The following is a 69916-nucleotide window of genomic DNA, read 5'->3' as shown; positions in this document are numbered from 1 at the left end:
ATATATATATATATATATATATATATATATATATTCCAAATTATGGCAAGAAAAAGAAAAGATAGTCTATAGACAAAAAAGACAAAAAAAAGAAAGGAAAATCAAGGGTGGATAATAAAAACATGGGAAAACTAGCAAAATAGTTAAAAATCTCCTTTTCAGAGACTCTAAGACTGGATTGAAAAGAAAATTTAAATGCGAGTTGTTGATATAAAACTCCCCTAAAACAGAAGGACAGACCAGAAATTTTAAAAGGCAGACAAAGATCTGTTAGGCACACAGAAACACATGAAAGCAAGCTTTTCAAAAACGATCTTAGACAAAATAATATGCCAGGGAAAATCATTAAACAGGAAAGATTTTTTTCAGGGTGGGAAAGATATAATTACAATGAAACTATAATGATCATGAATATTTATGTGCCAAATAAAATAACACGGACAGTAGTACTTAAAGCAAAGACTGTAACCAGTCTAAGGAGAAATACATTTGGAGTAGGAGATTATAACAAACCAAGGTAAGGTTTTCTTTGTAAGTCAAGAGATGGCTAAAAAAGTTTAAGAAGCAGGGGCGCCTGGGTGGCACAGCGGTTAAGCGTCTGCCTTCAGCTCAGGGCGTGATCCCAGCATTATGGGATCGAGCCCCACATCAGGCTCCTCCGCTGTGAGCCTGCTTCTTCCTCTCCCACTCCCCCTGCTTGTGTTCCCTCTCTCGCTGGCTGTCTCTCTCTCTGTCAAATAAATAAATAAATAAAATCTTTAAAAAAAAAAAAAGTTTAAGTAGCATAGAAACTTTGGATAATAAAATAATATGGCTGATTAAGGAATAATGATTAAAACATATACACTCAAAACAAAAATGTCCCTCCTTTCAAGCACCTAAGGAATATTTATAAAAACAACTATTAACACAGAGGAAATCCTTGAATTACAAAAGAGGCTATATTGTATGAAGTTTGCAATTAAACTAGAAATTGTAGGGCGCCTGGGTGGCTCAGGCAGTTAAGTGTCTGCCTTGGGCTCAGGTCATGATCCCAGGGTCCTGGGATCAAGTCTTGCATCAGGGTCCCTGCTCAGTGGGGACTCTCCTTCTCCCTTCTCCCTCTGCCCCTCCCCTCTGCTGGTCCCCTCACAAGTTCACTCTCTCTCTCTCTCTCTCTCTCCTTCTCAAATAAATAAATAAAATCTTAAAAAAATAAATTAAAAAATTAACTAGAAATTGTAACTAAAATTTAAGGAAAACAAAATGAAACTAATTGGAAAACTTTAAAGACATCTCTAAACAACTCTGATTAGTAAGAAGAGTTTAGACCTCGCTCCCATTTTTCAGCTAAAAATTAATAAAAAACAAAAAAACAAAGAACGTGAACCAATTGTGAACACCGACTGAGAGGCAAAATTATGGGTGACTTAAATTTGCTTCTTTTTATTTTGTGATTCTTTAATTGTGGACAACGATAAAGTAATTATACCATAAACCAGCTATAGACCTTTTTTAGGAACAAATTTACAACGACAAGGAACTTCAGGGTGTACTGGCCCTGATTTGGATTCTGGCTGCTCTGTGGCCTGGCCTGGGAAGTAACCGCCCCCATCGCTCCAGCCCGAGCCTACTCAGGTGTCCAGGGGTGATGGAAGGCACGGCCACCCAGGAGCCTGGGTCCCAGGCAGACCCGGGTCCGTGGCGCTGGCAGAGCAGCCCCCACCCCCCAGGGCGGCAGCAGCTCCCAGGCTCTGCAACCCCAGTGACAGAGCACAGCCCAGGACCCAAGAGGAAGGGGAGCCCCCAGTATTGCTGGCCTCAGCGGAGACCGTCCCAGGGTCCTCTTGAAAGAGTGGGGGAAGGACACTTCTAGAAGGGAATGAGTTCCCAGAATAGTGGGTGTAAGCAGATCCCTCGGAAAACTGCCTGTGACCATTATCTTAACCCTGGTTTTCCCCGTGATCACATGGCCAGGAAAACATGGATTAGACCAAAGTTGCCCGTTAGTCATTATTTCTAGAAAATAATCCCTTGGTGGGATAGATTGCAGCATGTGGCTCCTCAGACGGAAAGGTTTCCTATGTCACAGTAAGACGTGTCAGTGAACAAAGGGCAGGTACTCATTCATTCACTGCGATCAGCAATCCTTTCTTAATTTTAAATCTTGCACAAGTTTTGGGGTGTGTGTGTGTGTGTTTGTGTTGTGGTGTGTTGTTTTACACTGCGGGTTTGGGGCGGAACCTGCCCAGAAATCAGCACTTAAGAGAGGGCCTGAGCGACGGCCCAGGGTCCATCACCTAACGTGGCACTCTGTCCTCCCGCACCACCTGATAACGCCTTCGTTTCCGACAGGCGAGGGAAACGGTTCATTGGCCAGCCCAGCTGATACTCCAGACCACTGAGTGGGCTCTCTCTCCGTGGAAATAAATTAGCCTTGGTACCCGTCTGTGTCCCCTGGAAGCCTTCTGCATGGAGATCGAGGAAGAAGATTGGTGAGGGAGCCTCCTGGGGTCAGCGCTGGAAGCTGGGGTGGGAGGTAGCAGGATTCCATCTCGGGGATGCCTCAGCTGACCCCACAGGGAAGCCTAATCTACAGTGATTCCCAGAATATTCCACGGCATGGGCAGAGCCCAGCGCTCAGAGCTCAGGGAGAGAAAACTTGAGGATGGAAAGATACTTGCACGCAGGGGCGGGAGCTGACGTGGGCTTTGGGCGGTGCGGTCTGCAGCAAGCACTCTCCTGCATTATGCACACACAGAACCCCTGAGTCTGCTCCCCTCGAGTTCTGCGGTCTGGTCAGTGGTGCACGCGTTACCCTTCCACTCAAGGCCAAGACCATGAGCAGCCTGGGCCTCTTGCCCGCCCTGCCCACACCCCATGCATCAGCAGGTCTTGTCAGCTCTAACTCCAACTTCTAATTTTAAAAAGGTTGAATGTCCACTATTTTAAAACCTACTCTCATTCTGTCTTCAGTCACCCCCTGAAAGAGCACTGAAAATAGTGAATCTCCTAGTTACTCCTTGTCTGGTAGGGGGGAGCGTCGTGGCAGGGAGCGCGGTGGGTTTCCGGGCCTGTGAGTCTGGTCTGTGTCTCTGTCTGGATCGGGGGTCTCCGTGTTCTGTGCATCTGTGTCCTGCCTGCTCTCTAGCAACAAGGGGAGGAGGGAGGAATTTGCCCTCTGCTGCTTTAGCTGGGAAAACAAACTCCTTGATGGCCTCTAAGCTCATTCATTCATTCATCAATTGCCCGCTGTGTGCAGATGGAATGATGTCTTCAAGAATGTCACGGAAGAAAACACGAGGAGAATGCAGAGCTCCTCGAGAGGCTTTGTATGCAGTAAACCCCAGGGGTGTCAGCACCCAAAGTGAGCCCTGAAGGATAAATCCGAGCCTTCCAGGTAGATGGGGAGGAGCAAGGTGTTCCAGAGAAAAAGTGCCAGCAGGTCATGAAAACAAAAGGTCTTTGGGAAAAAACATGGGCATCATGACAATTGCTGTTTAACACCCTTTGGGGTACATTGCCTGCCCCGGAGATTTCCTTCCCAATAAAGAGAGCTCCGCGGATTTAATATCCTTGCCTCTCTTGACCCTCTCCATTCTTCCAGCGAAGGTTGAGGGATTTATCTGATTGGCCGGTTGGGAGACAAATTGATAGGACAGATTTCGGCGATCCCACTCCAGCCTGGCGGCCTGCCCACAGCTCACCTGCCCCCTCATGACGCACAGAGCTTGGGGCTCCCAGGACCACCCCTCTCTGGGGGGGGGGTGCTGCGTGTGCTGTCTGCGTCTTCTGCGGGTCAGTGTGAGGAATCTCGTCGAGGCTGCACACCCAAGCTCCTGGTATGGACTGAAGGCTTGTGTCCCTTAAGCATATGTTGCAGCTCTAACCTCCACTGTGACAGCGTTAGGAGGTGAAGCCTTTGGGAGCGACTAAGTTTAGATGAGGTCATGAGGGTGGAACCCTAATGATGGGACGAGTGTCCTTATAAGAAGAGAAAGAGGGACCAGAGATGGCTCTCTCGGCCCTGTGAGGACAGCGAGGAGGCAGCCTTCCGCAAACCAGGGAAAGGGTCCTTCCAGACACCAAATCTGCCAGCACCTTGACATTGGACTTTGCAGCCTCCAGAACCGTGAGCAACAGATGCCTATTGGTGAAGCTCCCGTCGTCCGTTCTGTCCCGGCAGCTGATCGGAGGCAACTCCACTGTCTACAGCCTTGCTTGGTCTCCTCCTGCTCTCACTGGTCTCTCTCTGTTGTTCCTAACTCAGGGTGTGATTTCCTGGGTTCCCCCACCCCTAAGAATGCCATCCTATGCCTCGCTTCCTGAGGCTGCTCGGGGTCCTGGCCTGCCTGCCCCTCCTGCCCTCATTGTGGGGCCCCCCTTATTGTGGAGAACTTCTCAGGAAGCTCTCTTCCTTCCATGCCCTCAGTTTCCAGGTGAAGAATTGAGGCATAGGGCTTACTCAAGGTCACACACCCTGCAGGACCAAGGGCATAGGACAGACCTTCGTGTCCAGGCACACAGGGCCCTGAGCTCAAAAGAACCCTGTGCTCAGTTCGAATGATCTGCTTTTCCCATCTCGAAACGCTTTAAGAATTTCTGAACAAAGGACAGGGGGCACCTGGGTGGCTCAGTCAGCTAAGTGTCTGACTCTTGGTCTCGGCTCAGGTCAGGGACTTGGGGTCATGAGATCGAGCCCTGCGTCCAGCTCTGCACTTAGCAAGGAGCCTGCCTGCGATTCTTTCCTTCTCCCCTTTCCTTCTGCTCCTCTCCCTGCTCACGCATGCGCGCGCGCTCTCTCTCAAATAAATAAAATCTTTTTAAAAAGAGGAAGAATTTGTGAACAAGGCCCACATTTTCTCACTGGACTCTGCACGTGTAGCAGGTCCTGTGGGCAGAACCAGGGTTCGAGCTCAGGTCCCCTGAGCAAGCCTGGCGCGTTTTCCAGCACCCCACCCGATAGCTGAGTTCTGGTAACGCTGAACCAACACATTTCCCTGCGATGACATTCAAAGTGAAAAGGCAGAGGCCTCAGCGGTTTCTTCCTTGGCCCGAAAGTCCCTGATGAATGGCGTCCCAGATTTTCCTGGGTACTGCATCATTCCACCCCAGGCAAGACAACTGTTGCATTTTCTTCCTGTAAAAAATTACCTCCTGGGACCCTTGATTGCTACCCAAGGTTAGGCTACAGGCCACTACCAGCATCGGAGTCACCGAGGGTCAAATGGGCATGACGGCCAGGAGGGGCGAAAAGGTCAGGACAGCCCAGAAAGGCTTCGGGAACATATATAGGACAAAAAAGGACCTAAGGGCCAAGACAGCTGCTGGAATTGGGGGACGTGCAAGCCTAAAAATGAGCTTCAAACCTCCCACCCCCTTTATTCTGTGTCTCCTGCATGGAAACGGTAGGACATCGCTCTTCTTAAGGACACAATGATAAAGAGCGGCTTCTTTCCAACGCGACAGTAGTCCTTCCTGGATGCAGCAGTCAGTCCGTCTGCAGCCGAGCGGAAGGAAAAGGGTGCCTCAGGTAGATGGGAATTCGCCGCAAGGAAGAGCTTTTCTTGACAACTTCTTCTGCATGAGTTCCCCATATCCTTGAGACCCCGGTTTTCGCTAGCACCTCGGAGCACGTGCTTATTGTTGAATTCTTAAATTGCGAGGGGATCCTGGGCCTCAGCACCACGGGACCTCTCACCCCATCAGCTCAGACTCCCTAAGCTCCCGGGGCAACCCACGGGAGGAGAAGGCAGGCTGCATTACGGAGCCCCACCGAACGTGTTCACCTTCTTGTGACACTGTCCACAATCTGGGGCCCAGTGTGGGATCCTGGGCCAAGAAGCAAGATTATCACCCACGTTATAGAAACCGCAATTTTCTAATACCTGCCTTACAGGTATTAGAAACAGACCGTCAATCAGTTCAACTCTTTGGGGAGTGAATCGATGAGAAAAATTAACTTAAAAAATGTAAGACCACTGATTTCAGAATAAAACTTCCAGAAAAAAAAGTTGAGGTTCTCAAATAACTCATGTTCTAGGGGGCCCTTTGGAAGATGCAGGGGTTCCTAAATGATACATATGGGGAGAGCTGCATTCTCAGCAGGGAACACAACGGTCTGCGGGTAAAGGTGTGGGGGGACAGTTCAGAGCTTCTGTTGCCCCGGACGTCACAGACAGAGCAGTGGCAAAGTCAGTTACTTAGTTGCTTGGCTAATTAGCTACTTGCCCTTAAGGAAATATTCCTAGATGTTTTGCGAAGACTCAAAGGAAAATGAAAACTGTTGCCTGATGTCTACCTATTCCTTCTAATTCTGTTTCAATATTAGAGCAATATTAGAATCTTCTCTTGGGATTATGTTGGGTTAACGTCAGCGCTGAGTGCTACATGGTGTTGCCCATGGACGTGTTCTATTTCTGAAGTCATGGGAGTTTCCAAAGCAGCCGATTGACATACGATTTGCAATCTTGCCTCCCGGAATCCCCAGGAAACCAGGGACCAGCTTCCTGACGGCCTCTGTAGAAATGAGTTCCTACGAACGGCCCACAAGTTGTTCAACATTCCAGGGCTTGCGTGGGCACCCTATCAGCATCTGCTGGAAGGCTGTTGTGTGCTAGACCCATGACAGCTGTCTGCTGACTTGATGGCCTTTGGATGAAGAAATGTGTGGTTTGCCCTGGGGCACATGCAGGGACAGGGTGCAGGCGAAAGTCGCTCACTCTGCCTGTCCTCGGGCTGAAGCCACCAGCACTGTGTCCTGGGCAATGTCATCATGCGGCATGTTTCCATGGGGCTTCTTCGTGGCGGGCGAGAGGACCTGGCTTTTGGCAGCTTTTGGCAGCGCACCAGCTGCTTGAACCCCCCAGAACTAAGCAGCACAGCCACTGCCAATATTTGGGGGCAGGCACGATGCCATGTTACAGTCCTAGTGTCTGATGGAAAGATGAAGGAAACACGAGGAGGGATGAAAAGCAAGCTAAGGGAGGCCATTAGCAGTGGGACAGCAGTGCTTGAGGCTTCCCTTGTCCTGACTCTGGTCCCCAAATTGTCATCCCCTGCCTGGAGCCCCCACTCTCGGGAATGAAGTGCTTGCTTCTCCTGCTCCCCTAATCAGCCGCGGTGCAGGTGGCTGGAGGAGAAAGGAGTTGTGCAGGCTTCTCCATATGGATGATGGGCTGACCGTGGGCTGGAGCCTCCGTCTCCTGTGACTTTCCTGCCCCCACCCCTGCCTCATTCCAGCGCCTTTCCTTATCCATCTCATTCCATGCCACAGAACACGGTTTAAACTGTGAATCAGGGGAGCAAGGGACAAAGCAGAGGGGAGGCTGGAGATCTGACATCTGTCTTTGTTGTTCCCCTTTCCTCCCTTCCTGAACATTCACTTGTCATCCTGAGGTAAGAGCACCCCTGTTCTGTCAGAAAGCATGTGACTAGGGGTACATGGGTTACATGAAGGAAGTTTCAACGAACTTATCAGGATGACCTAATTCTGGGCAGGAGTGATCCAAATGTGAATGTGAGGAATGCAGCTTTCCCTCGAAAGAGACAAGGAAGAAAGGAACCATGGGCCACCAAGGGAAGAATGAGGGAGGGCAGACTCCCCCGTCGAGAAGCGTCTTCCTAAGCAATGCTTCCTGGGCTGCAGTGAAAGCTCACCCTGGAGACTTGCTGGTCACCACCCCAGGTCAACCAGATGGACACCCTAGCTGGGTCACTGAAGCCCTGAGCTACTCCTCAGATGGCCAGGTCAGAGTCTCAGTCACTCAGGAAATTCCGAATTGGTCTTCCCTTGGGGAATGAATAGCACTGGCTAACCTCAGGGCAGTGTGTGTGTGTGTGTGTGTGTGTGTGTGTGTGTGTGTGTGACACATATGCAGGTTGAAAGCTGTCAATAAGACAAACACCTGCGTACCCATCATCCAGATAAAAAGTAAGGTTTCTGTCTTAATGTACCTTAAATTCTTACTAATCATAATCCTCAGCTCATGATGAAGTACCATTGAGTCATGATCTCTTGTAGCGAATTAGCTTCTTTATTTGCAAGTACCACCTCCATGAGCACATGGGAACTCATTGCCCAACCCCCAACCTACACATCGGTTGTAAATTATACGTGGCAGCAGGCTCCACCCATAGCCCACCCTCCCCAAAGCCTACCCGCCTTCCAGAACTTCCCATTGATCACACCCTTCCTTTGTGACCCCAGGTAGCATGTGACTCCACTGGGCAGACTTCTCATCCACCTCCTTCCTGTAGAGCCTGCTCCTGGGAGCCCTTCTGAGTGGGTCGTGGATCTGGTGACTCACGTGAGCACCGTGGCCAGGCTGAGACAGCAACTCGCGATCTAAGCACCAATCTGCTTTCCTCTCTTGGAGGTTTAGAATCGGCACCTCAAAGCTCTGCGTAATTCATGCAGGGCAGGTGAGCTGCGGGGTCATGAGAAACCGTGCCCCGGTTGGCTGCATTTCTGCCATGTGCAAGTGGGGCAGAAAGAGCTAGTCCTCAGGGAGAAAGAGAAACGGAGTGGCACACAGCAAAAATCGGGGAACAGGGAGCCGATGGCTCCCCAGACAGAGCTGGAGAGTGGTCTCCTGGTCCCTGATTGCTTCTTAAATCTTGATCCCAGAACCTCTCAGGGCTGGGCTGCCTGTAACTTCTTTTGGGTTTTGGAGGTGCTCTGCTCGTTGTTTAAGCTGCGTTGGATGGTCGATCTACCTACAGCCAAGCAATCAGAGAATGCGGCCATGTCTACATGGTACCAAGCCGCACTCTATCTTATATTCAAGAGCACTGTTCGCTAATGAAGCTCTGACCTTCATGGGCTAAAACAGTAGAGATAGAAGTGGTGTGGAGTGGAAGAGCTAGACATCTGACCTGTCCGCTGAGCTCTTTCCACTCCAAGGACTTACTTTCCTATCTTCAATTAAGATTGCCCAAAATAAAAGTAGTTTTGCTCATTACCACCCAAACAAGAGAAGAATTGTTACGTGCAGCCAGGAAGACACAGTATATGTCAGCCCAGGCTGAGCAGTCCTAGTGCCACGCCGCCAGCCACCAGAGCTACATACCAGGAGCCCCAGAAGTAATTTCACTTCTTGAATATCTGACATGTAACCCTCTGACTATAACCAGCAGGATCTGCTATGGAATTTGCAGGGTCGGCTGTAGAATTTTCAGGGTCCAATGGAAAGAGAAAGCAGAGCCTCTTCTTCAAAAGGCATTACGCATTTTAAGACAATGACAGCAGAGCACCAAACCAAACCCCGGGCCTTCATGGGGACCTGTGAGACGGCACTGGTCACACACCCATGAAGGGGGCCATGCCACCAGAAGAGTAGGTGGTGCTGTACCGGTCAGGAGACACACGAATCTTAGTGCCCTGCAAAGAAAGTCCATTTAAGCCCTATAATATAGTTTCTGCACCACTGGGAGCTGCCATTCAACACGTGTTGAATAAATGAATTGCCTGTGGCATGAGCGAATGGCCGATACGGGAATGTAATGTAATTTCTCCTCCAAACACCAAACTAAAGTCAGCTGTTACAGAGAGCATCAATAAATCGACCAAGTCTAGGTCTTGGAAAAAGTATAAGCCAGAACAATGTTTTAAAATGCACTGAAGACATGGAAAGAATAGTCCTAATGGCTGGACTGACACACCCATCAGGCTCAGGAGAGTTGCCTAAAATTATGATCGCAAGTCAAGAAATAATAGGAAGTATGAAACATTGCTTCAGTTCGCTCTTTAGACTTTTTGCCTCTGGTTGAGCCAGGCCAACTGTTTAAAACATCTCTGGGTTCCCTCCAAAGCCGCTGGGCCAGAACCATTACTGACGAGGCCCTGGAATCTGCATTATCCACAAAGCTTCCAGTTGATTCTTTAACACAAAGAAGTTTAAGACTCACTGGTCTAACGGAATTGTCCATCCTTGACTTCATATTTCCCGAGGAGTGTTTCTGCCAGTCTGTTAAAAGATTTGCCAGGGCACAGACGAGGACGTGTCTGCCCCAGGGGACATTGGGAAGAGAACCTTTGCATGGTTTTGGTGGAGAAAAGTAGTGACAGAGCTGGATATCTGTAGAAACAATATTCTGGAGTATCTTCCCTGCCTCTGAGCTTCCCCCAGATCTTTTCTTTATGGCCCAGGCACCAGTAGAAATCATTCCATACTTAATGTTCTGAGAGAAACACTTAATGCAGTCCTAAGAATATTGTATTAGAAGAGAATGGCCATGTTCAGTCATTGGCTCGCCAGGCTGACTTACGAGCCCAAGTCACTCGTCTGACTTAGGGGTTTGCGTGAACCAGGTAATTTCCAAGACTCAGCTCTAGGACCCCAGCATGGTAGAAGCCATGTGATCATGTAGAAAGGACATGGACCAGACCTCAGAAGACTGGACTCAGTCCGAGCTTCAGCTCCAATTAAGTCTTGGATTTTAAGTAAGTTCCTTATTTATCATTTTTGAAATTTTGAAATGGGCATAATAAATTTTAAACTAAGAGATTTTTGAGAATTAAATGAGAAAATGTGATTGAAAACACTCTGATACATTTACATCAATAAAATGTCAGGCATGATCCCATGTTTCTGAGTATAAGCAATGCTGCAGTGACTATCTTCCGTGCGCCTCTGAGGGCACCTTTGTTTGTTTTAAGACATGGTATTGATGGGGTTTGGGATACAGGTGAGGTTCAGTGGGGTGGAGTCTGGAGCGACAACCAAGAAAGAATTCTTGAGGCGTCTTTGGTGCAAAATGGTGGTTTATGAAAGCGCGGGGACAGGACCCGTGGGCAGAAAGAGCTGCGCCCCGGGTTGTGAGGGGTGGCTGATTATATACGATGGGGTTGGGGGAGGAAAGGAAAAAGGGAGATTGAAAACATACTTTCATATGTTAAAGAAAACTCACAGGATACCAGAGGCCTTGCCATTGTCAAGTTAAGGTTGTGTTTCCCTTTAGTAAGGCGTTAACGTGAAGATGGTTGGGAGCTTCCTGGAGGAACATTATACTCTGTCTGCTTCAAGTATCTGTCAATGGGCTGCAGATTATAAGGACATTTAATTGTATCCACATTTCCTTCCGGAAGCTAGGTTAGTGATGGAAATGCTTTGTTCTTGTAGGTCGCGAAGACATTTGCAAACTGAGGGAGACTTGCAGGGTTGTGATCTCCCTAAGTTAACTATTGTTTTCCTTTCCTTAGCTTTAGGGCAGCCGGGAGTGCCTGAGGAAGGTCACATGGATGCCATCTGGGGGCTAGGGGCAGTGTGGGGGGGTGTCAGCTTCTGGTTTGTCCTCAGCTTGCCTTCTGTTCCCTCATCAGTATTACTGGACAAAAGGCATTATTGCAAAAAGTGGAATTTGGGGGTCCATAGATAGGAACATTGTTAAGGCCCGTGATGCATATTGCCAAATTGCCCTTTACAAAAGTTGTTCAAATTTACCTTAAACGAGCATCGTACATGAGTGCTATTTCCCATCACTCTGGTCGACACTGAGTATTATCTTCTAGCTTCATGTTTCCAAATTTGGTCTTGTTTAATATTCTTAAGTCTCTAGTGGTGTTGACATTTAAGACATGCGTGGAGAGGGCGTTCCGCTCTCCTCTCCATCGCATTTATCCTTTCAATGCGACAAGGCACAGAAGGCAGCAACGAAGGATGAGGAGTGTATGAAGACTTCAAGAAGGGTCAGCTGCCGTTCTGCAGCTCCTGTTTCTCTTTCTCTGATCGTCTAACATCATGGCCAATGCTCCCCAAGTTTGTTACTTCCCTCATCACTCTTCATGGCATTTCTTGACACATTAAAAAAAAACACACAACTTTTATTTTATGCTAGTCCAAACATTTGAAGCATGAGCTATGAGATGACTAATATTTATAATGCTATATATTCTTTATCACGAATTCTTCCCTTCCCCCACCTCCATACACACTCTTAAAAATGTATTTTGGAACAGTTTCCATTGCATGGATATTGGAGGCTTCTCAAATTTTTAAAATACTTGTCACATGTTGAGCTGTCCAACCCCATTTTCTCGCCTGGACATAATTGCTGCAAGTCTCCCGTGGATATTAGTTTAAGATTTTTTTTTTCTTGCTGACTTCCTTTTGAGAAACATTCTTTTCTACTTCATGAAGGTTTTCAAATTTAAGGGAGTAGTTTAGGTTTTAACCTTCCCGTCTTGTCGGCTCTGTATTTTTCTTCTTCATTTTGTACACTTCTGTTGTCTTTGGTCTTCTCATTGTCTTTTTCCAGGGGTTTATCTATTTTCATTCCTTCAAAAATTACTTATTAAGGACCTACTAAATTCTGGGCGTTTTCTCAGGTGTTGAGGATGCAATGGGCAAAAAAATGGACAACATTCCTACACTCGCGGTACGAATATGGTCTAGTGTTCTCTGCGTTGTTAACTGTTTCTCAGAGAAAGATGTGTTTGTCAAACTTCCCCCCCTTAAATTATTAATATGTGCATTTGCCGTCATGATTTCCTTTCTCCTATTTTCTCCTATTTGTTCCTGAATTTGGCTCTAACATTCTTTCCTGAATGCTTTGTGTCTTTGTTCTAATTTTTTGTAGTAGATGTTAAAATAATTTTAGGCTATAAATCGGATCCTGACTGTCATCTATGTTCATTTGCAGAGTTCTCTTTTTTAATGCATTTAACTTTTTCTGATTCTGAAAGTCTCAATCTTTACATTTGTAAATCCTTGCACACATTTGTTCCAAGATAGCTTCTCCTAACTGGAGATAAAGAAAATATATGACAGTTTTCAATTTTTATTTTGAAAGCTTTTCAACTTATTACTTAAAAGTTTATTTTACATTGCATCAGATAAGGACTGAATTTCACTTTTTAAAAAAATTTTAGGTGGCTCCCCCTGTTCTCAGCATTATTTATCAAATAATTCTTTCCCCACTAATTTATGAGGTGTGTTTTTATGTCAGATCTGTGTCTCCTGTCTGGCTGAGCCATCTCCTTTATTTAGATATGTTTCTATTTCAATTACTCTAGGTTTATAATATGTGTTAAGGGTTTCCTCATCACTCATCTTTAAAAGAATGATTACCTCTTCTACCTATTATTTTTGAATTCGGAGTATTTTTGAAATCACCTTCCAATATTTTTTAAAAAATCCAATAGAAAGTTAGTGGACTTTCATTGGACCTGCAGTTAATTTGGGATAAAAATGTCATATTTACAACTCTGATAAGTTTTTCCTCCAGGAACATGGCCACTTTCTCCAAACCTCTCCAGTTTTTTATCTTTAGGTGTCTTTTATAGTTTGCTTTTGTTTTTCTTGAATGGATTCTTCCTTTTTTTTTTTTTTCTAAGCTTATTCCCGGATATATGCTCTATGTATTTGTATGAGTATATATAATATACTCAGTTGTATATAATACACACATAGATAACATACATACAGTGGATCTTTCTCCTTCTAAGTATTGCCATTAATAAAGAGGTTAGGAGGGGTGCCTGGCTGGCTCAGTCAGAAGAGCATATGACTCTTGGTCTCGAGGTTATGAGTTTGAGCCCCACATTGGATGTAGAAATTACTTAAAATAAATAAACAAAACTTAAAAAGAATAAGGAGGTTGATAATTTGTTCACATTCATTAATTACATCTCACAAGTTGTTGTGTTTTTTTTTTAAGATTTTATTTATTTTTTCGACAGAGATAGAGACAGCCAGCGAGAGAGGGAACACAAGCAGGGGGAGCGGAAGAGGAAGAAGCAGGCTCCTAGTGGAGGAGCCTGATGTGGGGCTCGATCCCATAACGCCGGGATCACGCCCTGAGCTGAAGGCAGACGCTTAACCGCTGTGGCACTCAGGCGCCCCTCACAAGTTGTTTTAAAAAAAGGACATTCTGTTTCAGAGCTGTTCTAGGGTTACGGCAGTACTGAGCAGAAAGTACAGAGAGTTCTCGTCTACCCCGGCCCCAACACATGCCTCCCTTCCCCCACTATCCGCCTCCCACACTGATACGTTAGTATCACCCAAAGTCCGTAGTTTACATGTGAGTTCATTCTTGGTGTTGTCCATTGTCAGGGTTTGAACCTAGCGACAGTGACACGGATCTGCTGGGATAGTACACATAGAATAATTTCCCTGCCCTTGTGTTCACTCCCTCTTCGTGTCTCCCTCCCCCAATCCCTGACAATCACTGACTTTTGTGCTGTCTGCTTTCTTGCCTTTTCCAGAATGTGATATAGTTGGAATCATACAGTATGTAATCTTTTCAGATTGTCTCCCTTCACTTATCAATACAAATTTAACTTTCCTCCATGTCTTTTCATGGTTTGATACCTCATTCTTTTTAGGACTGAATAACATTCCGTTGTCTGGAGGCACCACAAGTGATATGTCCATTCACCTACGAAAGGACTTACTGGTTGCTTCCAAGTTTGGGCAATTATGAATAAGGCCTCTGGAAACATCTGTGTGCACATTTTTGCATGGACTTTAAGTATTCAACTCCTTCAGACAAATCTGAAAGAGCACAGCTGCTGGATTATATGGTAAGAATATGTTTAGTTTGTAAGAAACTGTCAGACCGTCTTCCAAAGCATCTGCACCGTTTTGCATCCCTACCAGCAATGAATGAGAGCACCGTTGCTCCACATCTTTGCCCACTTTCGGAGTTGTCAGTGTCCTGGATTTGGGCTATTCTAATAGGCGTGGAGTAGTATTTGACTTGCGACGGGGAGCATATTTTTATATGCTTATTTGCCATCTGTCTATCTTTTCTGGTGAGGTGTCTGTTAAGGTCTTCAGTGCATTTTTTTCATAAGATTGTTTGCTTTCTTATTGTTGAGTTTTAAGAGTTCTTTGTATATGTTGGATACCAGTCCTTTATCAGATGTTCTTTTCTTTGTTTTATTTCTAATTTCAGTTGGTTATCTTGGGATTTCTGATAGCTACAGTCTCTCAACAATAAGCAATTTCTCTTGCAAGTTGTTTCTCTCACATGTCTCACTGCCTTGGCTTCAATGTCTAAGACCACGTTGGAGACGGGCCATAGTAACGGGCATCTTCTCCTGGTCTTATCTTTCACGGGTGTTCCTTGAGAGCTCAGCTTTAAGTATGATGCTGATTACTGCTTTGAGATTGATATTAAGTGTTCTTTGAGGAAAATAGCTTTTCTCCCTTGCAGTAAAATATGATTTCATTTTTAAGGCGTAACAGTTGTCAAATTTCTGCTATGTGCTAACATTATAACGTAAAGAAGAGATCACAGGTTCTTTGCCTATTTTCAGGCTAGAACTAATATTTTCATCTCCCTGGCAAAATGAGGGCTGCATTTTTCTTTTTTTCTCTAAATTTAAATTAACCCTGCAGTAATTCTAGCTTCATTAAGGCTGTCTTCTCTCAATTTTATTTTTACTAAATTTGACATGTAATGATCCCTATTTATCACCTTTTTATTGACAGGGATTCTGAGTTTTCCAAATCATTGCCTATAAAGAGAAAAAGAAAAATGGAAAAGAAAAAGGGGGGGGGAGGAAAGAAGGTTATTCTCATTCATGCCTGATCTCGGCTCCCTTCTCTGGCTTCACTGGAACCCCCAAGGTCCTGCTCCTGCAGGAGAAATGGTGTTATTTGCCCTCTTCCGAGGAGTGGCCCCCTCATTCGCGGGGGTCGATCTCTGCCGGTGTTACCATGTATGAGTTCCTGAGGCTCGGTACACAGAAGTCACAGAAGATCACCAGGCTTATTTTCTCCTTCAGCGAGACTTGCCATTTATTGTCTTTTTTTTTGTCTCTCTCTCACACGGTAGCACAATTTCTTCTTGTAGTTTGTAGACTATGAGTATGAGTCAGGCTGATTTTTATTTTGATTCTTGAGGACACGTAAAGCCAATTTTCTTTTCTCTGTTGTGTTCTCTGGAGAGGCAATTATTTTGTGAATGGTGTGTATGGATTTTTGGGAGCGTTTATTGTTTTATTATGTCGATAGGTGGAGTTCTCAGGTATCCATCTGTCATCCTGCCGCACAAGCAGGGCCATTTTCTGTTTTCTCACCTTCTCGCTTCTATGCCAGCCTGTGGGTTGTAAGAGCCAAAGGGGACGCTTAGAATCATGGGGTCCAGCCTTCCCAGGACGTATTCAGGAGACGCTAATTTTGAACTGGGGTCTTTGCCAAAGGGTCTTGTGGCCAAATCCACAGATTTGTAAGAGAAGTTGTGCAACAGAGAACTGCATTTCATTTAGTTTAATCCAGACATTTTCCAGGCATTTTCTCACATAATCCTTTCCTTCCCAAACACCATAGCAGGTCAGCAAAGCACTTGGAAAACACATTGCCCCTACCCGCTTGTCCCAGAAGAGTCTCGCCATTTCCCTAGTGAGTAGTGCCGTGAAAATTCTGTCAAAGCCTCATGGGGGTCCGTTGAAGGTGTCTATAACTGTGACTCAGTTCGTACAATCCGTATGTAAATATAACCTCATACTATCTATGGAGACGCAGCTCTTTCCTCAGCGTGAGAGCAGCCCGTCTCTGCTTTTGTTTTCATAAACCCTGAATCTTTGCAGTTCTCCTTGAAATTTCGAGGTCTTGCTGTTTATGGACACCTGGGCTCTATGCATCTACCTGGCTCTTCAGGCAAGGTCCTGGACCCGTGGAGCAGCTATTCCTGCGGGAGGGCTGCTCTGGGGAGGCCCATTTCCATCTGGGGGCACTGCAGGCTCGCAGGGGTGATGCGCTCTCAGTGATGCTGGGGCCAGTGCCCTGAGTGGTTGACCTTTGGGGACCAACTCCGTTTTCTCCTTCCCGGGGCTAACACTGCAGGCCTGACTTCAGCTAGTCAATCGGCCAGAGTGCTTGGAGCTATTTTTCCAAGAGGGATGAAAGGGTCTGACTCCTCCTTTATCCTCCTTTGTTCAATCTCCCTTTAACCGCAGAGAGCATTTTCCAGGAGCCACAGGGGGTTAGGAATCCAGAGCAAGGTAGTCTCGAAAATCAGCAGCTGCCTTTGGCCAGGCAACGGTGGTGCCCCAGGACCCCAAATTTCTCTCATTGTATCAGGGGAGGCTTGTCAAGGGTCCCCTGCATCACCTTCCCGGGGTGCTCACATTAAAATGCAGATTCCAAAGACCTAGCGAAACCGCATTCCCCCTCAGTGGGGGGTCCTGGGAACGCCCTTTGAACCAAGCCCCCCGCCCCCCGCCGTGATTGTTTTGCACGTGAAAGTGTTAGGTGGTTTGTTTCCAGAATTACAAACCACCTTTTTCTTTACCAAGTGTTTGAACTCAAGTATCAGATAATATCTCTTAACTCCAAGCACAAGATCAAATTGCTTCTTTTTTCTTCCTTCCTCCCTCCTTTAACTGCTTCTCAGCGAGCAATCCCTGAGCCCTGTTCCTCACCAACTCCATCCTCCCTCCAGGGGCTTAGGACCCGGGCAACCTCCTCTCTGTCCCCAGGAAAAACCCTCCAGCTTTGAAGTACTGGGAGCAAGGGGAACAATAAAGGGCCTCTTCAAGGGGCTTAAAATAAACCGGAACAAAGGGATGCCTAAGCCTTCCTTGGGCCATTAGCTCTCCCTGTGTCCTCCAACCGGCTCCAAACAACATCCCCAAACTGAAGAGAAGCCACGGGCTTCCTCTCCCGGCCTCTGAAAGCCTTTGCCAAACAGAGCCACCCTCTTGCTTCCAGCTAGCGGCCGGCGAGGTCACCTGAGCCACTGATTCGCTGGGGCTCTGCTGGGCTGACCCCGGCTGGTCTCCTTGTGAGGCAATCCTACCGTAGTCAGGGGGTCATTCGAACAGAGTCAAGAAGCGTAGCATCCAGTTAAATTCTGGCTTCCCAAGGGAAAATGCAGACACGATCATTTCATCCATTCGTGAATTATAAATGCAAAAATATCTCCAGAAAAACAGACAATCAAGACTCTTTTATGTGTAAACTTCTTAGTAAGACGGCTGCAGGGAGGACTTGGCTCTTTCTGTGAGCGTGATCTTACTTATAAACGCATAGAAATAAGCACGTGTCGGGGCGCCTGGGTGGCGCAGTCGTTAAGTGTCTGCCTTCGGCTCAGGGTGTGATCCCGGCGTTTGGGGATCGAGTCCCACATTGGGCTCCTCTGCTGGAAGCCTGCTTCTTCCTCTCCCACTCCCCCTGCTTGTGTTCCCTCTCTCGCTGGCTGTCTCTCTGTCACATAAATAAATAAAATCTTAAAAAAAAAAAAAAAAGAAAGAAAGAAGCACGTGTCGACACCCACTGTGTGTGTATCTGAGCAACACATGTACGGTGGTTTACGTTTATTAAACACGGACCATGTGACAGGCCCTGGGTGAGAGCTTACATGTTTATCTCACGCCTTACAGCAGCCAGAGGAGAAACGCGTATAAAAGATTACCCATTTTACAGTTGAGAAAATTGAGGCTTGGGGTGTTTTACGGTTCCAGATTTATAAGCCTCTGAACTTGGAAATAAAAGGCAGGTCTGTCTAAGTCTTGACTCCATTCCTTTAATCCCATTTATCATACATTATTTTTTACCATCTTCCTAGCTAGTACCTGTTTTCATAACCAAGATATTCCGTGGTCCTAGAAGGGGGAAACAGGAGTGTTTATACCACATTCTGGCGCTGCAGAGCTGGTGCTCCTCGGTAACCCGACTTGAGTCTGCTCCTGGGCCCAGTGGGGCCATATTCCTGTCCACAAGGGCTGCAGAGACATGGTGTGGCTTTTGTCCACCGGGAAACAGTGGCAGTCACGCAGGGACCAGACCTAGAGAGAAGGACCCAGAGATTCACTCCCAGGTGTACAGGCAGGTGCCCTGAGCAGGTTTGCCTGTCTCTGTCCAGGTCTTTGAACGTGAAGTTGGAGCGACTCTTCTCTAAAATCCAAGCCGATTTTTAGATGTTTGTTTCTCGTTTCAGAGAGGACGCGCAGTGACAATGACTTTAAGTGCCACCGCGTGCTGCTCGGCAATGGGTACTCTCGATCCTGATTCCCTGATCCCGAGTCTAGGTTCTGGTTCTGGTCTCTGAAGGCAGGCGGCGGGAGATCTCTTTTCACCAAGAGGACAGACAGGACTGCGACCTCCGGTGGGCGCCCGCAAAGCCGTGAGTCCCCAGTTTACATCGCTCACCACCCGGGTGCGACCACCACGCATCCTGCTGAGCTAGACCAGCTCGGCCGCAGAAAGAAGACGCAGGCAGAAAAAGTGCTCACCGAGGTTCACTACACGCTCCCTATAGTGGTGGGGAGGCTCCGTGGGGACTTTTACCAAAGAAATGGGGTGCAAGTCTATGTGACCTCCAGTCTGTGAATGTTGGTTCTTTCTATCCAAGTTGTGGGGGCTCCCTCCACACACACACAGAGGCACTGCCCCCCGCCCCACACACAGGCACGAGTGGCTGGACTGGGAGCACACGGTAGAAGATGAGGGGCCAGCGGCCCTCCGGTGCAGAACAATGATATAGCCCCTAATGTCTGAAAGCAAAATGCAAGCCCAAGAAGGCAGGCCACTGGACTCCACTAGCAACCATTTGCTCAGTGTGCTTCATTGAAACTGTACAGGTTGTGCTGAACCGGGTACGACCCAGTGTACCTGGGACACACCAGGGGAGCCAGTGAGCGGCTCAGGTTTCCTTTCTGCAGGTCTTCTCAGAGCTTTTGCGGTGAGGAGTCAATCACAAGACACAAAGCCTTACCCCCACGGGGGTGTGTATAGAGTCTCTCAGTCACCCCGTTGAAAAATACTACAACAGAGGTATTTACCCAAGACACCGAAGCCAACCCCTTGGTGGCAGTAGTCTCCGAATCTGTACTCAGCCTTCCTCCCCGCGAGACCCCACCTCTAGGACTTAGCCCATGACATCCAGGCAGTGACTCCAGTGTCAGAAATATCCTGGGGCAGTTTTCACCCCGACTCTGCCTCTGCAAAGGGCGTTGCTCTGAGGAATTCGTGGGGACTCCAAACAAACAGAGAGGTGATAAACGTCGGCCTCTGCATGGGGGCCTTCTGCGCTGCAATGAGAAGAGCAACAGGCGGATGAAGGAGTTTTTGATTAAGGATCTGTGGTCTGTGCTCACGGAAGGAAGTGAGTGCGAAGAGAAATAGCTGACTGTTGATGTGGGTTGAGATCCTACCCCCAGTACCTTCCAAGAGCCCTACAAAACAAAAACAAAAGCAAAAACAAAACAAAACCAAAAAACACAAAAACAAACAAACAAAACCTCTTTCCTTTCAGAGCAACTTTAAACAAAAACAAACGTCTTGTCATCTCAGCATGTGCTAGCGAAGACTCCCTTTCTGCCCCTTGGGACCGCCCCCCACCTTGGATCTACCAGGTGCCAAAGGCCCCGGGCACCCAAGCTGTGGGCTGGTTTTGTTTATTTGTTTAAGGGGCAGGTCGGGCTTACCACTCCCCCCTGCCGACCGTCCTAAATCACGCTGCCCTTCCAGTTTGTGGGAAGGAAACCTCCGAGGGCCGGGGCTGAGCCCTGCTTGGCATCTGTGAAAGCCAAACAACCAGGAACTTGAAAGGGCTTCTCAGCAGCTCCCTTGAGAAAATGCCATTCATTAATTTTGCAGCTTCTGGTCACGCCAGACAAGCCTCGGAAAGTCGGTTTGCGGCTCATCTCTGCTCTTTCTTCGGTTTTTAGCGAGCGCTGGAAACGGAGCCCACCGCCCCTTCAGTCCACAGCATCTGCAAAAGTGGCTGCCGTGAGTGCTGCGTTTTGTCCTTTGAGCCAATGCTTCGTTGAGGGAGGGACCCGGGGCCTGAGGGGTGGGGGACAACTGAGAAAAGATCATCACTGTAGAAAATAATAGTCTGAGCTCTCGCAGAGTTGGGGGTGAACATTACATCTCTTGTCCGGACTCGGGAGCACACGGGAAGCTTCGTGTTTGAACTCTGGAACCTGGGTGAGAGGTTGACAGATGCGAGGCTCAGAGCAGGGCGCCCTGCGTGAGGTTGCTGTTCCCGATGGCCCTGTGTTTTGAAGTCTCTGTGGCTGGCACTCTGATGTTGGACGTTTGAGCAATCGCAGATGACCACGGCCTGCAGTGAGAAGGCCCTGCCATTAGTGATAAGGCCTCTTGAGAAAGGCCACACCACTCCCCGCCTGCCTGGTTTCGCAGGGGTGCGGGGAGCTGCGGCAAAGCTGTTTACCTTCCAAGCATCTGATGCAAATTCTTTTTTTTTTTTTTTTTTAAAGATTTTTTTATTTATTTATTTGACAGAGATAGAGACAGCCAGCGAGAGAGGGAACACAAGCAGGGGGAGTGGGAGAGGAAGAAACAGGCTCATAGCAGAGGAGCCTGATGTGGGGCTCGATCCCACAATGCCGGGATCACGCCCTGAGCCGAAGGCAGACGCTTAACCGCTGTGCCACCCAGGCGCCCCATCTGATGCAAATTCTTGTCCACGTGTGCAATGATTGAGGGGGATTGACCAGAACGGGGTTAATGCTTTAGGCAAGTAGAACCTGTGCCTGGAAGGGAGAGCCCGGAGTAGGGGGGTTGGGGGCAGGGAAGGGGCAGTGAGAGCAGGCATTTAGCCCTGCCCCCTTCACAGGCCACCAGACTCGTAACAACTCAGATTCACAGAGTTCCCAGAAGCATTTACACATACTTTACGGGGTCCACTTAGGATTTCATTGTCTTTTAATTTTTTTTTTAATTTTAGTTTGCTTAGGACTTCATTGTTTTTATTTATTCTATTTTTTCATTGGAGCGTAGTTGTGGATTTCACTGGTTTTAACTTATCCAGTGAACCCTCATTTCTAGATGCGGTTTTAAGTCTGCAGTTTTGTTTACGAAGAGGCTTTTATTTTTTTATGGAAGGCCTCTGAAAAACCTATAAATTATCCCACTCAAACAGTCCCAGGCAAGGATTTTTGTTATTGTTATTCTAGCATGGGACTCTCGTGTTTTATTTATTATTACAAAATACAGGAGCGTACAGATTAGAAAAAGAATATCTCTCAATTTCATCCCTGGGAGATAACCACCATCAATCATTGCTATGCCTCATGCCAAAAAATTTTTCTATGCATATGTAATCTTTTCTGTTTGTGACAATAATCAAGGCAAGGGACCTTAAAATTGGCTTTAGGTAAGGAAAAATAATACACGTTTTTAAAAGATTTCGGTACCGCAGTCTGGATCATACTACATATCCAAACTGTACTTATCTTCTTGTTAATGACTTCATAGTATTTCATTGGATGGATGTTTCATAATTGATGAAACGAATTCCCAGCTGATGGACCGTTAGGTTGTTTCCAATTTTTTTTTAATGCAATTAAAAACAATGGTGCAGTGAGGTTTCTCAAAGCGATACTTTTGCATATTTCTGCTATTATTTCCATGGAATAAATTCTGAGAAGTGGAATCATCGCCCCAAGGAATATGGACAATTCTCAATTTTGATGGCTTACAATCTTTTACTTCCCTGTTGTCTTCCAAGTTACCACTCTCCCTGATTGTTTTTACTTCTTGCTTTTCTGCCAACCCTGAGGATTATCATTCTGTTCAGTCCTTATCTATGGCAGGGGAAGAGTGCACTACACCTTAGTGATTCTCTCCTGAGGTGCGGTCACGTTTCTGTTTTCCTGTTTCCTCCAAAATTTTCTTTAATTTCCAAATTTTTGACCATAATTATAAAATTTATTAAAAGGAAGTTTGAGGGCTAAATAGATTTCACGGTTGAGAAATCACATATGATGGGAGATTAGAAAAGACTGTCAGAGAAAAGAGTGTCAGAGAATCCCCAAGACTCAGGGGAGGAGGTGGAGACGTTGATGGACAATGGGGAGTGAGCAAAGATTTTGGTCCTATGACTCTGATTGGACTGGGGTTTAGGAAGAAGAATCTAGCAGCAGGGCGCCTGGGTGGCACAGCGGTTAAGTGTCTGCCTTCGGCTCAGGGCGTGATCCCGGCGCTATGGGATGGAGCCCCACATCAGGCTCCTCTGCTATGAGGCTATGAGCCTGCTTCTTCCTCTCCCACTCCCCCTGCTTGTGTTCCCTCTCTCACTGGCTGTCTCTATCTGCCAAATAAATAAATAAAATCTTTAAAAAAAAAAAAAAAGAAGAAGAAGAAGAAGAATCTAGCAGCTATGTCTCTCCGGGGAGAGCCCAGTCCTAGAGGTAAGGAAGACAAAACTATGTTAAAGCCAAGGGGCCAGACAGGGAGGCGCCAGCCGCCAACACCGTGCAGGCACACGTGTCGGGTCTTCGGGGCACAGCCTCTCGCCTCCCGTAAGCAAGGGAGCCTCAGCTGCCCTTTGCAGAAGCAGTGCTGTGCAACGTAAGCAGGTTTTCCTAGCTGGGCTGTTTGTGAAAAATAAATCTGGGTGGAAGGCCTGCAAGTCTTGTGCAATTTCTCACTGGAGAGAGGTCAGGCTCAGGCTAGCAAAGAGAGGGCCATTGCAACCACAGTGACCGCCTTTTCCCTCAGGAAGATTGCATTTCTCCAACACATCAAAAAAACACATGGGTTTTCAGTGTTTCGTTTCTAGATCAATATTTTCCAAGGAGACAGAGAAATTACAATTCAGGAGAAAACAAAACAGAAACCATTTGAACTCCGGCCACTGGCCCTCTCTTTCAATCGCCAGAACACCGCGTCCGGGGGATGGTATCACCCTTTATTTCTCCATGGTTTTTGGTCAAATGTGCTCCCACCATCACTCCATTCGCTTCTCAAAAGAGCCACATGAAACAGGCCTGTTAAGGGCTTTGTCAGAGATGAAGAAACGGGCTTAAGGGGCTGGCATTTTTAAGATAGGTCTTTGGCAACAAAATCACACCAAGATCGGTCCCTTAGAACCACAAAGTTCCGTTTCTCACCCCCGCTACGCCTCGGCAGAATTGGGTGTGGCTCCATGTGGTCCACAACCAGAGGCTGGGGGGATAGCTGATCTGGGCGGAGGTGTTCTCGTGGCCAAGAGGAAAGAGCAAGACAGCTTTCTCTTAGAGTTTCAGCCGGAGAGTGGCAGGCTGTATCACTTTTGCTCACTTCTCATTGAGCAAAGCTGGTCCCGCCCTCCGAGCAAGGTCAGGGGCTTGGGAAGCCAGAGACCCAGCCAAGGGCCTGCAGCCAGGGCGGCTGGTGCCCCCGTGTAAGCTTCAGACGGGGCAGGGGAGCAATGATGCAGGCTGCCATGGGGCCGGGGGTGGGGGGGCTGGAATTCAAAGGCCCACCTCTCAGGCTCCACTGCTTTGTTTTTTTTTTTTTACTATACCACATTCCCTCTCCAAACCCTACACAGGATTTTGGCCCATCTGATGGAGCTCTGATTCCAGAACTGGGCCTTTTCTTCTTAGTCTCTGTCTGCATTTCTGTTCCATGTTGTGAAGGGCCACTTCGGACCACCAGGCTTCCCAACTGCAAAACATGACTTCCGGACTGGGCCTCAAAGACGGGAATAACCCAGTGGTGTAAAAACACTGACGTATGTCCAGCCCAAGCTCGGCTTTCTTTCGGGATATATTAATTTGGGTTGTTGACCCATCTTCCCTGGATCTCCAGTACATTTGGTCTCTCCATGGGGATCTTCGCTCTTCCCGGCTGCTTCCAATTCTCCATCACCCCATTGTGAGTTGCCTACATACTTTGCAGCCCCGTGGCAAGCATAGGAAAGAAAAGAGAGCAGATCTCCCTTACGATGGGGATCTCCCCAGAGTCCTAAATCAAAGGGTATGTGCTGGCAGAGCGGCCGCCCTCCTCCATCCGCGATGAACCTGCAGAGGCCAGGGCTCATCTCCAACTCTTCAATGTCCGTGCTCCTTCCTTTTCCATGTCATATTAGCAAGAGTCAATCTTAGGACCTGCAACAGCCAGGTCTGTGCAAATACATTTTCTAATGATAACCGGACTAAATAGTTTGCGCGAGAGCAAACAGCGCTCTGCAATTGGCAAAGCGCCCCCCCCCCCGGGGGGGGGGGTTGAAGCTTGAATGTACTTAATGTGGGTGACAGTGAGAAGGCTGGGGTGCTTACCCAGGGGTCTGGCCGCTTAATGCTTTGACCCAACAACCAGAAGGCAAGCAGAGAAAACAAGCAAAAGCAGGATTACTACAAATAAAAAAGGCAATTTATTATTATTATTATTTTAAAGATTTTATTTATTTGAGAGAGAGAGAGTGCGCGAACGCGCACAAGTCAGAGGTGGACAGAGGCAGAGGGAGAAGCAGACTCTCCTCTGAGCAGGGATCCCAATGTGGGACTTGATCCCAGGACCCTGGGATCATGACCCAAGCCAAAGTCAGATGCTTAACCGACTGAGCCACCCAGGCGCCCCAAGAAAGGCAATTGAGACAACCCAGAATCTAAGAAACTCAAAGACGAAAGGCACCTACCACCTCATCACTTGGCTACTGTAATTCTTAAATTAGGCTCCAGTCCCTTTTCATGTGCATATAAAATCTAAATGCTTGCTTACAGAAACTTAGGTATTCAGGTTTTTAAAAAATTACCATCAGGACGGGCCCCTCGCTGGCTCCCTAGAGCAGCCATGCAGCTCCTGATGTCAGAGTGGCAGGTTCATGTCCCATGCTGGGCGTAGAGCTCCCCTAAAAATCAAAAATTAACATCGATACAGGTTCTTCATAACTTTTGCTTTTGGTGGCTGAGTAATTCTCTGTTACTGAGAGGATTGTTTACATGTTTTGTGATTTACGTAGCCAACCCCCTTAATGCTGAACATTTAGGTGAGTTTTATTTTATACTTTCGAAATTATAAAGAACACTATTATGAACATATTTATACATTTATATTTGTGCATAAATAGGAACTTGTGGCTATCTTATTTTTTTAGGCAATGAAGCTAGATTCCCATCCCAAGAGTGGGGACATAAAAATGATAGTGCCTGGGGCACCTGGGTGGCGCAGTCCTTAAGCGTCTACCTTGGGCTCAGGGCGTGATCCCGGCGTTATGGGATCGAGCCCCACATCAGGCTCCTCCGCTAGGAGCCTGCTTCTTCCTCTCCCACTCCCCCTGCTTGTGTTCCCTCTCTCGCTGGCTGTCTCTCTCTGTCAAATAAATAAATAAAATCATTTTAAAAAAAAAGGAATGGTAAACTCTTACCTTTAAAAAAAAATGATATTGCCTATTTCCAGAAGCCTAAGGAAGAGTGTTCATTTTCTTGTGTGTTTTGGAATCTATAGGAAAGGCAACCCCTTCAAGAGCTTATGACAATGTCTGCCGCCTACAACAGGAGATGTTATCAGAATAAAAGTTGGATGAAGTGTCTTTCATATGAATGCACACTTATTTGTGGGAAAAGTGGATCCTCCGTAAGAGGACTGTTAAAAAACAAAATTCAACTGAGGAAATTTTAAAGGTCTTATTGGCTCTATTCAAGGTTCCATGAATCAGGCCGCATCCAATCTAGCAGACAGAACGGAGCTCCAAGGAGCTGCACAAAACGAAAGACTCGTGGGCAGAAGCGAGTCGGAGCAAGGAAATGAGGCTGGACACAGAATCGGGTTGGCTATCCCAAGGTCACTTTCATTTAGAGGATGGCGGATTATCTGGCTGGTGTGGATCAGGCGATTCCTGATGGACTGGCTTAAGATTCTATTTCTGGGAGAGTCAAAACCATAATTAAAAGTCTCAGTTTAGTGATGTGAGGCTTAAGTTAAGTTTCAGCTTCATGTTGCGGGGCTTAGCTTAAGTGACTCCATTTTGAGCCTGTTATCTTGTTTTCAACAATTCGTTATACATTTCTTTGTTAATCTCACCATTAACTCCCAATATGCTGTGGCCATTTGAGATGTTTAAAAAGAGTTCTAAACAGTGCGCAAAAAGAAAAGAAAAGAAAAGAAAAGCAGAACACGATGTGTACATACTATACAAAAGAGCATTTTAAAAAGATTGGGAGTATGGTGACTAACACATCATAAATAAATAAATAAATTAATTAATTAAAATAAAAAGATTGGAAAGAAATGCATCTGAGGTTAAAAGTGGCTTGAGAAGTGGGAATTTACCAAGCTAGATCTTGTGAATTTTTTTTTTTGAACATTCCTTTTTAGAAAGAAAGGTTTTGGGGCGCCTGGGTGGCACAGCGGTTGAGCGTCTGCCTTCGGCTCAGGGCATGATCCCGGCATTATGGGATCGAGCCCCACATCAGGCTCTTCCGCTATGAGCCTGCTTCTTCCTCTCCCACTCCCCCTGCTTGTGTTCCCTCTCTCGCTGGCTGTCTCTCTCTCTGTTGAATAAATAAATAAAATCTTTAAAAAAAAAAAAAAGAAAGAAAGGTTTTATTTTAAGTTATCTCTGCACCCAACATGGGGCTCAAACTCACAATCCCGAGACCAAGAGTCACACACTCCACCCAGTGAGCCCGCCAGGCGCCCCATGTTTTTTGAACATTCTATATTTTCATAATGAGCGTGCATTACTTTTATAAACCTAATGGGAAAAACCATTCGCTTTGGAAACCAAAAAGGAAACGCAAGTGAGGGTCATGCTGCGTAGGTCCAGCCCCGCATCAGGAAATTGGAAACAGAAACACAAAGCTTGTACCATTTACTAGTTTGCTGATCACTGCCATGCATTAGACGCTGGCTCTTCTGTCTGCGAAGCGTGAGCCTTCTTGATGTGGTTCGTGCAGCCACAGTCAACAGGTAGGTACTGAGCATATTCCCAGGGCAGCTCTGCTTCCATTTTCACTTCAGTAGCCGATAGGGCTGCCCCGTGTCCCGCAGGTGAGGCAGGCTGGCACCAGAGAATGGAAAGTCGGCTTTGTAGGGTGCCAAAAGCTGAGGCGAGCTCTAAGGCAGAAGAATCTGCCCTATTTGGGTTTTTTCACCTTTTTCTTCTCTTTGCCTTTGCAGGGCACTTCCTGGATGTCGAGTTCTTTTCTCATTTTGATTGATGTGTACAGCATTTTGAAATGACATGTTCCCAGCTTACTTAAAAATGTACTCGGATATTATGATAGCTGTGTTTCCAATTAGTGCCATAATTTTATTACTTTTAAAATGGTGAATTCACAGAATATGAATTCAAACGATTTAAGAAACTCTTTCCCTCCCAATGGTTATGTAACATGGCACAATCGAATCCTATCAAATTCTGAGTTTCGAAGTCCACCCTCCATGCAAAATACCTCCATGAAGTTAACCTACCCTTCTTAGGCCTCTGTCTTAGGACTGCTGGATAAGATACAGGATATCCAGCTGAATTTGATTTTCAGATATACAACAAAAAATTGTTAATATAAGTGTCTCAATATTGCATCCCACTTTCTCCACCAAGCGAGGCAATCCCTGATTCCAGGTAGAACAGCCAGTCTCTGGAAAGGAAAAGTTTGTCAGGACCTTATGCTGTAGGGTATGGGTGAGAACACCCTTGGCAGTTTGGACAAATAGCCCATTAGTTGCTTTTCTCAAGGACAGGACGGTTTTCATTCTTTTGAGTCTGTTTGGGAACCCAGCAAGGGAAGGCTACCCTGTATTCCTTGGCACGTTCTCATCTCCAACGTGGACAGAGTGCCTGGATCCCGAGCCGGTTGGATGAGCGGCAAGGGGCAAGATTGGGAGGGGCGGGGAAGGAGGAAAGAGCTGCGGCTTGTGGGCTTGTGATCACACCCCCAAACCTGACTATCAGTCAAGTTGCTAAACCCACAAGATACTTGGTGTGAGTGGATATCTTACCCAACAGAAGCGGCTGCATTGCATCAGTGTGTCTGAGGGATGGAGCAGAAGCAGCTCACTCAGACTCACAGGCACTTAGACGGCAGCAGAGACATTGGGAGGGGAGCCCCTGGGAGCTTGCAGGAATGGTGGACGACCGGGAGGTCCCCCGGACCACCGGGTCCTGGTTTTAGAGTAGACAGAGCTTTGCATATAAAGGTATCTAACTGCACGGATTCAAATCCTGTATCAGCTACCTATGAGCTGTGCGATCTTAGACCCATCGCTTAACCTTTCTGATCCTCAGATTCCACATCTCTAAAAAGAGAACATTAACATCTGTATCCAAGGTGTCCTTGAGAGTTAAATAAGACACTGCAATGATGTGCCCAGCGCATAGTAGGTGTTTCCAAAATTTTACCTCTATTTCTTTCCGTTTCACTCTTTCTAGGAGGTGGACATGTTAGAAGAGTTCATTGGGTTGACAACTAATCACACACGAACACTGCAGTGAGCAACGCCTCGTTTCCCCGTCGCTTTCAGGCTGCAGATGAGAAGGAAAGGAGAACACATGAAGTCGGAAGAACAGGTTTCGCTACAGGGGCATGTGAGGCAGCTGGTGACACCTGCCCCTCATTTCCGGGCACGCACGCACGCACCTGATTCATCCATCCTCCAGCCAACTTTCTAAAAAGAGTTCAAGAGTTTGAAATTATTCATAGCAAATCTTTTCTCAACTTTTGGCATAATTGAGTAATCCAACTACTGAATAAAGAAGGACTTGGTATTTTTGGCTTCCTGGAAACTGTAGGGGAGGAAAACTCTTCCTTCTACCCTTCTAGGTTCTGTGGCTGGATTAAGAATAAAGTTGTCATAAGACGGATTAATAGGAGGAAAACCGCAACTTTAATTATGTATGTACCCACGGGGGCTCACAAAAATATGAGACCCAAGGTGATTCCCGGATGACGGAGATTTACACACGGTCTTAACCAAGGAGAGGGAGCGGTGTTGGGGCTTCAGGGTGGAAGGAGGCATATTCTGGGCTGGGTGAGGGAGCGAAGTGAAAACAGGCACATCCAGTGAATCCCAGGGGCCTCGTTGTGCAGATAAGGGCTTCTCTGGTGAAAGACCACCTCTGGTAGCTCTCTTCCTGGAATATTTACTAATGGAAATTTCCTTTATAAATGTAAATTTCCTCTGCAAGAGGGGAAGTACACACTTTCTTTTAGGGAGTCACGGGGGAGGTAAAGAGCTTTTCCTGTGCCTGCTGGTTCACCCTCAAAATTTGCCTCAACTAACCCATATGCCAAAGTGTCCTATTTTGGGGAGGCATGTTCTGAACCCTTCACATTTTTCAACACGAAACAACACAAAATGTATAACCTTTACCGAACTTTACCCAGAAATATCAGCGTGCTCGCAACAAGGACTTCCCTAGGATTGCTGTGGGGCTCACCGCCTCATTTGTGTGGGGAGAAACCCCCCAGAACCCAGAATTCAGTCTATCCTGGGGGTGTCAGACAACTCGGGAGACTAAAAGAAAATGCGATTGAACAAGTCTTAATCCAAATGCTGAGGAGCTCAGTGACTTGGACCTCTCGCCTAGTAAGGTGTTGGTGGGAGCAAGCCTGGCGTGAAGACAGCTCAAGGGGAGCTGGGCTGGGCTGGGCCAGGGTGAACTGCTCTCTCCAGGCACCTGCGGCACAGGCACAGGTGGGCCTGTCCCCTCCTCCTGGGAACCGGGAGCTGCAGGAGCACCTGGTCACCATGCAATGGAAGGGGGGGGTGGGGATGACTGTGGATCTCAGGTCTGGTGTCCCTGGAAGATTTGGATGGCGGATAGGACATCTTATCAATTCCAGGCTTGCCTCTTATAGGAGCGCTATAGATTTAACCCAGAAATTAGGAACGCAGACAATTGGTCTTGTCCCCAGTGGCTCTGGCCAGAAACAATTATCCGCCTGGCTCATTAAAACAAGTGACGAATGCTAATTGTCTCCACATTTAGCCAAGTACTGGTTCAGCCACTTGTGCCTACAGTACGGGATTGTGTTAGCGGACTTAGATTCAGCCCTAAATAGTCTGTCATTTGTTTTTTTATTTTTTTCCTTTATGCAGGGAGTGTGGGGTGCAGGGTATAAAAAGAGGAAGGTTGGTCAAGGTGACCCGTATGTTATTTACTAGCTTTCAGGTACTGGGATTTGTGGTGAAAGAAATTGCATAGAGTCATAGAGAATCTGTTTTCACTGAGTCTAGGTAATGGGGAAGGTCCCTGGAGGGGAGGAAGGAGAAGGAAGGAGAAGGTGCCTGGAAGGGAAGGAAGGAGAGGGGGAAGGAAGGGAGGGGAGGAAGAGGAGGGGAGGAGGAGAGAAGTACTACCCACACAAGGCAAAATTCCTGGAGTTTCTGGAAGTTTCCTGAGGCCCTACCTGGCTTCTCTGAGCTCTGAGAGTTCCATGAGACCCTGGGGCAGATATCCCGTCTTGCTGGGTAAGGTTCTTCCTGTGAAGACTCCAGCAGAGGGAAGATGGGGCAGGAGGCCGAGGGCAGTTGGGGGGGTGGGGAGTTGGCTCCTACTTTCCTTCTGAAATTGCTCAAATGATGAAACTCTGGCTTTCTGCCCAAACATCCCCTTTCTTCCCTTTATTCTACATTTATGTCTAGCTTGATTTTCTATTTTGCCCAGATTTTCTGAGGATACAAATCAGTAAATTTTCAGTGGGGAAGCACCAAGAGCCCATGCGGCTTCTGCCCAGAGAGGACAGGGCGTGTCCCCTGCTAGGGACAGCAAGGGGCCTCAAGCCCTCTGCCCTTTAGAGCAATACACTCGAGAGCAACCAAGGAAAATGGAAGGGACGTTAATAAACGTAAATGCGAGGCGGGAAATAGAAAGAAAGAGAGCAAATAGGAAAAAAAGAAGGAAGGAAGAGAAGGAAGGAGATTTTGGTCTGAAGGCTCCCAAGTAAGAAGTGACTGGAGGCAAAAATGCCCCTCTTCTCTCTCTGCTCCTGCTTTTCTGCATTGCGCGAGGCCCCCTCTCCAGCAGATCTGATGGCCAGATTTATCCTAATATCCTAGTGATGGGTGCAAGTTGAAATAGTAATCAGCCCTGAAGTACTTATCTTATAAAAATGAACACTTGAAAAGCGCCCTGATGCCCCTCCCCAAGGAGCCCAAGACAGTGGGCGGTGTAGACAATCCAGTACTTGCCGGTGTCTCAGCCTCAATAACACTGGAATGAAAAAAATACGTATATAAATATCGAATTTGTGCCCAGGTATTATTGCTAAGTTTTATATTTCGTGTCACTTTTCTACTCAGGAAATTTGCTGAGCAAAATGCATAAAGTATGATTTCGATTTTATCCATTTAAAAAACTTTTCATGGACAAATTTTGCAGCTCACATGTAGTTGATGGACCCAGCTTGCTCTGTAACTGTTAAATTTTTTTTCCAACTTCCATTGGCAATGGAGAAGCCTGTTAGGATTATCAAGAGCTATTTTCCCCTTTGATCAGTGAATTCTTGAACAGCACGGGGCACTCGAGGGGATGGGCGGTCCCCATGCTGGGGTGCTGGTGGGTTTTCCACTCTAAAAAGAAGTGACAACGGATACGTAGACGAGGGGGTGGGAAGGTGTGTCCGAAAATTGTGTGTCATAGGGCTTTTTAGGATGGTCACCCCATGTTTTTGAATGCGTGTGTTTCATGGATGCTACCACTGTCAACTCCACGCGTGCAGAAACCCTAACCTCTACTAGGCTTTTAATGCAGGCAGTGCCCAACAGCACAGATATTTCGACAACATCATCAAGAATGATAACCAAGCACAGGCTGTTCAATCTCTCCGGAGGGACCCTGGGGCGGCACTGCCTGGAAAAGCAGTCCTCCCAGGCCACCAGCCAGGGTGACAAATGTGACCAGCTTTTTTAACTTCTCTGCTAGGGACAGAAGAGAAGCTTCTGGGGCAAGGTGTGCTAGGCCAAGTTCCTGATAAGTGAGCATGCACACCTTTTCAGTGCCTTTCCTAGCACTGCATATCCTGTCCCTCCCACCACACCAGAATTTCACAACATCCCATTCTAATTTCACTCCTGAGGCCAGCATTCCCAAATAACAGCTCCCGAGGATGTGTGAACCTGAGAAATCAACTTTATTTTCTTGGCAGGAATTTTTGAGACTGAAAGCCAAGCAGCTTCTGACCAGCGGATGCTCTGGAACATCAGCCTTTTCTGCTGAATGCGGCACCACCCAGCTTACCCAGCAGAGCCCCATCTGCCTCCGTCTGCCGGGAGCCTAATGAAGAGGGTGTCCTGGCGCAGGGGTGTATTTTTCATAGCGGTCAAGGGCAGACCAGTTTCTTATTATAAAAGTAAAATAGAGAAGTCTTCTTATCTGATGCACTCGGAGAGTAGTTGATGATGAAACACATTTGCAAAGGATTCACAGATCTAGAATATTTCACTTTATTGAAAAGATATGATTTGTTGGCTACTCTTTTAATTAATTAATTAATTAATTAATTTGAGACCTAGAGAAAGAGAGAGAGAGCACAAGCAGGGGTAGTGGCAGGCAGAGGGAGAGGGAGAAGCAGGGAGCCAGATGTGGGGCTCGATCCCAGGACTCTGGGATCATGACTTGAGCTGAAGGCAGACGCTTAACTGACTGAGCCACCCAGGCGTCCCATGGCTACTCTTGTAATGCGAGAACCAAGTTCTGTCCTCTGAGCGAGATCTGCTCATGAGCAAATCCAGGTTGAAGCTCAGCTGGGACCCAGTTATATCTATGTTTCTCTACTTTTCCTTTCTAAAAGATCATGAAGTCATTTTATAAACTTTGGAACTAAATTTTCTCATTGAAAAGTCTGTGATGGCTAAGTTCCCATTGCATTAAATATTATATTTCCGTGTCACTTGAATGGAGGCCTATGATCCTGACACATGGAAATCTAGAGATGAATTACCATTTTCCCTTTCATTCTTTTCCTTTTTCCCTCTTTTGCTCTACAAAAGGCATTGCTATTATTCAACACTCTTCTGAAAGTTCTAGCCAATTTCATAAGTAAGATATAACTACTGGAAAGAAGCCAAATTTATCATTAATCATAGTTGTGATGCAATGGAAAAGCTGTTAGAATAATAAGGGTAACAGGATTATGGTACGTGGAAGTTAAAAATAAAAGATAAATGTGTATGTGTATATGTGTGTGTTTGTACTTATGTCTGTGTGTGTGCACACAGTTCTCCTATGTGTGAGAAAAGGACCACCTTAAACATAATGTAAAGAATACCATCTTAAAAAAAATTGTAACTACCTACACTATGGCTGAAATCAGATCCTACTAGGTCATATAAGAAGGACATCAAACTTTGCTAAGGGACACAAAAAGAAGACTTGAGTAATGATATAAAGAATGCTATCATTTTATATTATTATACTTTATTTTATTTTGAGAGAGAGAGAGCACATATGCACATGCACTGGGCTGGAAAGGGGCGGGGGGGGGAGAGAATCTTAGGCAACCTCCACCTCCAGCCCAGACCCCGACACAAGACTCAATCTCATGACCCTGAGATCATGACCTGAGCCGAAATCAAGAGTTGGACGCTTAACCGACTGAGCCACCCACGAGCCTCCTATTTTTCTTTAAAGATTTTATTTTTAAGCAGGCTCTACACCCAGCATGGGGCTCAAACTCACAATCCCAGATCAAGAGTGCTTGCTCCCCAGACTGAGCCAGCCAGGTGCCCCAAGAATGTTATCATTTCAATATGACCACATTCGCACTCTCCATGGGTTCTTTTTAAGTTTTAAATAAGATATAAAAATTCTTCGGGAAGAGTCAATGGAAGAGGCTGACCAGGCAGACCCTCGTTCCTCCTACCCTGCACCGCTTTCCCCAGATGCACTGAGGTCTAACTCACAAATAAAAGAGCATATATTGAAAGTGTGAAGTGTGCTGAGTTGGCATATGTATGCATCGTGAAATGCGTACCACAATTAGATTAATTAACACATCTGGCACCTCACATGGTTACCTGTTTTTTTTAAATACAAAAAAAATTTTTGTTTTTTGCTATTGAGTTCTTTATATATTTCAGGTGTTAACCCCTTATCAGAAATATGACTTGCAAATATCGTTCTCCCATTCCGTAGTTTGTCTTTTCATTTTGTGGCTGGTTTCCTTCACAGCGCAGTAACTTTTTAGTTTGACCTTGTCCCACTTGTTTATTTTTGCTTTTGCTGCTTTTGCTTTTGGTGTCAAATAAAAAAAAAAAAATCTAAAAAATTCCCAAGAGGGATGTCAAGGGGCTTATCCACTCTGTTTTCTTCTAAGAGTTTTATGGTTTCAGGCCTTTTGTGGAAGTCTTTGATCCATTTCCAGCTGATTTTTGTGTGTGGCAAAAGAGAGGGGTCCAGTTTCATTCTTTGGCATGTGGCTGTTCAGTTTTCCTTATCTTGGACGTATTCGGTCACGCGATACGAATTTCTGTTTTGTCAGTTAGCATGGCCAAATACTGGCGGGTTCACGTGGATTCACCCTTATGCAGTGTGATAGTTAATGGTTTGTAATATCATAGAAAGAAATTGACTTCAATCCTCTTCCTCGTGGGTTTTCAGTATAGGCTAAAAATTCTATAATAAACTGTATAATTTCATAATCAGGTGAAGGATAAAAAGAGACCAAAGCTGCCCCCCCCAATCTGTTCTTAAAAGAAACAAAAACTGCTTTAAAAAAATACCACTTCTTTTGGTGCATTTTTCTTATATGGAGAAAATAATGTAATTATCTCTTATAAATCCTGGTTTAACCATTGCTGACATTTTGACATTAAAAAAAAAAAACTTTTATTTTTGCTGCAATATTTTAAAGTCAAACAATGTGGTATTTTTCAACCAAATGCTTTATTTTAAAAAGATGCAAACATTTATCTTACCTTAAAAAATTAACAGTAATATTTGTACATTTAAAATCTCGAACGGGGGCGCCTGGGTGGCACAGCGGTTAATCGTCTGCCTTCGGCTCAGGGCGTGATCCCGGCGTTCCAGGATCGAGTCCCACGTCAGGCTCTTCCGCTGTGAGCCTGCTTCTTCCTCTCCCACTCCCCCTGCTTGTGTTCCCTCTCTCGCTGGCTGTCTCTCTCTGTCGAATAAATAAATAAAATCTTTAAAAAAAAAATAAAAAATAAAAAGAGAATCTTCAAGCAGACTCCCTGCTGAGTGGGGAGCCTGACACGGGGCTCGATCTCATGACCTGGAGATCACAACTTGCGCTGAAATCAAGAGTCCAATACCTAACTGACTGCACCACCCAGGCACCCCTCTCACACAATTATTTTATCACATTTCTGGTGTGTTTAACCATCACAACATGGTATCACTGAAGTTTCCTTTTTGCTTCTCTTTAATTTCACAGGCCTCTGAGGAAAGGGGATGGAAGATGGAATTTGCTTCTGGCCTTGCTCAGGACGAGCTGGCTCTTAAATCCCGTCTTAGCAGGATGCAGTTCACGAAACACTGAGCACGAAGGGCACATTTCTGTGGCGGGTCCCTGTCGGAACCCACGCACCCTGCTGCTGGGTCCCGGGCTGGCTCAACATCTGCCTATGAATAAATGCATCTCACATTTTGTGCTCAGACTGTGGGGAGCACGGACGCAGGTAGAAGCCATTTAGCACGCAGTGAGCAGAAGGGTTGAGATTTGGGGTCCCATGTGGACCCCTGGACAGTGGGGCACAGTTTCTTTCATGGAACAAATGTGTCCAGTGTTTATTAGAAGCCGAAGTCAGTTAGGAGAGCCCGGGCCTTCTCACACAGCTTAGCTGTGGCAGAGGGGACAGGGGGGATGGAGTTAGGTCAGGGTTCCCACTGAGCCATTCACGTAAGCTTCCTTCTTCCTTCTCCTTCCGCTGCCCCTCCCAACACTCTGGAAGGGTTAACCTTTCCAGTTTGGGGATCATCCGTCATGAAAAGATGTTTGGCTACTCTAGCTGAGACCACAGTGTGCACCCCCACCTGCCCCCTACAAGGTCTCCAGAGAGATTCTTTATTTTATTTTATTTTATTTTATTTTATTTTATTTTATTTTAGAGAGAGAGTGAAAGAGAGCACAAGCGGGGGTGGACGGGGAGGGAGAGGGACAAGCAGACTCCCCGCTGAGCAGGGAGCCCAGTGCGGGGCTGGATCCCAGGACCCCAAGATCATGACCTGAGCCAAAGGCAGATGCTTAACCGACTGAACCACCCAGGTGTCCCAGAGAGATTCTTGAAATATGAAGAACTGGACCCACTGGGCTTGCTGCTGGGGCGAGGGGGCAGCCTAGAAGCCGTCATAGATCGTCCTCGAGTTGGGTCCATTCGGCCTTTACTTGGGTTGGCACCATCCTTTGATTTATTTGAAAATGACACTGACTTTCCATAGGCTGAGCCTTCCCTAAATAGACTAGTTCCAGCCTTTGGAGTGCTGATTTCTGGAATCAAGGTGCGGCGCTTCCTCTATGAGACACAATAAATTTTGCTTGTGTTTGGGATTTAGAGGAAAGTTAGCCCGGCTCAGAGGATGGAGAGGGCCGCTCTCTCAGCTCCAGGAGAAAGGAAGCAGCATTTGTGGCCACACTGGGGAGAGAGAGCTGACTCTGCCCCCTCCCACCGCACCACCAAAGGAGACCTAATCAGGTGGCAGGGGGTTCAGGAGGTGGCTGGACACCACGCCAGGCACGCGGGAGTGTTTGGGATTCCCAGCCGGCCCCCAGCCAGGGTCACCGGAGCAGCCTCGTGGTGGGGAGACGGGTTAGCAAGAACCAAGCAGCGCCAGGCCCGGCTGTGGGGGTGGAGCGTCTGCTTGCCGTTGGAGGTTCGAAGGGGCTGGGGCACACCGCCGGGCGTGGGGGCACACCGCCGGGCGTGAGCGCCCATGGGACATGCCCGGGCAAGAGAAGGCTGCATGGAGCCCAGCTGGACCCCCAGACCACGCTGAACTTGACAGGCTAGAGGTGGCAGGGTCCTCCTCTGCTCTCTGTCCTGACTCCCATGAGAACAGCTCTTGGCTGTGGCTGAGCAGGACATTCCAGACACCTTGGCGGCCACAGCTGTGCAGGCCTGAGGCCCGTTTGCCTTAGAAACTATTGGAAACCCAAGGCTAGTTCCCCTCAGGGTGCTTGCTCCAACCAGCCCCCGCCCCCAAACTTGACAGCTCTGACCGCTGTCCTAAGACAGACATTGACGCCTTCAGGACAGTGACAACATTAAACACACAGTTCTCGAACTAGATTTCCCAAGGGAACATAATTTTTTTATGTTAAATGACAAAGGCTTTGATGCCATTTCCAATGTCAAAGTTGGCTCTGGCAAAGAGAGTTTGCAGCCCAAAGATTCACAATGTCTGAGAATTTCAGTGGTTTAAGGGAAGAGAAGCATAATATTTGAAACCCAACCATTCCCAAGAAATATGAGGTACATTGGCTTACCACTCATTTCTGAATTTTTCTTCGATCCCTTTGGCTGCTCCTTTTTGGAATCCATAGCCAAGTGGGTCTCATCTCATCCCTAATGTGTTATTTGCCTGGAGTTTTCTCTCTGTTCTTTCACTCAAGGCCTTATTTATCCCCCTTGAGATGCAGGGTGGCTCCAGCCAGGGAGAAGCCGCCCAGCTGACTCTCTGGGTCAGCCCCTGGTGGTCTGTGGCCGCCCTGCCCTCCCCCAGGCCGTGAGACCAGCCAGCTCTCTAATCACAGCTTGGCCTCGCCATCGAAGGTCTGGAGGGACCCATCCCGCATCCTTGTTAGTCCCAACCTTGAGTATAATTAGTAGGCGCTTCTGCTGTGGAAAAGGGATAGAAACCCTGCTCCGTGTCCTCACTGCCGTAAGCAGGCGGGGGTATAATTTCCTCTGCGTCAGAGCTACCAGGACATTGGCGTGTGCTTCAGACACCAGGGTTCGACCAAAGCCACCAACCTGAGCCCTCCAGCCCAGCTCCAGCACGTGGTGTCTAACGCCACTTCCCCTGCAAAGTGTCTGCAGCCCCTAAAATCTCATGGGTGCCACAGCACACTTGGGGACGAGTCCAGTGACCCCCTGACAGCAACATGCTGTATCCGTGCTCGAGGAGCTTGTCACAACATAGCTGAGGCTTGATTGGAAAGGTGCGTTGGCCAAGTCGTTCTGGGAGCGCATCTGCTGGGACAGCCAGGGGACAGATTGGGGAAGGAGGTGAACCCGAAAACCGTGGAGATGGGTAAGAGGCCGGCAGGCTGGAGGGGGCACGGGTGCAGTGATGGGTGGTGCCAGGGGGGTGGGGGCAGGGGTGCAGCAGTGGGTGGTGCCAGCTCTGAATGTGAGGCCTGTGTTCTCATGTCACCCAGCATGGGAAGCCCTGTCGTGGTTTGTCCTGGGGATTAAATGACAGGCTGTGTATAAAGCCCCACTTGGCACAGAGCTGGAGCCCTGGAAGTTCCCAGGAATGCCAGCTGACGTGCCTCCGGATTCCTGTTTGCCCATGGCCAGGCCAAGGATGCCATGCGGTTTCCAGCCTGAGGCCCATGCGTTCCACGCGGTCTCAGAATTACTGGTGTGCTGGTTTAAATGCAAGCTCTGGGCTCCACCCCAGACCCGCTCGGTTGGGATCTCTGCAGTAAGCCCCAGGGATCTGTATTCCTACAAGTCTCTCTAAGGGGCTCTGATCAGCACTAGCACGTGACAGCCACAGTACAGACCACGTTCCTAGATCCAAACCGAAGATGGAAAAACGAAAACTCGTTCTTCACGTCTGCCTGGCATAGAAAGGGTGCAGCGGGGGCGCCTGGGTGGCACAGCGGTTAAGCGTCTGCCTTCGGCTCAGGGCGTGATCCTGGAGTCCTGGGATCGAGCCCCACATCAGGCTCCTCCGCTATGAGCCTGCTTCTTCCTCTCCCACTCCCCCTGCTTGTGTTCCCTCTCTCTCTGGCTGTCTCTATCTCTGTCAAATAAATAAATAAAATCTTTAAAAGAAAAAGAAAAAAGAAAGGGTGCAGCGATGCCGGTCGGCGTCCTGGGGTCTCATCGGGGCAGTAGGGAGGGGCCCGAGGTCGGAGAGGGAGGCCAGACGGGTCCCCTCTGGGACTCGCACAGCCTACCAGGCATTGACACATAAGCGACCGTTAGCTGGCCCTCCCCTTTCTCATGGTTGAAGCAAAATGTCTCCCCAAATCTACCTGCAGACGAGATTCATAAAAATTAGGGTAATACATTGAGTTGTTGAGTGTTTGCGAAGAGTTGGGCCACGAGTGCTGCGTCCTTTATCCCACTCCATCCTCCCAGCTTTCTTACCCTTACCCTGGGTTTGCAGATGAAGACCCTGACGCCCTCAGTGGCTCAAGGTCGCACTAAACAGCCTTCGATCAGTGAAAGGGGGCCGGGGACAACCACCAGTGTTCTCCTGCCCAAAGCAGCCTCTCTTCAAAGCCCTGCAGCTCCGTAGCTGTTCCCGAGCCAGCAGACGCTGCTTAGGACAGCCAAGTGCCAGCTCACAAAAGGATAGCGGGCGAGCGTGTTTCCCGCATTTCCTTCCTCCGTTGTCGCTTGTGCAGAAACAAGTGACTTCCTGACGTACGGGGAGTCCGTCTGTGAGCCGGGCCCAGGGCAGCGGCTGCTTTTGCCATCGTGCCCATTTTACAGACGAGGAGGCTGAGGCTCGGGGTCAGCAACACTCTCAGCACAGGGGTGTCCTAGCCCAGGGCCTCACACTCCTAGAGGGGAGTGGGCTGGGCCAGGAACGCAGGGGTTCCCCCCCCCCAAGCTGCTCTCAGGCTGTCTTGCTGCCTCCCTGGCTCTCTGGGCACAGGCCGTTTGAGGTGATCACACTGTGCCTTGTGAGGACTCAAGTCACAAAGTTGACAAAAGACACAGAGACATTCACAGTCCTCGATTTCTCATTGGCCCTAAACAAACACAAATCCAAACAATGAAAATCCCTATAACAGCTCTTCCGGCCGCATTGGGTCTGAGCGCCCCGAAAATCTAGAACCCGTTGGGAAAAGTGCATGTCCTCTCAAACTCTGTCTTGGGTCTGGGAACTGGCCCCTGGATGGCTTGTTTCTGTCCCTGTCCTGTGTTTACATGGCCTCGGGGAACAGCAAGGAGTGAAGCCATATCCAAACCAGTTAGGTGGGGCTTACAGATGCCACACAGGGGAGGAAATTAGGGCCCTGGGTTCCCCAGCAGGCAATTCTGCCCAAGAGAAGGGACTCCTCAGGGCCGGCTCAGAGCTGTGAATGGATGGCTGTCTTGGAGAAATCACGCTTCCTTTGGGAGGGAGTTACGAGACACAGAGTAAATAGGGGCTGTGTGTCCAGTCTCTGAAGTCAGTTTAGCTGGGTTCAAATCCCGAGTCTTCTGTACAATAGCTGTGCGGCCTTAGGCTGGCTCTGATGCTCTTCCCCATCCTCTCCTCATCTGTACAATTGCCAGAGGGGTGAGGGGTGGTGCTTCCAACACCATCCGTGGGGCGCGGGGTGGCTCGGCCGGTTGAGCAACCGACTCTTGGTTTTGGCTCAGGTCACGATCTCAGGGCCGTGGGGTGGAGCCCCGAGTGAGTGTCCCTGCTCAGTGAGGAGTCTGCTTGTCCCTCTCCCTCTGCCCCTCCCCCTGATCACTCTCTCTCTCTAAAACATAGATAAATAAAATCTTTAATAAATAAATAAATAAATAAATACACTGTCAGTGATTGTTAAATGAGTTGATCACAGCCTAGCGCCCAGCGGGTCAGAAAGTGCTCTTGAGGGCCACCTGGGTGGCTCAGTTGTTAAGCGTCTGCCTTCAGCTCAGGGCGTGATCCCGGAGTCCTGGGATCGAGTCCCGCATCAGGCTCCTCCGCTGGGAGCCTGCTTCTTCCTCTCCCACTCCCCCTGCTTGTGTTCCCTCTCTCGCTGGCTGTCTCTCTGTCACATAAATAAATAAAATCTTAAAAAAAAAATAGTGCTCTTGAGTCCTGCCTTTGTTTCCGGAGGCAGAGTTAGCAGGGGCCGGACACAGGAGACTGCATGACGTCATTTCCTGGGTGTTCGTGAAGGACACCCTCCCAATGGAAGCTACAGATATCCACAGCACGACCTCACCCAGGTCCTCAGGCTCTCCGCACTCTTAGAACTGAAGACCAACGTGGGCAGTCTGATAGCCGAGCCAAGATCGCCACTGTGTAAACGTGATTACAACCGCGGATGCTACGAGCCCAGGAGAGCATGGGAAATGGAGCCATCAGCAAGACTGTCATGAGAAGATCGGGAACTCAGTGACTTGTGATTTCCCTCCTTCGTTGTGATGGTTAATGACCGTCCACTTGGAAAGTATGTTAACACGTGGGTGGGCTTTGCATGCAGAGCAATTGCAACCGGAAGGCACACATGTGGGGGCCACCTCATTGCTCTGAAATACACCTTGGTGATTGGTTTCAGAATGACGGAATCGAACATTTATGGAGTTAAAATCAAGACAGCATATGGAGACTACATCAAGAATGGCCTCCGTTTCCTGCCAGGGTTAATTGTCCTCTCATCTTGTACCTAACGTTCATTGTTTCCTTCTAAGACTGGAAAGAACACATGGAAATCACCATTTAGCTTCCACCTGTGGAAACCAAATCCCATCGAATGCACTGGAATGTGTTGGGAAACTAATATAGAAGTAGCTGTTTTTCCACGTTACCAATACGGCACAGGGTCAAATATGCTCTTTTAAAAGAGTGATATGGAGCGCAGGTCGTAAAATCATCCCAGAGCGTCCACATGGACACTGCTCGAGTTAAATTTACACATAGCGAGAGGACCCGTGGTGCTGACTTCACCTCTTACTCCCTGAGCTAAAGGGCTCGGCAGGGAGAGCACCTGTCCCAAGTGCAGGGACGACACAGGCAGCCTGAGGGGCTTTCCTCCCCTCCCAGGGGGTCTTTCTATACCGTTACTCAGGGCAAGCTCCTGTTACTCCCCTGTGTCAATCAGCCAGTGACACTCCATGGAAATGAGAAATAATTGCATGATCTGGCCCCTGCCTCTGTCTCTCTGTCATCTGTCTCTCTGTTTCTTTCTCTGTGTCTCTCTGTCCTCTGTCTCCGTCTTCTGTCTCTGTTTCTCTCTCTCCCTCTCTCTGTCTCTCTCTCTGTCTCTCTCTCTCTTTCTCCGTCTCCTTCGTGTCCACAGTTCCACTGGTCTCTCAGTCCCTAAACTTCGCCAAGCTTCTCCGGGGCTTAGTAACCTGTGATGGCTGATTTTACTTGTTGATTCCACGGGCCTAAGAGCTGCCAGGAGAGCTGCGTGTACCTGAGGGTGTCCCCGGGGGGAAGAGATCGGCACTTGAAGCTTCAGGTCGAGGGAAGAGGATGCCCTTCATCAGCATGGGTGGGTGTCATCCAATCCCAGGAGGGCCCGACTGGCACAAAGAGGTGGAGGAAGAGGGAATGTGCTCTCAGCCCCAGCCCGGGTGCCCACCTTCTCCTGCCCTTGGGTGTTGGCATTCCGGGTTCTCGGGCCTTCGGACTTGGACTGAGTTGTACCCGCCTGCTTTCCTGCTCTCTTCTGTCTGTCTGTCTATCCTCTTTCTCCTCCTGGTTCTGTTTGTCTGAGGAACTCTGACAAATACAGAAGCTTCGCATCCCTTCTGCCCAAACCTCTATCTGCTTTTCCCATCTCCCGGGCTCTTGGCTGGGGTGTTGCCCGAGATCTTGGCAAGTCCCCAAATGTACAAATGCTGTCACAGCCTTCTGCCTGGGCTCCCGCGTGCGACAGGCCGAGGGAGAAGGGAAAGGCTGAGTTTCCTCGGAGGTGGAGGTGGGGGGCTCGGCTCCCCGGGGGGCACCGTTGGCCCTGGCAGTCCATCCCAGAGAAGCCCGTCCCCTGGGGCCATCAGCTGCTGTGCCCTCTCTTCATTCTAGCCTCTGAAGCGGTCCTACTCCCCAGTGATCCCAGGACCCTGTCTTGTCCTATCCTTTGTCTCTCAGTGGCCCTCACTGTCTGAAGCCATCCACGTGGGGCTGTGCAGCTTGAGGGGTGGTGAGCTTACTGGCTCCGTGCACAGCCCAGCCTCCCCGCTCGCTTGCCATGTGGCTTTGGACAAGGAGTTTAACTGCCCTGTGCCTCAATTTCCCCACATGCAAAATGGAGATGATAACAGAAACATCTAATTTGTGGGGTTATTATGAGTACTAAATGGAATTAAGATACTAGAAGCACTTGGATCTGGTCTTTCAAACTCGCCGGTGGGTAATGGAATATATTTACTAAACTTCGAAGCTAAGACCTGATGATATCATGGTTGATCTTTGGCGGATACAGTGAAGGGCTTATTGGCTCACGTGCTCAAGACCAAGTGAAGCCTGCTCTAAGCGAAACCAGTATAATATTACATTTCTACAAAGTTCTTTAAAATGTTGAGCATTCCCACTTAATATCCCCGTAAACGTCTAGGTTCATTTTCACTGCCTTCCACAGCCGGCATGGTTCTGTACGGAATTTCACTGGGGTGCTTAAATTTGCATAATTGCGAGTGACCACACTGTGTTGTTGACCACATTTTTTTCATTGAAACGGTCCTTTCTTTGAGGCTGTATTAGACAAGTGTCTGTGGACCTCACCATCCCTGCGACACAGTTTCAACTGAAAAAGAGCCCTCTCATTTCCAGAAAACCAATTAGCAAATGAACCTTCCGAACGCTTGGCTGTGTGAGGAATTCAAATTAAATTTATTCTCTGAAGTCCTGTCCATCCTTTCCATCAAGATTGAGGCCTGGTTGAGGCGACCGTCCCGGAATGCTAGGGTAGATTCCAGAAGGTGCCATCAGGATGGCGATGCAGCTGCCAGCCAGGGAAGGCCCTCAGCTGCACTTCTCTGTCCTTGAGGGGAACTTCTGAGGCTTCAGGCTTAGCGGCCCTGGGGGCGGGGAGCTCTCCTGATACACTCACGGGGTGGCTGAGCAGCAAGGGAGCTAAGGAAAAACGAAGGGCTTGCCCGGAAATAGGGGAATCCCTGCACAAAAGCAGGAAGTCTGGACACAATGAGAAATGAAATGGAGTTCCAAGGAGAGGAAGCAGGGAGCTGCGCTGTGTGGACACAGAGCCGAGAAAAGTAGGTTCTCTGGATCTACCCCCACAGTAGGGGAAGTCTGTGCCGCCTGCAGCAGGCCGAGGGGGATCTGGGGACACGGCACCTGCGCGCCTCTAAGCGGGTTGGGCAGTGGAACCATCTGCAGGCAAGGTCGGTCCAGACAGTGCTTGTGCTCTGCTATCGTGCAAGGAGGGCTAAACAAGGAGGAGTAGGAACGGAGGGCTTCTGGAGTGCGCTCTACGAAAACCACCTTGGTGAAGGGAATGGGCGACTTGCATCCCAGCAGGCGCTGGTATGGAGCCAGACGGACAGCCTTCAGTCCTGGCTCAACCACTTCCCAGCTCCCTACCTGGACACGGAGCTTCCTTCTTCACTGGCAGGACAGGACGCCAGAAGTGCCGATTTCCACTTGTAAGGACTGTGTCAGGCTTGGCGAGCGTCCCCACGGCTATGGTGAAGGCTGCTGATTACACACCCTTTCACTCAGTAATTTGGAGAGGGGCAGGTTGGGGGGCTGGCCACAGCTCAAGGACCTTACCACCCAGCAAAACCGCGGTCACTTTCCTGGGTCACAACGGAGAGAGGGGTGTGCCCCTTGCATGAGGACACCTAGAAGGGAGAGAATAAACATTTCCAGAAAGGGGTGGGAGGGGTGATGATTGAAGTTGGAAGATGATGAATGAGCAGGTTTCTGGGGGAGACAGCAGGAGAAATACCATATGTGAACACAATTTACGAGAAAGATGACAGTCTAGAGCCGTGAGAAACAGGTAATCGTTGGCAATAAATTATTCCAGGACTATCGGATATTCGTCAAAGGCAACATATTAAGCAAAGACATAATTGCAGGCATAAACATGAGCTATCTGGATCAAAAGGGACTTTATGGTCACTCTAGGTACCTGCCTGCAATTTCACTTTTCGGCACATACCCCAAAGAAACGCGTGCACATATATTAGAAAGACACATGTCATATCAGCCTCGTTAATGATAGCCATTCGCTGAGAACAACACAGGGGTCTGCCACCCACACAGTGGACGAACAAGTTGGCATACGGTGGCGTGTCCACGTGGTGGGAGACTGGAAGCGTTGTCTTCATCGCTGCATTGTTATGAGAACTCTCACTATCCAGGAACGACTCAGTTATTCTTGACCCTTCAATCTCCATACAGATTTTAGAATCACCTTGTCGGTTACCTAAAATTTAAGTGAAAGAACCCCCCCCCAAAAAATCATCTTGTGTAGCTCTGTTTATATAGCGGCCCCCGAGACAGGATAGCACAGAGCCACGGAGCTCAGAGACAAACGTCTAGAGAAATAGCTATGAACGGTAAGGGTGCGTTGCCTTAAAAGTCAGAATAGCAGTTCCCTTCGGGGAACAACTGGTGGTCTTTCGCCCAATGTCCGTGGTGGCTCCAAGAGTGTTCCCCCTGCAGGAATTCATGGAGCCTTACACTTCTGTGTGTTTTCCTCTAAATGTGTTTCATTTAACAAGAAGCGTTTTTAATTTGCCCACGTAAAATGAAAATGTTCTGTCCCATGAGGGGAACCATAATAAAGTGATAAGATAAACTGTAAAGGAGGGGAAGATATTTGTGAAACATACAACTGTCACATGATTACTCTGCAGAATAAATAATGAACCATGAGTCTGTGAGCGATCCGTATGGATACATATGCATTGTGGGTACATGTGTGTGCATATGTATGGATATATATACACACATGTATACACACATATGTGTACAGACACACACACACATGTGTAAATTGGAGAAAATCATGGCCAGGCATCACGAAGGAGAAAGCATAACTGGGGAATAAATGCAGGGAACCGTGACAATACTGCAGAGTGTCAAGGAAGTACAGAGTGTGGCCCCCACGAGGTCCATTTTACGGTCTCCAGATGGGTCTGATAGCAAAGGAAAGCAGAGATGCTTGCAGCAATGGCTGAGCCAGGGACGCAGCAGGTGAGCGAGTCTGGAACACCATGCCAAAGAGCAAGGAGTTATCAAAGGCCGGAGGTGAGTCTCTAGGGGAGAACCAGGGAGGCCCCCACCTGTCTGAGATGCAGCCACCCCCGTGCTGATGACAATGACAGTCACAGATTAACTCTCACCAAATGTACTTCAAACCAATGGATTTTTAATGCTGCCCCCAAAGCGAATTGCTCCCTAGAGGATGTATTGTTACATAATGATTGTGGAGTAAACAGATATTTTTAGTGGGATTGATTGCGTGGAGGAACCAAAAAAGGCAGAGAGTGCAAAGAGATGGGGCAGCATGCCCTTGGGGCTCTGAGAATAGGGGCTCAGAAAGGTGAAGGAGTTGGGCTCTGCAGGACGGGGTAGAATTCCTCAGGAGGGTCGGAAGGAGGCGTGGGCTCTGGCCGAGTGTCAGAGTCAGGAAAGCACGCAGAGGGACCCGGGGGGAGCCCGACCGGAGTCTGGCTCTCTGGGATGCGCAGGGAATTTTAAGAGAAGCAGCAGAAGCCGCAGCATGAAGAGCCCAGAATGGCAGTATGAGGAGTCGTCAAAGATCCCTTCTGCCCGGGATCTGGGGTGACAGCAATGGCAGCTGCAGCTTTTCCCAACGGGTCCCCAGTAGCGTGAGTGGGGGCGGCAGTGACCGCTGCGGGGTCCCATCCGCCTGGCCTCAACAACCGTCTCCCCTGCCCCAGTTTACCTCCTGGGCCTAATTTAGTCCCACAGGAGACACTTGAGGCAAATCCAGGCACCTTTCAGTCGCCTTTGGACTTCGGGATTAAACGTTTGACTCTTCTAGGCCATTTGAGTGGTGGAGTGAGAAAGTCAGACGGACCAGGCTGGGGCTCCTGCTCAGCCCCCAGACGAAGTCACCAGCCCTGGGGAGACACTTGCCTTCCAAGTGTCCTCGTCCACAGTTGTGAAAGTCTGAGCAAATGCGTGCAAAGCGCCCACAACCTGGGGGCTGAGGGAAGGCGCTGAGTAATGTGAGCCCATGCACCCCCGGGGGGCCAGCTGCCTCTGTTCCCTCTTAAGTCCCCTGATATCCATCACGTTTATCTTCTGCTTTCAAGGCTCTGCTTCCAGGGATGTCTCCTTCTGACCCACAGGTCGGGGCTAAGAGGTGAACACATTCCTCTCCGGCTTCCCTGCATAGCTGGCATTCCAGCTCTGAGCGCCTATTCTAGAAAGGAATATAATCGCCACCTCCGGAGACTCGGTCTCATGAGAGTGCCCAGCAAACTGCATTTAAAAAAATTTTGACCCTGTATCACTTTGTTGCTATGGTTGATGGAGAAATGCGAGAATTCAACCCACACATTGTCAGATGGGTTCTAGACATTAACTGTTTGCTTTCTGTCTTTGTCGTAGCTGCTTTAATTCTTGTATCTAGGTCTTGAAGCTCATGCTGACCCTTGGAAGAGGGAAGAATCTAATTTAACAACAGAAGAAGTCCACACATTGCAAACCACAGTTAAAATTGCTTTCTCAAAAATTCAAAATGCCAGGGGCGCCTCGGTGGCACAGTGGTTAAGCGTCTGCCTTCGGCTCAGGGCGTGATCCTGGCGTTCTGGGATCGAGCCCCACATCAGGCTCCTCCGCTATGAGCCCGCTTCTTCCTCTCCCACTCCCCCTGCTTGTGCTCCCTCTCTCGCTGGCTGTCTCTATCTCTGTCAAATAAATAAATAAAATCTTTAAAAAAAAAAATTCAAAATGCCTTCTAGAAATGATCGTCACCACAATAAACCTGTCCGATACCCAACAGAACTGAAACAAAAGAGAGATCATACTTTCACATTGAAGTGACTTTCCAGGCGGCCTAAAACATTCAGCAGGTGTCCAGTGAGCTGACACTCTCGGCAGGACTATGTTTAGCAAGGCTTTTTTCTAAGACATGGTGTCGTGTTTCAAATAGACTTCACTGTCCGGTGTCCACCGCCAAATCAGGTTTTCAAACGGAAGCTCGGGGACCAAAGTAAAAATGCAAATAATTGTGTTGTGATTTCTTGGGGCAGCGAGTAACTGACTTAAACATCTCATTTACTTCTCAGGGAAACCCGGGAAGTCATCTCTGGATGGTGTGGTGGCATTTTCATAGTGTGAAAGGGTTTGCCTTCTCAAGAGCAGTTTCTAGAAAATTTAAGCCACGTGGATGCAGAGTTTCCTAGGATGTGACAGAAGGGTTCCTGTCTTTCTTCAGTGAGGGTGCCGGACATACTGAATGCCTCTTTCCATGTTTTAGCAAAGTCATTTGCTTTGTGGTCTCGGGCCTCAGTTTCCCTTCAGAGACTTGAACGAGTTAATCCCTAAGGCAATTATATTTAGATGTAGGGTGCAGAAATTCTCCGGACCCCCTCACTTGACCGATGATCGACACACCCTGGAAGCTTCCCGAAAAAGACAGCTTTCTGGACCCGACGATAACCTACTGAATTTGGGTCTCTGGGTTTGCTTGGCATTCCCAGGTGCCGTTGGTCTTCTGGGACTTTGGAGGCAGAGGTTCGGGATACCATTCATTCTGCAGCAGACCACCTGGCCACTAAACCCTGAACCCATTTTGATTGGAAACGGTTGGACGGACATAAACAAAGCCAAGGATAAATCTGTTACATCGAGACAATGTGCCGTTCTTTCTCTACTAGGATGGAATGGGCTCCGTCTGGGGGAGGTGCCTGCAGCCCTCTGTGGGTTCCTTTCTTGTGATGATCCCTGAACAAAGCCGGTGAGAGATTTTTCAATTGTCACCGCCTTTTAGGGGGAGGGAGGGAGGGAATGGATTCAATGCCTAATATTTTCACAATAAGAAGGAAAGGCAGAGAAGAAACAGTACTATATAAAAATACTAATTCTAAAAGCTTCTGTTCTCTAATGAAGGAGGTGGGTGGAGGTGGGACATGTTGCAAGAAACTGTAGGAAGAGACCTGGTTTATGAGAATCCGATGGAAGAGGTTCTTACCCCGGAGGGGAGGTGTGCTCCGGACTCTGGGTACTGGCCCCGGAAGTCACTGCAAATGGATTCTGTCTGAATTGCCAGCTTCTTGTCATGTAGTTGGCTGTTACGCCAACTCCAAGGCCGACCTCCTACACAGTCTCTCATCACGTGCAGGTGCGATCCGTCTGTAGACAGAAACGTGTGATGGAGCCGCAGTGGGTAACAGTGAACTGTAGAGGGCTACCCCGCTTTGTCCACAGGCCGCCGGAGGTCTATCCAAAGCCACAGGTCAAAGAGTCTAGGAATGAAATTAGCTGGAGGATGGTAGACCCTAACCCTTTGGCAGGGTCTTCGGTCTCAAAGAAATAGTGCCAGCAAAAGAGACAGATGGGAAATGGTCAGCACCATCTATGGATTAATTAGTGCTGAACATTGGACCCCAGTCAAATGGAAGGCTGCCGAATTGCCACAACCATGTGTTGTAGCTAATGTGATAAAGGATTTAAACGGCACACCAAGCGAGCTAACGTGGCCATGAGCGGCCAGCTTGTTCTGTCCCCGTCCACTTAGCTCTGGAATGATTGATTTAGGGTCAGAATAAAAGAGAAAAAAAAAAAAAACCCAGTGAAAGAATCACAGAGCTCTGGGCTTTACAAGAATGATGAATTCAAAGTCACAAGATAAGTGGTTTTTGCAAACCAATTAAAAAATTGTACACACAACCAAGCTGTCCTCTGTTGGTCGGACAGTGTCAGGTATGCAAGGATTAAGTAATGAACCTCTGAATAAGCTTCTGAGTGAATGATCAAAGATGAGTCAAAAATGAAAAATATTGAAAATATTTAAAAAATATTTAAAAATACAAAATGAAAGATTGCAAAAGTATCGTTTAAAAAGACTGACAGGGTACATTGATAGCAAATTAATACTTATAATCGTTTTATTTTGATAACAAATGTAATGAAAAGAGTCTTTGGCAAGGTTGCTTGTGGCCTGTACTATTAAAAAGGTAAAACTCAACACAAGCGAACAGGACAAAAGCATTTTTAAAAAGCAGCCTAGACTCCCAGAGCACAATGATGGGGTGGACGTGTCACTTGAATTTCTTACATTCCGTAAAGAACATTATACTTTTATTCATGATCTAGCTAAGTGGAAATGTATCGGTTCAAGAACGGCTTTGAAAGATTTCGCTCCCTTCTGATGGAACTGAACAAGTCATGTGGATTTTCTGCATCCCTCTAGAGCGCGATGTCAAAGAAAACCCAATATATATAGTAACAGTGGAGAAGAGGCTCTTCAAACCTAGAGGAACGGACCAAATGGTGGTGTACGGAAAGCACCCACTCACACCAAGTTCAATGAGAAGTGCTGTAATCATGAACGTTCCTAAGTCGGAGGAGATCTGCACTTAAGAACCGCAGCTAGCGCCCCGGGGCTGAGATGTCCCACCAGACCCCGCATCCATCTCCTCCATGTTTGAGTCCACGAGAAGCAACAACTATGGCTTCTCTTCTTGGTCTCACCCTGGATTCGTCTTCTAATGCGGGAGGGGGCAAGGGCTGAAGAGTGCAGCCCCGTCACGAACATTTCTGTAGCCGTGAAACCACATCCTGCATATCTTTATTTATTTCCCCATGACCCTTTGAGCATGGACTTCGGGTTCTAGAAAGACCCTGCTCCAGGTGAACTGCTGGCCCTAAGACTGCCAGTAAATGAGCACCCAAGCAAACAGTGAAGGTACCAGGGAGTGAGGAGGGCGTCACGGTGGTGAAGGGACCGTCTGAGCAGACAGCATGGGGCCGAACCCCAAGAACATCGGCAACTGGGGAGAGATGCTGGGAAGAACATTCCAGGCAGAGGGAGGACCTAACACAAAGGTCCCTTGGAGGGAGAGAGCGTGCCAGGGAGGAAGAGCCATGGAAGGCCAGAGAGACCAGAGCATGGAGCGTGCCTGGAGGGGAAAATGAGGCAGGCACAGAGAGGCCGGAGTGGCCAGGTTGGGTCAGGGCTTTGAAGGCTGGGTGGGAGTTTGGATTTCGTGTGTTGTGTGGGCCCATCGGCAGGATGTAAGCAGAGGACTGTCATGCTCTAATTCCCATGTTTTTGTACCTCGCTCAAATGGGGAGACCACATTTTAGTGGGCCGTGGGAGGCAGGAACAGGATCGAGGAGGCCACTTATGAATGGGTTGTGCCTTGGACCAGGATGGAGGACATGAGGGCAGAAGTGGCGAGTCTGGGTATGTTTTGAAGGCAAAGCTGGTAGGCCTTACTGGCGAGAAAAGAGGGGAGGTCACATACAGAGCGGGAGAGCATTAGTGGGGTGGAGTCAGCAGCTGTATTTGGCTGTCCTGAGTTTGCGATCACAACGGGCCATCCGTGGGGGACATGGCTCTGGGGTTGTGGGGGTGGTGTCAGAGCCAAAGATAAGACATTTGGAGGTCACTGCCAGTGGCTGCAGTGACTGGTTTCAGAGTCCTGGCACGAGACAGGATGGCCCCAGACCTGCATGTACAGAGAGGAGAGGACGAAGTCCAGGACCGAATTCTGGATTGGGACCATTCAGAGGGAACGGCCAGCACGGGAAGAGGGGACCCGGGCAGCGCGATGGGGAAGAAACCAAGACAAGACAGTAGTGCAGTGATGTGTGAGGCATGCGGCCGAGAAGCCCAGCCCGTGGTACGGGACAGGTGCAGTGTCACCGCTCGTCTGATAAAACCAGACCAGTCACGCCTATGTTCTGTGTTCTCACCATAACCTGGGGTTGAGATTCTCTTCATCTTCGAAAGAGCGTAGACCTGTTGCCTTTATTCATGTCACCTACCCCGTGCGTATTTGGTAAAACAGGAAATATTAGGAAAAATACTTTTTTTAAAAGTTCATTTTAAGAAGTTGGAAAGCGGGGCAACTGGTGGCTTAGTGAGTTAAGCGTCTGCCTTCGGCTCAGGTCATGATCCCAGGGTCCTAGGATCGAGGCCCGCGTCAGGCTTTCTACTCAGTGGGGAGTCTGCTTCTCCCTCTCCCTCTGCTCCTCCCTCCTCTCATGCTCTCTCTCTCTCAAATGGATAAATAAAATCTTTAAAAGTTGAAAAAGCCAAATTATACGCCCCCATTATTAACACACATGCATCCTTAAAATAGACGTCATAATTACTCTTCTGTTTATAATGTACTTCATATCTTGAGACCATCTACACGGCAGGGTTTATAGACATGAAAATATGGAACGGCTGTTACGAAAATACTGAGCAGACCCATGAGAACATGTTCCCGGGTCCCCTGTGTGAACACCACCCACCCCTCGAGTAAAATGGCCAGTAGACGGCGGGGGCGACCACAGGAGTGTCCCCCACAGACCGCCATGCCTCCACTGGCCACTTGGTGCCTCGAGGGGGGTCCACCGTGCCCGCACCGCTGATGGTCCTGTCGGGAGGTGTTTTCCTTACCAGTCTGACCTGCTCTAGCTTTTGCACGACTGGCAAGCTCAGTGGGGGGGACTTCTCGGGTTTGCACAGCAAGCACAGCACCGTCCATGATCTTAATGCCAAGTGGACAATCACAGTAGCGCTGTTGACATCCCTCACGGGTTGACAAAGCCATTAACCTTTGTGTTCCTCCACCTGCCCTGTCTAGTCCCCACCCACCGTCATCCGGCCCACAGCGTCCACAGAAAAATGAATCCCGTTGGGGGAGTATTTGAGTTCATTTCTTGATGTTGGAGGTACCCAAATAACAAAATTGCTTCTTCATAAACCAAGTAATGGACTGAGCAGAGTCATGGCGTCACAGAGAAGAAGGATAACAGAAGTGAAGACAGTATAAGTAAACTTTCTTCTGTGGAGAATGGTAATGGCTTTGCAAGCATTAGAAACTATATTTGCCATGGTTACTGCTTCCCACGAAGTAATCGTGCACTGGTCACGTGTGAAAGGCTGACGGGAGCTTTGCCACGGCCCTGTGTCCGTGGCCTTGTGAGGTGAGACCTGGGGCCTAAACCAGAAGCCATTCTGGTCGGTGGGAGCTCGTTAACAGCACATTTCATGACACATTGAAATACACGTTTCCAGAATTTTCTCAAAAGGAGCTAACGGGGAGCACAACACAGCTACTATAGATAGAACAGCTTTGACCACAAGAAGGTCCATCGTAATGCCATTTGTAGTGGCAAAAAACCAAGACAAAGCATGAGAATGGCTAGATCAATTAGAGCACAGGTATGTATCGCAACATTAGGCAGACAGATGATTTTGTAGAGTATTTTAGGTTTTGGGGAAATCCCTCATTGTATAATAATATGCACTTTTAAATTTTTTAAATTAATTAATTATTTTAGAGAGAAGGTGTTAAGTGGGGGAGGGGGGAGAGGGAGAGAGAGAATTCCAAGCAGCTCCATGCCCAGCACAGAGTGCCACTTGGGGCTCAATGTGGGGATGGATCTCACAACCCCAAGATCATGACCTGAGCTGAAATCAAGAGTCAGACGCTTGGGGCGCCTGGGTGGCACAGTCGTTAAGCATCTGCCTTCAGCTCAGAGCGTGATCCTGGGGTCCTGGGATCGAGCCCCGCATCAGGCTCCTCCGCTAGGAGCCGGTTCCTTCCTCTCCCACTCCCCCTGCTTGTGTTCCCTCTCTTGCTGGCTGTCTCTCTCTGTCAAATAAATAAATAAAATCTTAAAAAAAAAAAAAGAGTCAGACGCTTAACCGACTGAGCCACCCAGGCGCCCCTATATACACTTAAAAAAAAAAAAAAAAAGACCAAGAAAACAACAGAGTAAAAAGATGGCAGGAAATATACCAACAGGTTAACAAATGTTATTTTAAAAGAGAGGGACTACAAATGTTTCTTCTTTATCCTTTTCTGTATTTCACAAGGTAAATCGGATTACGTCACCCCGAGATGGCTTCCTGGTGCAGGTGAAAAAACATTCCAAACTCAGAAAGGTCAAGTGCAAGCCCCATCCCTGTCTGCTTTCTCTTCATCTCTGACCACTGCCCTTCCCCACCGGCACACAGGCCTCCGTTCCGTTTCACCAAGAAGCCAGCTCTGTCCAGCAAAGAGGCCACATACATGCTGTTCCCTCTGCCTGGACTGCCATCCCTGCACCTCCCCCCATGCCTCCCTCCAACACTTTTGGCTGCTCAATGTCCTCTTATCCTTAAACTCCTTCCAGGAAACTTCTGGACCACCTACTGTAGAAGATCACCTGTTCTTTGCCTTTAACCCCCTCTCACGTGTTTTCACGTGTTTACCCATGTGCTCCCGTGTTCATTGTCTCCAGCCGGCTGTCACTGCCACCCCCTCCCCCTCATGTTTGTCACTATAGTCAGCCTGTGACGTCTTGTCTGGTAGATGGCCAGTGTTCAGGACACGTTTTCTGAACATATCATATGTATGAAAAAATTTAAATAAAACCTATATTTTAAAATATATTTTTTATTATTCAATGCATATTTTTAAATGAATTCATGTATGGAAACCAAACTGATAAATAGGTTATTTTTTGTGTGAGAGAGAGAGTGGGAAAGAGAGAGAGAGCAGGAGGAGGGGCAGAGGGAGAAGGAGAGAGAGAATCCCAAGCAGGCTCCAGGCTCAGCTTAGAGCCCAACACAGGGCTTGACCCCAGGACCCTGAAATCATGACCTGAGCTGAAATCAAGAATGAGACGTTCAACCATCCGACTGAGCCACCCAGGCGGCCCAGCAATAAATGTATTTTTAAGATATGCTTTTTATTTTAAAATTGTTTCAGATTTACAGAAAAGTTGCAAAAAAGCAGAGAATTCCCATATCATCCACAGCCCCTCCTTCTTATGAACAGTTTGTTACTAGGATTTATTTATTGCAACAAATGAACGAGTATCGATACACTATTATTAACTATAGGCCATACTTTAACTCTTATATCCTTAGGTTTTAGGTAATGTCCTTTCTCCGTCCCAGGATCCCGTCCAGGTCCCCACCCTGCATTCAGTTGTCATGTCTCCTTAGGCTCCTCTGGACTTGACAGTTTCTCAGACTTTCCTTGATGTGATGACCTTGGCAATTTTTAGTACTAATCAAGCATTTTGTAGAATGTCCTTCAGCTGGGGCTTGTCTGATGTTATTCTCATGGTTAATGAGGGCTAAATATAATTTCAGAAGGAAAATGTCACTGGATAGTGCATTAGAATTCTGAAGAGAAACAATCAGTAGAGTGTGTGCGTGTGTGTGGGGGGGTGGGGGGGGTGTGTAGTCAGATTTATTTTAAAGAATTGGCCCATGTGATTGTGAGGGCTGGCAAGTCTGAAATCTGCAGGCTGGGCCGGCAGGCTGGAGAGTAAGGGAATAGTTAATGCTGCAGTTGGAGTCTGGAGGCAGAATCCCTTTTTCCTTGGGGCACCTCAGTCTTGGTCTCTTAAAGCCTTCAACTGATTGGATGAGGCCCACCCACAGAATGGAGAGTAATCTGCTTTAATCAAAGTCTGCTGATTTGAATGTTAACCTCATCTAAATAAATACCTTCACAGCCAGATCTAGGCCAGTGTTTGACCGAACACCTGGACACAGTAGACTAGCCATGTTGACACATATAATTAACCAGCACAGATAGAAATGCTTGACCACATCTGATGGGGTGGGCCCCCAGAAGATTGGCTCCCAAACCACAAAGCAGGAGCTGTGGGCTGGAAGGAAGGTCCAGCAGTGGCTGCAGCTACCTTGCTGTTAACCTCTGAACTCCATGGCTACGGCCCCCCCGTTAAACTGCTCATTATTAACTACAAACCAAACATGACCTCAGCCTGCCTGTGATAGAGAAGGTATGAGGAGGTGATTTCTAGAGAGGTCTTTTTTTTTTCTCTCCTGGGAAAAGGTCAGGGTCTGTGTTGATGAAAATGGAACTTCAGAGTATCCCCTTCAGCTGGAGTCCCCTGCAAAGCGGAAGGCCTGAGACACCCTGGGACTATTGGGAAGTGGTATGTGAGTTCATAAAACAACTAAAGCACTTCCTAATTCTGTAACATGTAACTTAAGCATGTCACTGTCACCGATTTTGAATTTACCATAGTGCCTAAAAATATTTTTAAGACTTGTAATTGTCTCTGTTTGCCCATGTAAAGGGTTTTATGCAAATATGAATCCTTATCTGCTTATTCAAAATTCAAGTTCCAAGAAGTATAAAAATGGCTGAACAGTGGCAAGAATTTCAGAAACTGCAGGAACATTGAGACGCCACGGCAAAAAGCTAACGAATCGTGAGGGAAGAAAGCAAGTAGACTGTAGAGGAACAAATACATTTCTATTGGTGACGTTCGCAGAGGTTCCCAATGAGAGCCAAGAGCTATGGGACCGGGGAGAGGAGGGACGTGGTCATTGAAGACGAGGCCTCGAAGCTTTGATCAGTGGTGACAAACGTTCAGACTGTACTGCACGGTAGAGCCTGGGACCCTTCAAAATGAGGAAGCAGAACCCACTCTTAACGTGGATGTGAGCAACCCAAGTTACCGAACATTCCCGAGGCCAGGGTGCCGAAGTGCTGAGAGCCGAGCTCCCTCCCCCCTCCTCCCCGCCCCGGTCAGTGTGCAGGTGCCCTGGCATGATGGCCACAGGCCCTGCTGTAGCAGGAACAGGGCAATCCCTCTGGCAGGAGCATGGCTGGAGAAAGGAGCGCCGGGTCACGCTTGGCCCAAGTCTCCCGGTGGTGGATGGAGGGCAGGCCAGGCCCCAGGAGATTCCAGGTGAGAGCACAGGGATTCTGGCGGGAACAGCCTGTGGAGTGCAGCCCACAGAGGGTTTGCTGGGCAGCTGGGTGTTGCAGGAACAGGAACTTCGAGGGGTGGGGGGTGGGGAGTTTGGGGCACTGGGACCTTGGCTCCCCGCCTGGGGTGCAGTGTAGGGGAAGTGTGGTGGAGAGCTGATCCACCGCCTCCCTGTAAATCAGGGGTCCCGGTTAGGGCTGAGGACCCTCCACCCTTGGGCCATGACTCCCTGGGGGTGAGTTTCGAGAACGCTGCTCTTCTTCTGGAATCTTCCCAGGCTTTCCCCTGGCGTTCAGCATTTCCACCCCGTAGAAAGATGCAGCTTGGGTCACCTGCTTGTTGCCAGGGAAGGAGAGTCAGGTTCTTTGGATCTATTTGCATCGAGCAGGACAGCTGACTTCGCAGAGAGTGTGTGTCTTACAAAGGGAAGATATCAGAGCGAGCACACGAGGTGGGACTGGGATGCCGAGGGCAGGGACAGACATTCGGTGTCCTCCCCTGGGTTTCTGTGCCCCCTCCTCTGTGTGTGGGAACAACTTACCTCTCACCTTTCTGGGACTTAGAAGTCCCAGCAGAACCCACTTCCTCGGGAGGTGCTCACGGGGAGCCTGGCTGCCCTCACTGATGGGTGTGGGGTGGGGACGGGAGCTGAGGGACCAAGGTGAGAGAGGGAGCAGGGACACATCCTCATCCCTGTGCAGCTTCTCTTGACCAGTCAGAAACCTGCTTTTCTCAGGTGGTCCTGACAGAGCTGAAAGAAATGAAAATGGTAAAGATTTCAAAGTTGAAGTGATACATGATTAATACATCGCACATCTCTCTTGCCCCTAGGAGGGCCTCCTTGTTTATTAAAAAAAAAAAAGTCACACAAGTAAGAGGGGAGAGGAAGCACTTTGTTTTTCTGTGCTATCAGAGCCCCGCTTCCCTTGGGACTGCTGAGTTATCTGTTCCGTCACGGCCGCTGCGACGGAGCTCAGGGCGGAATGTCACTGTGGAAATGGAAGATTCTCTTCTATTCCCTAAGAGATGGGGATACAGAATCTAAGAAAGGCCTCTGGACCCAGGAAATCACCTGCCCTTTGGCGACCTGGGGCCAGGGGAGCGTGATATCTCTTTTGGAAGCAGCTCTTCACCTTGCACACAGGCTTTTTCACCCTGTCCCTGGAATTCCCCAGAAGTTTCCAGAAGTGGTAAGAGATGGGGGAGGGCCGGCCTCTCTCACCCTCCAAACCTGGCAAGGATTTTCCTGCCATTTCTCTAGGAAGCCGTGGCCATGTGGTTGCCTGTGGCAGATTTCAAAAGAGAAGGCAGAGGAAAAGCCTCAGAGGCCAGGAAAGCCCCCTCCCCACTGCCCCCCGGGAAATCGAGCTCGGTGAAGGCCACTCCCGGACAGCTGCAACACATCCCGCAGTGAAGACTCGCCCTCTGCAGCAGGATGGCAATGATTCCTGATTACGCCAAGCGTCGGCATTTAGCAGGTACCGCAGGAGCCAGAGCTATCATGAAGTACCTTTCAATCATTTAAGACTTAAGGTTTAAAATGTCTGAGTTGGTTCACCTTGGAGCCGATGCCAACCATTGACCCCACTCTCTGTAGGGCTGTCTGGCCTGTGCCGGGAGCCGCTGCCCACGCGGGCCAGGCTATCTGGCCATCCCCCCCAACCTTGCAGGCTGCCCCTGGGCTGTCCTTTCCTCCCACCCAGGGGCGGCCAGCCCCCCAGCTCCCCTCCCTCAGCCAGGTGCCTCTTGACTCTGGTGAACACAAAGCACCCCACAAACCGTGCTAAGATGCAGGTTCCGCTGCCTTAGAGGGTGGGGCTTGCGTTCCTAACCCTCCCCGGCTGCGGACGGTGGGACCACCCTGCTGATGCAGGGGTGAGGTTTCAGAGCCCAGGCTCACTGAGGCTCACTCCGGCTGGGTCATGCTCCTTTATCTCAAATCAGGATGGAGCCACCCTCCCCCCATTTCTGAATGTTTCTTAAATATTTGCGGGAGGGGAAGCTTGCCTCCTCCTCCTCTGCCTCTCGCCCTCCCCTCCCTTCCCTGCCCTCCCCTCTCCTTACCTCCCTTCTCCTCCCCTCACTTCCCCCCTCCCCTCACCTGGTCATCTCTCTACTTTCCAGTTCCGGTTGTGTGTCCGGTATCTTTAGGAGTCCGCCTTCACCCATGTCACCTCTTCGCTTCCCTCCCAAGCCTTAACTAAGATGACCAATGGCTGCTGGTGGACCAGCTCAACATCACTTACTCAACACTTTGACAGGGAGAAAGAAATGTGCTGCTCAGAGGAACCTGAGAAATGTAGTCGTCGTCTAATCCACAGTTATTCCAGAACTTTCCTGGAGGCAGGAAGCTTCATCCACAGGAACTGGCAGTTTTTACCGCACCACTGGGCAATGTCGCACCATGATGTACCCAAAGAACACAGTACCTCCCCCAAGGCTCACCCCTCTGCAAAAGCACCTGTACATGACCTTCCAGCCTTTTTTCTTGACCTATGTATTTCACAGACTTGAGGTCACACTGCAGTTCAAATGCTATTTCGGGATGTTTTTCCTTAATAAGTTTTTAACTCATTGAAAATTCCTGAAAAAAAATCCATTAATTTTTAAATAGCTGTTTCCTTTGTATGCAAAGGACATTTATTTAATAAATTCCCTACTGTTGGACATGTAGGATTCAACCTAGTGGTGGTTCTGTGGGACTTTAGAAAACAGAGATACATATACAGAACACCCCAAATTATAGTTCCTCCTTTTCAACATCCTTTGGAAATGGCAGCAGAAGGAGACTAGACCTTTACCAGGTAATAAAGACATGACAGATACCTGTGTGTTAAAAGATGAACTGAGATGTGTTAGAAATTTTAAGAGTTTCTTTGAGCAAAAATCAATTTAAATCAGGCAGCATCCAATCCAGCAGATAGAAAGGAGCTCCGTCCAAGTTGCTGTACAAGGTGAGAGCCTTTATACTGAAAAACATGGCTGGTTACCCAAGGTCACCTTCTCTTAGGAGATGGCAGGGGTCCGTCGGGCGGATGACCCAACCAGTGCTGATCCGGCGAGTCCTGACTGACTGGTATAAGATTCCATTTTGGGGAGAGCTGAAACCGTAATTAAGTCAAGTCTTGATTTGGTGATGTGGGGCTTAGCATAAGGGACTCCATTTGGGACCTGTTGTCTTATTGTGTTTTTTTTTTTAAGATTTTATTTATTTATTTATTTGAGAGAGAGCTAGAGAGCGTGAGAGCATGAGCAGGGGGAGGGGCAGAGGGAGAGAGAGAAGCAGACTCCCCGCTGAGTGGGGAACCCTACACGTGCCCCAACCCAGGACCCTGAGATCATGACCTGAGCCCAAGGCAGACACTTAACTGACTGAGCCACCCAGGCGTCCCTGTTGTTTGGTTTTTAATACCTGAAACCATAACAAGGAACTCAGAAGGAGGCATAATTTACAACAATAATATTAAATTTTTTTGAGCATTTAGAGCCAAGAACCGTGTTTTGTAGAGTTGGTGTTTTACAGAGATTGTCCTACCACTTTGTAACTGGAGTAAGTGTTCTGACTCTCCCCACTGCAGAGAAGGAAACTGAGGTACAGAAGGGTAGAGAGAGTCATCCACGGTCCCAGACTTGTCCAGAGGCAAGCCCAGGGTCACCCGGAACGGTCCAGCTCCTGGAACTGTCTTTTTAACCACTTTGCATGGCTCAACCTGCCGTCCTCTTCTCCGTGCCTTAGAAAATGCCCACAGATTTCCTGGCAGTCTCTTTGGCGACAGCTAAGTTGATGCTGTAAAAGCAAATATTGGAAGAGGAATGTGACTAGTTGCCCGGAAGATGGCCATGAAGACCCTCTCACAGGCTCATGCTGTTCATTTGCCCGCCCATTCACCCATGCAGCACATTTCACAGCTCACACCGCATGTGTCAGGTGTTCAGGAAAGCCAGTCAACTGAACCAGCAAGTAAATTATTCCCCCAGCAAGTCTCTGATGTTTGTGAAGGCATGACATCCGGAGGGGAGACAGTCAAGAGGTTAAATATTAACCAGTGCACTTCGAGCTGTGCCATACACATCAGGAGCATGGGAGGTGAGAGCCAACTTTGTTATAAACTGCCCAATCCAGAAACAAGAGCCTTCCACTCTGCAGCTGGGTTCCTGGAGCCACAGAGGACAACTCTGCCCTTGTTTCTTGTTTCCTTCTTACTCCCTGACACAGAAGGTCCCACACTCCTGATGGTAAGGACCAAGAAAGAGTGGGCCAGGGTCTGTTCAGAAATTACTCTCAGGAAGCTATGCCCTCAGAGGCTGAGCTGTTGGAAGTAGAGAGGACAGAAAAGGGGCCAGCAGAAATGTCATTCTTCCTTTTTTTAATTATTTTTTTTATTTAAAATTTTTTTTTAATTTTTAAAAAAGATTTTATGTATTCATTTGAAAGAGAGAGAGAGAGAGCGGGAGAAGGGGGAGGGGCAGAGGGACAAGCTGACGCCCCACTGAGTGCAAAGCCCGATGTGGGGCTCAATCCCAGGACCTCGAGATCATGACCTGAGCTGAAGTCAGACCCTTAACCAACTGAGCCACCCAGGGACCTGCATTCCTCCTTTTGAACTCCCTGCATCCTGATTCCTGAATCTGCCCAAGTGCCCCCCTAGACAAATCTATCTGGTTGACCTGCCTCGAGGGCAACAGAACAAAAATGCAACCCTATCATCCCCCACATCATGGGACCTCCCATCTGTACCCGTAGTAGAGAAAGTTATCACTAAACAAGTCAGTTGGCTGCAGCCTCTAAATTACCCTTGCTTCCTCCCCTCCCTTTCTCCCCACATCAACAGGCTATAGGTTCACACTGGTCTTGAATTCTGAAGAACAGAGGCTCCATTCCCAAAGCCCACTAGACCTGGCTGCTTCCTGTTCCTTCACTCTGTTTCCCAGGGACCTCTACTGGTGGATGGAGGGCAGCCTAATTCATGACAGAGAAGACCTCATTGGCCTTCGAGCCTGGTGAGTTGCGCTGGTCCAGGTGTAAATGCAAAGCTTGGGTTCTCCTTTGGATGGCCTTTGCATATGCTGACTGCCATGGCCTCTGGGTCTAGGCAGGTTGTCATTCAGTCTTGGGTCTGCCACTTACACCTGTGGGACCCTGGGGACCTGACTCAGCCTCTTTGAGCCTCAGGAGTCTTCTCTCTAAACTAGAGGTAAGGAGGCCCACCTCCTGGAGTGGCTAAGTGGTAAGGTGGGTGAAGGGCTTAGTGTGATGTCCCGTAAGTTCTCGATACGTAATATTCATGTGATTAGTGTGATTATTCTTATCCCTCCACAGGTTCCCAAGAACCCCTGCCCTGGGTCCTCCCCTGTTTCCTCTCTGTCTTCTCTGTTTTATCCCACCGGCTGCAAGAGAGAAGGTGGACTCGGTCCACGCAGGGCGGGCAGCGCGCTATGTCATGGCACCCCCTGCTCCATGTGGTCTTCTGAATGCTCCCAGGGATGTTATAGGAAGAGCCTCTTATTGGCTCCACCAACCCACCCTCCACACTCCTCCCAGGGGGCTTTTTCTAAAGCACAGTTGCCTTTTTCTTACACTGGACAGTCCCCAGTGTCCCCTCCCCCTACTGCCTGTAGCATGTGTCTGCATTGTTCGACGTGGCAGCACTCTGGGCCCTACCCAACCCCATTTCCTACCTCCCCAGGGAAGTGCACTTCCTCACTGAGTAGCCAGTTAGAGTCACCATGTTTTTCTAGACCGAACCACAGAACGTGGACAGTAGGATCGTATAACCGGAACCCGTTACTCGGGCGAGCACGGGCTGTGGTCAGGTGATGCTGGCACACCTTACATGCACAGACATCTACGCCACTCTCGATCACACTGCCCTGTTTTCCACACACTTGTGAATCTCCCTGAACCGTCTATCTTTGGGGCCTGTGTGGTGATGGTCCTATGACAACTTTTCTAAAAATGAATTGGGGAAAGAAGGTATAATTTCAAATGTAGTGATGGATATAAGAAATCTATCATCCTGGGACGCCTGGGTGGCACAGTCGGTCGAGCGTCTGACTCTTGGTTTCTGCTCAGGCTGTGGTCTCAGGGTCATGATCTCAGGGTAGGGAGATCAAGCCCCATGTCCGGCTCCACACTCAGCAGGGAGTCTGCTTAAGACTCTCTCTCACGCTCCCTCTGCACCTCCCTGCTCTTAAAATAAATACATAAATAAATCTTAAAAAAAAAAAAAAGAAAGAAAGAGAGGGATGTCTGGGTGGTGCAGTCAGTTAAGTGCCTGACTCTTGGTTTCGGCTCAGGTCGGGATCTCATGGGTGCTGAGATCAAGCCCTGTTGGGCTCTGTGCTCAGCTGGAGTCTCCTTAAAGATTCTCTCCCTCTGCCCCTCCACCCACTCACTCCCTCTTTCTCTCAAATAAATAAAACAAATCCTTGAAAAAAAAAAAAAGAAATCTATCATCCTTATTATATTGATTATTTCCTACCTCAACTTGAATTTTTAAGTGCTCTTTAATTTTGTTTTATTTTGCTTTATCTGTATACATCCATCCAGAGGGAAAAAGGGACATCTTTTGTCATTGTTCCAGAAACTTCCTGGTTGTGACAGATGGCATTTTACAAAAACGGCCCTTGTGCCATTTCTGATCCCACATATATTCTTTCAAACCCTAGTCCTCCCATCAAGAGGTAGAGTCTATCTCCCCTCCCCTGGATCTTAGGGGCCCTGTGACTGCTTCAAACAAGAGTACGGTAGGGGTGAAGCTGTGTGATTTCTGTGTCCAAGTCCACCTTCCTGGGATGATCCTCCCTGGAACACAGCCACATGCTGGGGGGAAGCTCACGCTGGTCCGTGGGAGGGCCACAGAGAGAGACGGAGGCCCTCAGCCCACGGTCAGCATGGACCAACCACCTCGAGGAACACGGGTCCGCGGGAGGGCCACAGAGAGAGACGGAGGCCCTCAGCCCACGGTCAGCATGGACCAACCACCTCGAGGAAATCCGTGCTGGGAGATTCCAGCCCTGGGACTCTGGATTTCCACCTGAGACCCCGTATCACGGAATAGAGACAAACTTCCTGTTGTGACCTGTCCCAATTGCCGACCCACAGATTTCAAAAGTGTGTTAAATTGTTGCTTTTTATCGCTGAGTTTTGGGGGTGATTTGTGTTGTGGACATAATAACTAGACCACTGGTCTTCCTCATTGTCAAGATCCAGAGTAAAAGTGAATCTGAAATTTACAGTGTGCTTCCTAATTACAGCACTCCTGGCTCTCTCGGTCCCAACAAATAGTGTTTCTTGAGATGAAAATTAATTGCTTCCTCATGCAGCATTTCTCTCTTCTGCTTTCACAAAAGTGCAGCTCAAATCTCACTTTGACACTAGTTCATACTGAGATGAACGAACCCATAAATGAACAAAACCCCAAAGACAGCGATGGATGGCAAACCGTGACCCACACCCAAGCACCCGACACTCAGTTCGCCACAAACAGGCTGTGCTTTCGGGCCGCCTTTGCTCCTAATTCATGGTTACCGCCTGCTTTTCTTTTGACAGAGGGCTCTGTAATTGCAAGCATTGGAAATGTTTAACTTGATTTTCTAAACAAACATGCAATTAATGAGTCAATCTTTGGCAAATCGAATCAGAAAAAGAAGAAAAAGCAAAGAAAATTGGAAATGAGAAAGATGTATAGAAACAAACGTGTAGGATGTGGTATCGAGACTTTTTGACTTGTAATGAAATGAAAGATGTTTTTTCTAAAAATGTTAACAAAATTGCCAAGAAAAAGTAGAAAACTTCAAAAGGCCATAATCATGGAAGAAATGCAAAAGGTTACAAAAGATTTCTCTCTCTCAAATCTTCAGGCCTAAAAACCTCTCTCGGTGAATGTCTTACGCTTTCAAAGACATTCTCCAGCTACATAAACTCACCCAGAAGATGGAGATTGACTAAAAGTTAGTTTTAACTTATTGGATGTAACTTGCTTGATAGAAGATTCAAACTTGATGAAGCTGGAATAAAACAAGGAAATTATAGACGATTTCACTTACAGCTTTAAAAAAATGCCAGCAGTTGGGGCGCCTGGGTGGCTCAGTCGTTAAGCGTCTGCCTTCAGCTCAGGGCGTGATCCTGGTGTTCTGGGATCGAGCCCCACATCAGGCTCCTCCGCTGAGAGCCTGCTTCTTCCTCTCCCACTCCCCCTGCTTGTGTTCCCTCTCTCGCTGGCTGTTGCTCTCTCTCTGTCAAATAAATAAATAAAATCTTAAAAATAAATAAATAAAAAATGAATTAAAATATGCCAGCAAATGTATAAATGTATTAAATAACATTTTTAAAAAATTAATTTTAAAAGGTAACATTCGCATTAAACATATGTCAGAGGAGCAAGAATAATTTAATATCAGGAAACGTAAATATGTAGCATGGGAACTTTCATAGGAAAAACCAAAATCACATGCATGAATGAATGCTGGAGAAAGAGTTGCGTAAAACTCAGCACCCCTTTAAAATCATCCTGGAAGCTCTCTAAGCACATAGAAGACAATAAATAATTACTGTTAGAATTTAAAATGCAAAATAGGGGCGCCTGGGCGGCTCAGTCTGTTGAGTGTCCGACACTTGATTTTGGCTCAGATTGTGATCTCAGGGTCCTGGGATTGAGGCCAGCATACTGCTTACACTCCGTGTGGAGAAGAATCCGCTTGAAATTCTCTCCTTCCTCTACCCCTAGCCCTCTGCACGCACACACATACTCTCTCTCTCAAATAAATAAATAAATCTCAAAAAAAATTTTTTTAAATGCAAAATAACCGTTGCTTATATATATATAATACTGTGCCCACGAAACTTCAGAGAATCAACCAAAAGTGTTTTAGACTTAATGAATTAATAAAGAGGTCAGCAATATGAAATAAACATGGAAAGCATGCTAGCTTTCCATCTTACTAGCAAAACTAACCGGAAGATAGAATGTGTGTGAAGAAGGAATACCATTCTCTTTTCTTTTTTTTCTCCTCCTCTCTTCTCTTCTTCTCTTCTCTTCTCTTCTCTTCTCTTCTCTTCTCTTCTCTTCTCTTCTCTTCTCTTCTCTTCTCTTCTTCTCTTCTCCTCTTCTCCCTTTTTCTTTCTTTCCTTTTTTCTTTCTTTCTTTCTTTCTTTCTTTCTTTCTTTCTTTCTTTCTTTCTTTCTTTTCTTTAGAGAGAGAATGGGGACAGAGGGAGAGAGAGAGAATCTTAAGCAAATACCACACCCAGCATGGAGCCTGATGCAGGACTCAATCTCACAACCAACTGAGCCACCCAGGCGCCCCAGGAATGCCATTTCTCAATAGGACTAATATGTGTACTTTGAGATAAAATTAATAAGATACACACAGGGAAAAATTAAAAATTAGAAATTGTAATGAGATATAAAGAATAAAACTTAAATCAATGGACCAACATAGCACATGCCTGATGGAATGTCAAAAACTATAAAGAAATAAATTCTTCTCAAGTGAATTTATGAGTTTAACACAACCCAAATAAAATCTCAAAGGAATACTTTTATCTTAGCAAAACCATTACAAACAAGGAGAGAGGGAAACAAACCGTAAGAGACTCTTAACGATAGAGAACAAACTGAGGGTTGATGGAGGGAGGTGGGAGGGGGATGGACTAGGTGGGGGATGGGGATTAAGGAGGGCACTTGTGATGTGATGTTTGTAAGTGATGAAATCAATGAATCCTACTCCAAAAACCAATATTGTACTGCATATTAACTAACTAAAATTTAAATTAAAACAAAACCAAAAAGCATTAGTTTTCTTGAAAAAAATAAATGAGTACAAATATCTTTTTTTAGAACAAAGTAATAAATGCTACTAGTTCTAAAACTTAGTAAGAAAGAAAGAAAATCATGTTTCTCTCACAAGTAAAGTCAGATCAACAGAATTAAAAACATCACCCAGAAATAGGCAGAGTACATGTAAGGACCTATTATACCCTTTAAAAAAATCATCACCAACCAATGGGAAAAGAATAGATTATCCCATAAACAGGATGTGATAACGGACTAGTTTGGGGCAAAATGAGATCCTCACCTCATACCACAGAAAAAAAATCCTAAATACATTTTAACTTGGAAAACTAGAAAAAAAATTCTAGCTCAAATTAAAAATCAACATATTTGATTATAGGTACAACAAAACATTTCTCTGTCTTAGGAAACAATAATAAGGAAACACTGGTAACAAATGTGAAAAGACGAGAGGTTGATATCCCAAATTAATGAAGAATCAATATAGACTGGAGAGGAAGAGCAATACTGTTAAGTCAGTGGGCAAAGGGCATCGGCAGCCATGTTGGCAAGGTTTCTCAGAATCGGAAGCTGCTGATGTGGGTGTGAACTGGTGGGTGTTTCTGGAAAGGAGTCCAACCATCAGTAACCCGACCATTAGACAGGTTCATACCTTCTGACCCAATGATCCCACTCTGGAGACACATCCTAAGATGAGGACAGAGAGTTCTGCACCCAAGTTGTTGATCTCCGGGTTATTTAGCATGAAGACACGTGGCAACCAAACTGAAGAGCCTTCAAAGGGAATGTTTAAGTGTGACACATCCACGAGAGGACTTTTTTTTTTTACCATTTTAATTTTTATATGGAGAATTTTTGTAAAATGGGAAAAATGCTTAGGATATAATTTTAAGTATAATAGGATACCAGACTATGTGTGATGGGATTTCAAGTCTGAACAAATGCATGAAACAATGTGGAAATGCTGGGCTGTGCGTGAGCGTCTCATGCCCATGGGTGCGGGGCCCCGAAACAGTGCTGGAGGTGGGCACATCTTCTCCTTCTCCTTCCTATTTCTCTCTACTTTCAAATTTTTCAAAAATAGTATATGCTTTTGGGATGATAGAAACAGGAACATGCTTTTGGGGGACGAGCAAGACTCTGCTAGGTAGGAAGAGGTTGAAAAATCAGTAGGATGGGAGGCGGTGGTGGAGGTAGGTCATGTAGGACAGGAGAAACGGGATCGAAGGTCCCCGTGGAGGCAGGAGCCAAGCCACATGCAGGAGGAAGTGTGTTTCTTCCCCAGAGATTGATGACAAAGAGAGGAGAGGTGTGTGGGTGACCGTTCATGTCAAAGCACGAGCCTATTTTCTCTCTTCGAGATTCTGGGTTATCTGCAAAGGTGGGAGTGGGGGTGTGGGAGGGCTGGAAGACTTCAGGATGAAATATGGAATAAGGACTTTGATGATGGGAAAGGAGCTCATAGGGACAGGGGGAGGTGGCCAGAGCTTGCTGTGGATTCTTGTGAAATGGGGACCATCGCTCATACTGGAAACCATTAGCACGGTGCTGTGTTTCCAGGGGACCCCACGTGGCATTGGGGGTGCACAGAGCACAACGTGGCTCTGTTACCGGACTACTCTGGGGTCCACACTTCCCTGCCCTGCTGTTGTGTTGCGGACGCAGGTTCTAGAAGGCTGAGAGGCTCGTCCACCTTTGCATCTCTCCCAGGCCCTGAGCCAGCAGAGCAAAAGGGGCCTTCCCTAAAGGAGGAGTGGCCTGGAGTGAAGGCCTCCTTCTGGTTCGAGGTGATGAATTGGGCCTGTATGTTCAACTCTGCCCACTGCCTTACAATGTCATCCAAATAGCCAAGGCTATATTAGGGTGAAAAGGAAAAACCGTCCTGGCCAGGACTCCAATAGGTGTGTCAGCCTTGTGCCAGAAGGTACGTGGTGATTCTGGACGTGACTCAGGAGCTCACGGGTCCCATGTGTAATTTCCTTCCAAAATACTCTTTTATATGATGGCAAGTGACAGTCGGGTTCCATTGGTGTTCTTTTCAGCATCAGGCCCAGGCATTTAGGGGAAGATCCCAAATTGTTCAATGAAATGAAATGTCTGATGAGCTGGAACCTTCCTGTTCTGATTTCCATCTGGTCTCACAGACCCTCCTGTCTGATTTCCATCTCTCCCCAGGCTCTCCCCTCCTTCCTCTCCCCTGACCCTGTTTTTCCTCATAGCCCCCTGTACCACCTGACTAACTGATTACAGGTTTGTGGCTTTGTTTCCCACCGCCCCAGCCCAGAGTGCAAACACCAAGAGAGGAGGACATTGTTCTTGTCATTGCACCTGCTGTGAGGTCTACAATAGCACTGAATGTAAGAGGCACTCAATAAATATTTATTGAACAAAAATCATCCAGTTTTCTTTCTTTCTTCCTCTCCTCTCTCTCTCTCACCTGTTGGATTTTAACAGGTGATTGCCAGCGGAGACCAGGAGAGATTGCTGGCAGAGAGGATAGAGTCCTGCAGCTGGCCAGGCAGGAGGCTAAGACCTCAGGATTTCCTATGCTAATTTTAAGGGGGGTCTGTGGCTGCTTCCTGGGGGGAGCGCTGTGGGGAGGGGACTGTGCACTCTGGTTCTGCTTGTCCCTGCATGTCAATGGCCCAGGCAGCTGGAGGATACCTCTCCAGATTTCTGAGTTCCTCTCATTTCTATTCCCAGCAGCCCACTTCCGCTTCCTGACCCATTCCGGGGCTCCCCGCCCATCTGATTCACACCCAGACTGCAAAAATCCACTTCTTCCCAACTATCGCTTTCCGGGGCTTCCAG

General features: G+C 47.8%; 3 long non-coding RNA genes across 3 annotated transcripts; 2 read left to right on the top strand and 1 right to left on the bottom strand.

Moving 5' to 3' along the window:
• The first annotated feature begins 20291 nt into the window (after window positions 1-20291).
• LOC103662647 lies at window positions 20292-32936 on the top strand. Its single transcript, XR_568525.2, has 3 exons — window positions 20292-20660; window positions 29038-29500; window positions 32756-32936. It is a non-coding gene; the product is annotated as an uncharacterized LOC103662647 (long non-coding RNA).
• Window positions 20671-28234, bottom strand: LOC121104715. The gene is made up of 3 exons (XR_005837053.1): window positions 27475-28234; window positions 25420-25515; window positions 20671-20997 (listed from the first exon to the last, which is right to left on the bottom strand). It is a non-coding gene; the product is annotated as an uncharacterized LOC121104715 (long non-coding RNA).
• A 23838-nt stretch (window positions 32937-56774) lies between the features above and the next one.
• Window positions 56775-60032, top strand: LOC121104355. Its single transcript, XR_005836640.1, has 3 exons — window positions 56775-57288; window positions 58571-58787; window positions 59434-60032. It is a non-coding gene; the product is annotated as an uncharacterized LOC121104355 (long non-coding RNA).
• Window positions 60033-69916: the final 9884 nt, after the last annotated feature.

Source organism: Ursus maritimus, unplaced genomic scaffold (genome assembly GCF_017311325.1).
Source record: "Ursus maritimus isolate PB19 unplaced genomic scaffold, ASM1731132v1 scaffold_1, whole genome shotgun sequence".
NCBI lineage: Eukaryota > Metazoa > Chordata > Mammalia > Carnivora > Ursidae > Ursus > Ursus maritimus.
This window is presented reverse-complemented; position numbering and strand designations above follow the sequence as displayed.